At 41.5% G+C, this 72,089-nt stretch overlaps 2 long non-coding RNA genes across 2 annotated transcripts in view; both read right to left on the reverse strand.

Annotated features, from left to right (window-relative positions):
- Positions 1-8,476: 8,476 nt before the first annotated feature.
- On the reverse strand, positions 8,477-39,149 carry LOC117803356. The gene is made up of 4 exons (XR_004627123.1): positions 39,084-39,149; positions 37,444-37,636; positions 21,451-21,535; positions 8,477-8,567 (listed from the first exon to the last, which is right to left on the reverse strand). It is a non-coding gene; the product is annotated as an uncharacterized LOC117803356 (long non-coding RNA).
- Positions 39,150-53,705: 14,556 nt separating this feature from the next.
- Positions 53,706-72,089, reverse strand: part of LOC117803352 — a 78,303-nt gene continuing 59,919 nt past the window's right edge. Inside the window, exon 4 of the long non-coding RNA XR_004627116.1 lies at positions 53,706-53,811. This is a non-coding gene — a long non-coding RNA (uncharacterized LOC117803352). The remainder of the gene's footprint in view (positions 53,812-72,089) is intronic.

The raw sequence follows: 72,089 nt of genomic DNA on the forward strand, positions 1-72,089 counted from the left end.
TAGTAAGTGGTGGAGTTAGGTGTGAACGCACCCAGCCTAGCTGTGTGTACTGAGCTCTTCAGCCCTGTGCCATATGGCTTCCTACTGTGTTGTCAACACGTTTATCCCTGGGAGGAGGGACCTGAGTATATTCTTTAATTTCTTTCTTTCTGCTTCCCTGTACTTTTGGTAGTAAGCATACATTACTTTGAGGTTAATAGAAAAAGGTTATTTTAATTTAAAAAGCAATCAGATAAATGAAATTTATTTTAAATAGCCCAATTCTTATTCATTCCCTAAAAGAACACCTCTCTATCTTTTTGATTGAAGCATTATGTACACTGCTGTTCGAAGACCACGTTTTGTCTGGTGCGTGGTTCATGGTGTGTGCTTAATTCTCTGAAAAATAGACGACAGTTATTGCCGGGTTAATTAACTGTCATTATCTTAGAGTCTGGAATATTACAGATAAATGTGCAATTCTGAAATAAAACTTGAGCTGTCAAAGCCAGAGAAAGGGGAGTGTGGTTTTGTTTTGTTTTGTTTTTAACATTTGTAACCTTTAAATTGTCTGAAAAATTGTTAATCAAGCTTAAAAAATTCACTACTACTTACAAGTTAAAGTCAGCCCTCACAGTCCTGAGATCTGATGTTTAAAAGAAATGTGAGGTTAGCGCTTTGAAGGGCAAAACTGCATTTCAAATTCTCTTTGTGAGTCTTTGGTTTTCCTTTTTCCCATGTTCATATTGGTTTGTTATTGTAGGATGTCTCAGGAGCATTAGTTTGTTGGATCAGATAGTGCTGTTTTTGTTGGAATAAGCCAACATCAGGGATGTTTTTCTGTCGAAAGGATAATTAGATAGATTAAATTACATGGACTTTGCAAAACAACATGAGGCACTTAACGGGAAACAAAAAACAAAACAAAAAAAGCCCTCTAAAACAGGTTACACTTGGATTCCCTGAACTTGACACTAATCCGCCATTGGTACACATAACCTAGGCTTGGAAAGAAATATACTTAATGCAAATATACTTTATACAAAATTACTTGGTGCTTTTGGTTTGAAGATATGTATATATTTAAAAGTGTCTGAGAGAGAATGTTGAATAGGTTGAAGGTACACAGCAGTTTTTTCCAAATGAATAGGAGTAAAAATAAATGCTTTTAAAAAAGGAATAGGAAATAAATTAGAAATTGTACCTTCTGAATTTACTCCAACTTGGGTTCTTATTTTATGTTATTTCTTCAATGGAGCAAAGGTGACTTCTGGTTCTTAGAACAAAGACCTGGTGGACTAAGCTCAAGCATCCAGAAGGCTCAGGGGGGAAGACTGCGAGACGAGATTGTGATGGAATCAGAAACATAGGGCTTATGTGCACATGAGGTTAAAGAGCTCCTCAAAGTGCACCTTAGTTTAAAGGTGCAGAGGAAAGACGCTCAGTAAAAAGCTTAGGGGCATTCTAAAACTCAAATACTTGGAATAGCTGAGATTTAAGATGTGTATTAATGAAACCATGGCTAGCCATCTCCAGGGTAAATGTGATAATATGGCAAATGTGGTGATGTGGATAACTTTGTGTTTCCATTCTACATTTTGTAAATCTTGGGCCCACAAATAAGGATACTGTAGGGGTGCCTGGGTGGCTCAGTCATTAAGCATCTGCCTTAGACTCAGGTTATGGTCCCAGGGTCCAGGGATCTAGTTCTGTGTGGGGCTACCTGCTCTGCAGGGAGTCTTCTTCTCTCTCTGCCCCTCCTCCCACTTGTTCTCTCAATCTCTCTCTCTCTCTCTCAAATAAATAAATAAAAACCTTAAAGAAAAAAAAAAAGAATAAGGATACTGTATTAGTTAAGGTTCTCCAGAGAAACAAAACCAATATAGAGAGAGATAGAAAGGTGGGGGGGGCATTTGAATCAATCATGGAGACTGGAAAATTTAAAGCCTGCAGTTCAAGCTCAAAGGCAAACTGTTGGTAGAATTCCCTGTCACTTTGTGGAGGAAAATCTTTTGTTCTATTCAGGCCTTCAAGTGATTGGTTGAGGCCCACCCACATTGTGGTGGGCAATCTCCTTTATCCAAAGTCCACTTATTTAAATGTTAATGTCATCCAAAACACCCTTACACAAGCATCCAGAATTTTGTTTGACCATATATCTCAGCACTGTAGCCTAGCCAGATTGATACATAAAATTAATCATAACAGATGTCGAGTTGGCTGATTTTGTCTTCTTGTTAAAGCAATGCCATTTCAGATGAATGAATAAAAGCCACCAACAAACTTTCAGAGCTGGAAAGGCCACTGGAGACCTTCTAATGGTACTTCTCAATGGGGATGCTATTAGCATTGGGGGCCAGAGTAATTTTTGTACCTGGGCAGTTGTCCCAACCTTCAAAAAGAATTTAGCACCCCTGACCCTAACCTCTGGTTGCACATAGCTCTCCCAATAAATATGCCAACCGCCAAACTATCCCAAAGGTTTCCAAACACTCTTAAGGTGGGCATAACACTCTTCATTAAGAATTACCTCTACTCTCTTTTAGAGTAGGAAATAGATTTGACAAGGTTACCTTTTACTGTATCTCATATGTAAACTATTCCTCTTTTTTCTGATTTGACAGTATAATTAATTGCATCAGATTATTTTGTATAAATAATGTGTGAGGGGCGCCTGGGTGGCACAGCGGTTAAGCATCTGCCTTCGGCTCAGGGCGTGATCCCGGCGTTATGGGATCGAGCCCCACATCAGGCTCCTCTGCTATGAGCCTGCTTCTTCCTCTCCCACTCCCCCTGCTTGTGTTCCCTCTCTCGCTGGCTGTCTCTATCACTGTTGAATAAATAAATAAAATCTTTAAAAAAAAATAATGTGTGAATCTATAATTACACTACCTAAAATAAGGTTTAAAATGTAAACTCTGATTAGTATAACAAGCTATACTGTAAAAACTTCGTAAGGATTTCACTCATAAAACTACCAGGGTTTGATGAACACCTGTATGTATTTTTGGTATTAAACTAAAAGCATGGATAAATAAAAAAAATAAATATTAAATGAAAAGCATGGATACTTTAATACTAAAAGTATTAAACTGAAAGCATAGATAAATTAAAAAACCCTACTTTGAAAAACTTTTTGAAAAATTGATTAGTTGGGGAAGCATTAATTCCAAGCTTATATACATGAACATATTGAATGTGACTGTCCATTCTGTGTCCCTTCTGAAAAGGAGCATTTCTGGGGTGACAATTAGCTTTATTTTGGTTAAGTAAACCTCACTCTTTAGATATGAACTGAGATGTTACTTGCTGCAGGAAGTGGTCACCAAGCAAATGTAGTTCCCTGACATCTCATATTCTTCTGCTCACAGAAGTCATCCTCATAAACTATAGCTGCCGTACCACCTCCCTCACTGAACTGAAGGCTTTGTGAGGTCAGGAACCGTGTGAAGATTGTTTGCCTGCCTTTGTACTCCCAACATTGAGTCAAATGCCTGGCACATAAAAGCTCAATAAGTATGTGTTGGATGGGTGAATGGGGGGGGGGCAGCATAAAGAAAACAAACTTCTATCTTTATTGAAAATGATGCACATCATTTTCAATTGTGAAACCTAGGGTATAGTAATATTTTATCATCTCCGTGTTCTACTGCACCTTAGCATTGCATTGGCATGCCTAGTGTCTCTCATGCTTTATCGAGGTATAGTTTATATACAATAAACTGCATTCGTTGAAAGTATCCAGCTCAGTGAGTTTCGAACCAGTGTAACTCCTGCCAACAAGACACAGAACACTTCCATCATCCCAAAAGCTCCCTAGTGCCCCTTTGCATGCATTTTCCCCTTTCCACCTCCAACCCAGGTAAAAAGATTTGTTTCCTTTCAGTATAGACTAGTTTGCATTTTCTAAAATTGTATATACATGGAATCACACAGTATGCACTTCTTGGACAAAGATCCTTCTTGAGATTCTTCCATGTTTTTGCATGCATATGTTGTGTGCTCCTTTTTACTGTTGAGTATTTTATTGAATGAATATGTAGTAATTTGTTTACTCACGTTCATGGACAATTGTGTTGTTTATATTTGGGGGCTATTATGAATAAAGCTGCTATGAGCATTCATGGACAAGTCTTTGTATGGACATATTTTTAAATTTCTTATGGGCAAATTGCCTAGGAGTGGAATTCTGGATTATACGGCAAGTATATGTCTAACTTTATAAGAAACTATCAAACCATTTTCAACGTGGCTGGAGCATATTTTTATTACCACCATCCATGTATGACAGTTCTATTTGCTTTATATCCTTTCCAGCACTTGGCATTGTCAGTCTTTAATTTTAGCCATTTTGGTGGATATGTGGTGGCATTTCCCTGAAGACTAATGATGTTGAACACTTATTGCTTATTCATGTATCTTCTTGGGTGAACTGTCTGCCCAATTCTTCAGTCCATTTTTTAAAAACTTGTGTGCCCTTTCTTTTATTGAGTTGTAAGAACTCTTTATATATTCCAGATACAAATCCTTTGGTGATATACATAAAATGTTTTCCCTAGTCTATTACTGTCTTTTCACTTTTTTAATGATGTCTCTTAAGCAGCAAGAGTTTTAAATTTTGATGAAGTTCAAATTGTCAATTTTAGAATGATTTCTTCTTTTGTCGGTTCTGTCTTGGGTCACAAAGATTTTTCTTCTATGTTCCTTCTAAAAGTTTTATTGTTTTAGCTTTTACATTTAGATCTATATGACATTTTGAGTTAATTTTTATATATGATGTGAGATGAAGATTGAGGTTTAATTTTTTTTCCATGTGTATATCTGGTGGTTCTAACACCATTTATTGGAAAGACTTTTCACTTTTCTTTCCCCAATGAATGTCTTGGCACCTTTGTCAAAAATCAACTGATCACCTGAATGTGGTTCTTCTTTTGGACTTTCTATTTTATTTCACTGATCTGTATGTCTATCTGTTCACCAATACAACAATGTCTTCATTCCTGAGGCTTTACAGTAACCTTGAAACCGGGTATTGTTTGTCCTGAACTTTGTTCTTTTCTTCATATGCTTCTTACATCATTTAAATGTTTATCCCAAAGATGATCTTACTTATCAGGACCAAGCATAATCTTTCTTCCTTTCATATCTCCTGATGCCTTAAAATATCTATAGAGCTATAAAAATAAAGGATCATGCTTTCCTTACTCTGTTATTTCTAGTTTCTTCCCTGCCCCAGGAGACCACTCTATGCTTTGACCAGGAGATTCTTTGACTTACCAATAGCTAAAACTTGTGTGTGTGGTTTTTTTTAAAGATTTTATTTATTTGAGAGAGAAAAAAAGTGAGAGAGAGCACAAACAGGGGGTGGGGAGAGGGAGAAGCAGGCTCCCCACTGAGCAGGGAGCCCGACACGGAGCACCATCCCAGGACCCTGGGATCACGACCTAAGCCGAAGGCAGATACGTAGCCAACTGAGACACCTAGGTTGCCCATCTATTATAATTTTCATCCCAAAATAATTTTTGTAACATCACACAGTAATCCCTTTTTTGCAATTTACCTGAGCATGTGTACAAGTACCCCATTTGTCCATCTCATGACCTTCCACATTCTCTGTTAAAACTAAGTTTTAGGGGGGTGCCTAGGTGGCTCAATTGGTTGAGAGTCCAACTGTTGATTTCAGCTCAGGTCATGATCTCAGAGTACTGGGATCAAACCCTGCATCAGACTCCATGCTCAAGATGGAGTGTGCTTGAGATTCTATCTCTCCCTTTGCCCTTCCCTCGACTCGAGTGTGTTGTGTGTGTGCACATGCGCTCTCTCTCTCCCCCAAATGAATAAATGAATAAATGAATGAATAAGTAAATAAATAAATAAAATCTTTTAAAAAAAGAGTTTTACAGGTACCAGGCTGACTCGATTAGTAGATCATGTCACTCTTAATCTCGGGGTTGTGAGTTCAAGCCCCACATTGGGTGTAGAGATTTCTCCCTCTGCCTCAGCTCCCCTTGCTTGTTCTCTCTCTCTCTCTCTCCCTCTCTGACAAATAAGTAAATAAATAATCTTAAAAAAAGGAAAATTATAATAAATGAAACATGTCCTTATTATCCATAAGCTAAATCTAAACTTGTTTACCTGCCATTCTTGTCTCCTAAGGACTTCTTCATATACGTGATGCTCCAGGAACACTGTTCAACACCTGTGTTCTACAGCTTCCTCGCCTGTAAGCTCTGATGCTGCCATCACCTGAATGCCTTTCCCCCTCATCTCAGAGTATCTAAATTTTCTCCTTCTACAAAGCCTTTTGTAATCCTCTCAACCAGAAGTAATTGTGCCTTTTCTAGATCTCTCATAACATTACTTTTTATCTCTATATTGTATTTATCTTAGTAATACAAGAACTTACATTTATTGATTATTACATGCCAGACATTGTGCTTAGTACTTAACATACATTATCATTTTCAATCATCATAGAAACATGATAAGGTAGACATTATTATGATCTAATTGACAGATGAAGAAAATGAGTCACAAAGAGATTAAGTAATGTACTCCAGGCCACGTGATTAGTAAATTTTAGTGTTAAGATTCTAAGTTCTGACTCCAGAGTCCATGTTCCTAATAGGCTGTTCTGTTCCAAATAGTGCCTATGTTGCTGGCCTCTCAGAAACTCTGGGATACTAAAGAAGGCCATCCACAGTCCTATTTGCACATGGCTAACTAGTATACTGGAAGAGATAGCAAAGACTTTAGCATTGCTTGTGAGGCCCCAGGGATAACATAATTAAAAACCCTTGAACATAAAAAGATGTAGGAAGACTCCCTGCAGTTCCTGAGGAGTGTGCCCCAGACGGGATGGGAAGTGACGCTTTTCTTTGCCTCTTGATACAAGTTCTATGAGTAAGGTTTTGAGTTGGCACAGTTGGTGTCACTAAAATAGCCTTCCGTTCCAGTCCTTGGGGGAATTTGGTAAAACTTCTTTGTCAAAAAAAGCTACAAAATAGGAAGAGCTAGACTACTTTTTGGTCTTTCTTTTTAAAAATATAATTTGCTTTGAATAATGAAAGTAACACATGTACATTTTGTATAGTTTGGAAAATACAAGAAAACCACAAAGAAGAAAACTCTTCTATGATCCTACCACCCAGAGGTACCACTATTAATATTTGAGTCTTCTATTCTTCTAGTCCTTTTCTGTGCACTCACAACGTGAATATACACATATTTGGAAAATGTAATGATACCATTTATGGTTTTGTAAGCATTTTTTATAACAGCATATGGTGAATATTTTCCTAAAACATCATTTTAATGGATCCATAGTAATACACCATAGGAATATCCATAATTTAATTAACCACACCTCAATTGTTCAGCATTTAAATTGTTTCTGATCTTTTCATATTTATGCAAATACATGTTTATATCCATCTGTGTTTGTCTCCTGAAGGGGGAGAGAAGCTAAATCATTCATGCAAATTTACATTTCACTCTGGTAAAGTTGTATAAGTTAACACACAGTGGAGTTGGGTTACTATTTGATGACTAAAAGATTTGTAATCTTGAGTTGTGCCAGGATGCCTGGGTGACTCAGTCAGTTAAGCGTCTGCGTATGGCTCAGGTCATGATTCCAGGGTCCTGGGATCAAGCCCCGCATGGGCTTTCTGCTCAGCAGGGAGCCTGCTTCTCCCTCTGCAGATCCCCCTCTTTGTGCTCTCTCTCTCCCTCTCTCTCTGACAAAGACATAAATAAAATCTTTACAGAAAAAAGAAAAAGATCTGTAATCCCTTAGGGGCCAGATCCTGAAAGGGCTGCCAGAATTGTAAGGGAAGACCCCTCCACTGGGAACAAGAAGAGCAGGGGTTCCAAGCAACAATGAAAAATACCAACCGAGCTTTTCAACTTTCATACCAGAATACTAACTTTGGAAAAAAAAAAAAAAAAGAATGCTAACTTTGTCATATGCCACCTGTTTCTTAGTCTATACCTCAAAGTCTACAGATCAACAAGACAAAATACATGTACTTCAAGTTCTCAACAGTGATGTTAGCCCTAACCCAGCTAATTAGCTGTGTCACACCCCCACCCCAGGCTGAATGATTTGTGGGCAGAATCCATTTCTGATTCGTCTTGATATCCCCAGTGCCTTCACACTCAGTAAATACTTTCTGAACGAAATTAATTCTATCTATGTTTACTGCCCTAATTTAATTGCTTTTTTAGAGGCTTTAAAGAAGGTAAGCTCTTGGGGCGACTGGGTGGCTCAGTCGTTAAGCGTCTGCCTTTGGCTCAGGGTGTGATCCCAGAGTCCTGGGATCAAGCCCCGCATCAGGCTCCTCTGCTGGGAGCCTGCTTCTTCCTCTCCCACTCCTCCTGCTTCTGTTCCCTCTCTTGCTGGCTGTCTCTCTCTCTGTCAAATAAATAAATAAAATCTTTAAAAAAAGAAAAAAAAGAAGGTAAGCTCTTGGAGTTATCAGAGGGATTGAGACTTTACCTGTGATGAGAAGAAAATTGGACCAACTGAAACCATTTTGACAGGTAGGAGCTTCTGGGCAGAGATCTCTTGCACAGGCTCAGTAATCCCCCTAAGTAAAGAAATCTGGAAATAATCACGTCCCCTTCAAACCCACATTTGGAACTTTTCAATTGCAACACACTCGTATAACTTGGTTTTATAGTATACGTATCAAAGTTTTTAAAAAATCCCTGTTTATATCAGCAGGAGAAATGTACTCTTTCAACAAGATTGCTGTTGAAACTTGGTGATCAAGTTCTAGTCTTTCAGGTCAAATTCCAGTGAAACAGTTTTCACTATCACAAGATGGATTATAGTGAAAATTTTTCCAAGCTTTTGCAGACCCATAATAATAATCTGCAGACATCCACTATAAGAAATGTTTTGGCAGTATCTACTTATCTCTAACACTCACTCATGTCATGCTCCTGTAAACTGCATGGAATCTCTGGCAGAGTCAGTATATTTGCATAAAATAAAGAACATTATGTGAAGTAGAGCAAGGCTATAAGATGTCCCATAGTTTTCTCTCTAATGATTATAGTACAGAAAAGATACTATTTAGTTTCTGATGCCTTTATTTTTTAAAGGATTTTATTTATTTATTTGAGAGACAGTGTGTGTGTGAGCGAGAGAGCACAAGCAGGGGGAGCAGCAGAGGGAGAGGGAGAAGCAGACTTCTCACTGAGCAGGGAGCCCAATGTGGGGCTGGATCTCGGGACCCTGAGATCATGACCCGAGCCAAAGGCAAATGCTTAACCCACTGAGCCACACAGGAGCCTCGCCGATGCCTTTATTATGAAAGTCCTGAGTGCATGTATCCTTATGCAAGCACAGGGTTAATGTCTCTTTGTCTGTGAATACTAAAGGATGGGGTTGGGTTTTCAGATAAGTTTTAATAAAGACAGGAGTTTAAAGGTAAATTGTTTTTGAAACTTCTCTGCGCCTGAGTTTCCTACTGTGTCAAAAGCACGGGAATAGGAAGAGTTGCAGGAGGTTGATTGTACTAGCATCATTTCCTTCCTACTTCTGCTTTCCTAACTTTGCTAGTGTGTGAATCATAAGAAATTCGGAGCCAGCATGGTGGAATGAAGATCTGTGGAATTTCGGAAAGACTAGCATTAAAGTCCTAGCTCTGCTATTTAAAAACTGAAATCCTGGGTGGGTCATCTGAATGAGCTTAAGTTACCGATAACATCTGCCTTAAATAGCTTGTTTGAGTTTCAAATAAGATGAGATTACTTGAATCCTTGTTGTGCCAGCTTATTTAATTTTCAAATGTTCATGAAAGGCCTTTTCTTCTTTGCTTGGCCCGTTTTCCTCCACCTATTACTTATCTGCCCCCTTTTCTTAGGGTTCTGCCATACCTTTCTTCTGTTGTATCAGTAAACATGTAACCCTCGGGTGACCTATTCTATTCTCATAGCTTCAACTATTAAATATATGTTGATGCCTACTATTGGTGTGTAGCCCTCTTGTTGAGCTTTAGATCTACATATTATAGTGCCTATTCGATATAACCACCTCAGAAGGTCAAGGTCAAATGTTTGGCCTGCATACAATTTTAAAACTTTGAATTAATTCTCAACATTTCAAAATTGAAGGAGGTCTCTGCTTTGCCTTGAGAGAGCAAAGGCACGGCAGCACTGAGACCCCATTCTGGCAAAGTAAAACCAGTGAGTGCCTGGGGCTGCTCAGCCCTCTAGCTGGACACAGTTCACCTCACACCTCACACTCCAGTTCACCTCAGGCCCTACCCAGCCAGCTGTATTCATGGTAGGTATTTGGGGTTGCCACCCTGCAAGTTAAGGAATTAATTAAATGGATTAAGGAATAACCCAATGATCATGTGACCAGGACTGAAATTACCTCACCTGACCATGACCTCCTTCTGACGTGTCTGAAAGAGTTGATGTGCCTTTCCTTGGATGCAGAGCTTTGTACTTATGAGTGTTCATAAGTAGAAAGTATTTGAGTAAAGACCTGCAGTGAATTACTTGTAGTTTACTGATTAGGCTGTGAGCTTTTACATACACATGTTTCCTTTTGCTTAAAATACCCTCTTCTTCCTAATTCATCCTTTTCTCTTAGCTCATCCTTCAAAATTTAGCTTCCCGGGAAACCTTCCCTGATCTCCTAATCTGATTTGGTTGCCCTTTTCCCCAAATTTCTGTAGAATGCTTCTTTTATCTTAGTCCCCAATTATAGATTTTGTTTTAAAATTTGTTCTATGATCTTTTGTTTGAACAAGATTGGGAACTTCTTGAGGGCAGGTTATGTGTTGAGTTTTATTCATATCCTATAGACCTCTTTTCACTTCATCATAGAGGCCTCCTATATACCTAGTGTGAGGCATGCAGAAGACTTCCAACAAATACTTGAGGGAATGCATGATTGAATGTCTCCATCAATAGATTGTATATGATTTGCTTTCTGTTACCTTGTCAGCAACAGTTTTGTCAGCGGCGGTATGTAGATTGACAAGGTCTGATTTATTACCTTAAATGATCAACTTATTTATAGTTTGTGCTGGAAAGTGTTTTTTGATATGTTAAATGTTGGAGAATAGGAGAAACAAAGAAAGTTCAGGTCTAAACTAAGTCTCGTGTGGGGCCCAAGGTTGTTAAAAGGCATCCACTTTTCTCTTCCGGGAAAACAGTGCCAGAATATTTAATTCAGCCACACATTCGCGTGAGTGTCTGTAACATCTGATTATCAAATAAATGACTCAGAGTAAGATGGCATTGGGCTTACATAAAGTGGGGAGGGGAGTGCTATAATTACTGAGTGAAGACATACTGATGTCATTAATTTGCCTATGTAAGAAGTTAGTGGGAAATAAATTGACATGAAATGCAAGGCTAACGTAATGACTTATTATTATCTTTGAAATCTTGGTTAACATCATCATTACAATCTACTTATTAACTGTATATACCCTTACACTGACATCGTTAAACTCATTCCCACCCTGTGGTATCACAGAAGGATCTTTGGTTTTGTTCGAACACTCCCGGCACAAAGCTCCTAAAACCCTTGGAATTTCTTGGGGTAAGGGTGATAGGAGCGTCTTTCAATGAGGCCAGTCATCTAGATAGCTTTAGCAAGGGAAGCCAGAAAGACCAACTAGTTTAGAAGCTTGGGAATTTCAGCTCCACCTCCTGAGGGGGAAAGCGACTGGAGATTAAGTTTAATCACCAACACCCAGTGATTTAGTCAATCGTGCCTATGTAATGAAACCTCCATAAAAACCCATCAACAACGAGGTCCAGAGAGTTTCCAGGCTGGCGAACACTTCTAAGTGCTGGGAGCATGGCGCATCCCAACTGCACAGGGACAGAAGCTCCTGCACTTGGGACCTTTCCAGACCTCATGCTATGTACCTCTTCATCTGGCTGTTCCTTTGTATCCTTTATAATAAACCGGTAAATGTAAGTAATGTGCCTTCCTCAGTCCTGTGAGCCATTTTAGCAAAACGTCCAACCTGAGGAGAGGGTCATGGGATTCCTCAATTTCTATCTGGTGGATCCAAAGCGCAGGTGGCCTGGGACTTGTAACAGGCATCTGGAAGTACAGGCAGTCTATGGGGGCCGAGCCCTTTAACTTAGGAGATTGGATGCTAATTCCAAGGAAATAGAGCCGGAACTGAATTGAAGTGTTGGTCACCCAGCTGGTGTCAGAGAACTAGGGAGGTAGTGTTGGAAAAGACATCAGATATATGATGTCAGGAGGAAAAAACCTCACACGCCCTTGATCGTTATATTGATCATGTCATGCTGATCGTTAGCAGTACTGCTAAGTTACTTTAAATGGTCCTTTTAAATCGGTATGTCAAGTCCCTTTCCCCACTGCCTTTCATGCAACATTATTCATTTGTTCTACACAGACTGAAATCCCATTATGTGCCAGGCCTATGCTAGGATCTAGGGGATACTGGTGCGCAAAACTGATAGGAGTCTCCATTTTCAGGAGCCTAGCGATAAAGACAGACATCCAGCAAAGAATCACACATACATACGGATTTACAACTGTGGTAAATGCTGTAAGTGAGAGGTATAAGATGCTCTGATTGCTCTCATCAAAAAAGCATGACACGCTTTCCTAAGGAAGCTGAAATCTAAGGACCTGTAGGTGGAGAACTAAGTGAAGGTGTAGGAGTGGGCAAACTTAGACCTGGCTTCTTGCAAAGTGTTCTGAGACTGCGGATTCTTTTTCTTCTCCCTGTTCTTTCAGCACCCTCCTCCTCTGGATTTCCCCCCCACAATTTGGCTTCTATTAAGAGCCTCTCAGAATATACCCAGAACAGCATCAGAAGAAAACATTTCATAAGACTTCTTTTTTTAAAAAACAGATAACAGCATTAGACACACAGTAAAGAAAGGCCCCTAACTTCTCATAATTGAGCACAGTACTGCTCTTCTAATCAGTTTCCTCACTTCCCAGGCGGACCCCCAACTGGGCGCACCTGGCATTCACCCAGCTAGGGCCCCAGTGATTGCAAAAATTATTAATAGAACTATAAGCCAAGACTGTTGGATGGCAGTGGGAGCAACTTACTTTGCTGAGTAGAGTCACAGAGATTTAAAATAGGTTTTGAAGGGTGAGGAGGAGAGGGGATGGCAGGAGGAAGGAGCACCCACAAAGGCACAGAGGAGTAAAAGAGCACATATTTGCAGGGATTTAGGGTAGTCTGGAATTCTCTAAAGTCAGTCAGGAAAACATCATAATAAAATAGCAAAATTAATTCAGCTTTCTAAAAATACAAAGAATTAAACTTCAGTGAACCCTTAAAGTCCCATAGGTAGAAGCCCTCATTTCTCTAAAATCCTTGGTAAATGAGTTGTTGCTACACATACTAATCGAACATTTGCAACTGTCTTAGGTTCCAGAATCTTTAGTTCAATTCCTTGGTATTTGTGTATTTTCCTGGCATACCTTATTTAAATTCTTCCCCATTTTTTTATTGTCTTCCAAGTGTTACCCTTCTTCTTTCTTGCTAACCATGTACAACGATCTTTGTCAAATGATTTCCACACCTTCCCAGACCGTGATGTAGTTGACTATGAGTTTCTTTTGGCATGGCTCATAGCTATTTCCTTTTAGTTGCTGGACTGGAAGCTTCTACCTAAAATGGCACATGGCAAGGGCTAGCGGAAAAAATGTCAAGAAAACCTGTTCAGCCTACGGAGAGAACCAGCCGCTGAAAAGTTCTACCTAAGGTACACATCTAGAGGGGAAAACAAATGTTTCTGCAGTATTCTTGATTAAACAAGTTGTAAAGTTCTCTATTGCCGAAACAACCGGCAAATATTCCTGTGTGTGTCCATTTTCCATGGATAAAGAACTTTTACTTTCTTAAAATTGATGCAGAATGTTTCCATTGTGTGTGAGAAAAAGAGGAACTAACATTTATTAGCACACATCTTATGCTAGGCTCTGTGACAGGTATAGTCTGAACACTATCTTGTTCAGTCAGCTATCAGGAGCCTAAGTGGGGAGATGGTCATACAATATCATCATGGTGACAAACCTGATATGCAACCCACTGTCTTGATTCTCTAGAGAGTAGTTTCATGTCATTCAGGTCATTAACAACCACGTGGGGCTTGAGCCCAGTTTCCTGGTCCTTCGCCCAGTGTTCTTTCTACAGCACACTGAGACTCTCATGACCTTTCTCTTCCAGTCATGTTTCTCTTCTTTCTGTCTCCTTTCTTTTTCAACAGTGCGGTTATCTCTGTTCTTTGAAAATGGATTGTTTGAAATCATCCTTCAACAATTTAATTCAACATTTATCTACCGATTATCTACTGCACACTAGACCTTGATGCTATGGTAGGCATTTGGTTGAATAGAGTAAGATAAGCAATGTAGAGACAACTAAAATGCAAAGGAGCATACATTAGGGTTTTGTCAACAAGTTCTACAGGATTTCAGAGGTGGGTGTGGGGAAGCTGGCCTGGGACTTGGGCTTTTAATGAATGGAAAAGATTTTCACAAGGAGACGAGGGCCTAGGGTAGGAAAAGAATTCTAGGTAAGATAGAGAGTAATAAAAAGGATAAAGAGGAAAGGAACATGTTGGCGAGATGTCAAGTAGAATCATATGACTAATAGAGCACTTGTATTAAAAGAGATAATGTGAGACATGATGGAAACAAACTGTGCTGTTTAAGCAGCTAGGCAAGGAGCACCTCCTATCATTAAGATGAGAGTCGCTAAAACACAAGAAGATAGAAGCCCAGTCAGATGTTACCTGATCAGGCTGCAGACAGGTCACCTAGAAGTGGACTGGAAATGGGTAGAAGACGCCAAGCAAGTTAACTAAGGTTGCTGGTTAAGGTGGACTGGGTGGGATGAATCAAGAGCGAGGCGGAGACTCTTACTAGCACACTCCTACCTCCAGGGGGAGCTCAAGATTTCTGTCCTTCATTTCAAAGTAAAACGAACTCTGAAGTGAATCTAGAACAAAATGGAGATTTTATAGAAACAGTGATTCTGTAGGAGATTCTGTTGGAGGAAGAAAGTCATTATAAATGGAAGTGGGCTGAGAAAATATTTTCCGCATCAATCATCTCTGGGGTTCTTAGCTTTGTTTAGATGTTGTACTTATCTTTTCACCTCTTCTCTGCTTTGTGTTTCAGTGTCTGGGACATTCTGAGTCAGAAGGGCAAAAATATCACTGAGGAGTCTATATCGTCCAGTTGATAGGATTTGGAGCCAGTGTGAGCTGGCAATAAGATAAGGGGCAGAATACCCCACTGTCCTTTGTACATGAGTCTGGTGAGAAGCCTGTAATCGCTACATGCGTGATTCAGGATCTGGTCAGATTGTTTCCGGGTAACTGTATAAGATGTGCATCTGGTGTGGTCACATAGGTCCCATAAGTCACTAGGACTTAGAGGAGGCAGGATCTCAATGGGCAGAATTCTTGCTGAGAGAGTTCTTGCTCAATGCTTCGGTTACTGATTACCAACAGGCGAGATAGAGGGCTATTTCTGACACCAGAAAAGGTATCCTTGAAAGGCTGAGATACAAAGGCGCCTAACTGCACAGTGGTACAGCTCCGTCGCTCATGGTGGGGGGAACCTGCTCTTGGCCAGGATTCACTTCTGGGACCAAAATAGTCTCGTCAGCAGAAGCCTGGAATTTGAAGAAATGCAAAGCCAACTGTGAGGCACACACCTTCTCTAAAATGAAGGCTATCTTCTTGGACAGACTTGGCCCTCGCTTAATTTAGGAGTGAGGAGCTGGAAATGCCAAGAGTGACAGCATGAATCTAGGACCCTGGAAAGGTGTTTAATCTACAGGAGCAAAGGAGACCTGTGAATGACTTACAGAAGAGAGATGACAATACTGTAAATTCTTAGTTTCACTGGTTCACAGTGGTGTTTAGGTACAAATCTCTGGGAAAGCAGGCAGCCTACACAGGTGTTGGACTTATCCTAGCTTGTGGGTGTGTCAGAATGGCACCATTTTAACCTTATCTTTTCTTCATACACTCAAAGAGCAATTTTTAAAACTGTCTTCTATGGTCCAGTTATAGGAGCTACATTATTACATTAGCATGCCATCTGATATTTTTTTTTAAAGATTTTATTTATTTATTCGAAAGAGACAGAGACAGCCAGCGAGAGAGAGAGGGAGCACAAGCAGGGGGAGTGGGAGAGGAAGAAGCAGGCTCATAGTCGAGGAGCCTGATGTGGGGCTCGATCCCAATCGCCGGGATCACGCCCTGAGCCGAAGGCAGGCGCTTAACCGCTCTGCCACCCAGGCGCCCCACCATCTGATATTCTTATACGAGGGTCTATGTGTTCTGGCCCAACGAATCTTATACTCTATCATTTATGTACTCCTAACTTTTCCTGTTTAATAATAATTTTATTTCATCATAAAATCCATAAATAATGCAGAATATTTGAAGACACAAAAAAACACAATGTAAAACAAAAATTAGCCATAATTGTATCAAAGATAGTTTTGATGTATGCACTTTTACTGTTTCTGACTATATATGTGCATGTTTTAAAATAAAAATCACCATATTTACACTGTTTTGTAGCTTTTCTCTTTCTACTAACTAATGCATATTTGTAGAACTTTTTCAATGTCAGTAAATGATCTACATCAAGATTTTTTCTTTATAACTTTTTAACTTTTATAACTATTTGCTATACATTGTTGTGAACTTAGAAAATGGAAAAAAAATGTTCAGAAGGAAATTAGTCATTGAGAACCCTATCATCCAGAGATTGCTTTTGATATTTTAGTCTATATCCTGGCAATCTGTTTTTAAAAGTTCTGTAAGTAATAACTAAATGTATTCTCACTATAAAGTTTCAAATAGTACAGAAGTATTTTACTTTTTACTTTGCATGTAATAAAAATCATTTTGTTGTTTCTTTGAGTAAACTTTTAATATGTTTATATGTATCTTTATTTATTTATTTTTAAAGATTTTATTTATTTATTTGACAGAGACAGCCAGTGAGAGAGGGAACACAAGCAGGGGGAGTGGGAGAGGAAGAAGCAGGCTCCCAGCAGAGGAGCCTGATGCGGGGCTCGATCCCAGAACGCTGGGATCACGCCCTGAGCTGAAGGCAGATGCTTAACGACTGCGTCACCCAGGCGCCCCATATGTATCTTTAAATGAAACATAGAAAAGTCTAAAAGAAGGCATAAATCACTGGGCTGAAATGAAGTTGTGAGCAGGGCCACTCTCCTTTTAGGACAGGGCTCTATGGGAGAATCTGTCCCTTGCCTCTTCCAGTTTGTGCATGACTTTCAATGTTCCTGGTTTTATGGCTGTGTCACTCTAATCTTCAAGGCCAACATCTTCAAATCTGTGTTCCAACTCATATCACCTTCTTTGCTCTGTATGTCAAATCTGGCCCTGCCTCTCTCTTAGGAGGACACTTGTGATTGCATTTAGAGCCTGCCCAGACAATCCAGGATAATCTTCTCATCCTTAATGTAATCACATCTACAAAGGCTATTTTTCCAAATAAGGCAACATGTTTAGGTTCCAGTGAATAGGGTGCCACAATTCAGCCTGCTAGAGCTGTCATCATTGGGTAGGGATGGAGTTCTGTGAGTCAATAGGAAGAAGGGATGGGGACAATCTTCTAAGGGCACCAATCCTAAAGTCCGTTCCACTCCTGGGGAAAGAAAAGCACAACAAACCACATGATAGTTGGAGTCATTGGATCAAGAAGAAGAAAAAGACAACTGCACTGAGGGAACTTCAGTACAGGTTTTGGACTTCCTGTCAGTTAAAAGTTTGAGTCTTCTGCATGTAGGCTGTCAAAAATTTTAAGTTGCTCAATGTTCAACTGAGAATATGCCTGAGATGGCAGAACTAGGAGTGGAGCCCAGAGCTGAAGTCCAAGGCCAGAGCCAGAGGCACAAATGGATCAGAGATGGGGGGGGCAAAGCCATAGACAGAAGCCTCTACAGAAAGATTCCCAATCTCATCATTAGCCACCAGAGAGGTGGAGGACATTCAAAAGATGCAACTTTGGTGCCACAGGGAATTTTCAGCTTTCACAATCCATCTGCTGATTTAATACCTGCTATTGATTGTATTCTGCAAATTAAACTTTTTGATAAACCCATTTTAAGTGACCCGGTAAGGGGTTGAGCCCCACCTGCCTGCCTCCTCATGAATACTCAGGGGGTGTGGGAGAGGAAGTAAACTGATGCGAAGATAATCTTTAATAGGTGACTGGTGACTAGCCAGGCCCCTTATGGAAAGACTATGCCAGACATTAAGTGTTCCATGTAAACACCCTTCTGAAGGCTTAGTCTGTCATTCTGACTAATTTGGGGGCTTACAGGGATGGTGTATTTTTCTCTGAGAGGATAGAACATTTTGGAGAGTTTTGAGTAGATGAATGTATGAGTGTTGGATGTGGGTGGGGACCGTTGCTTCAGCCAACTCTCTTCACCAAAAGCAACCATAGCAGAAGATCAAGTTTTAATTCAAGAGTCTTCAGAGATGACTGGGCTGGATTTCCCCAGCCACATGCAGGAGAAGCCTCAAGGAAGAGGAAAGGGAGAAATACTGTGGTGACATAGAGGCTTTCACCCAGTTCTCACCCCTACTCTGGGCATTTCCTCCACTGTGAGCTGTGCTCTTGCTGCCCTCAAAAGGGCCTCAGCTATTTTCTGAGTAAGATGGAGAAAGTGTTTGATGATTAAGTGGAGGGAGGGTTGAGCTGGAACAGTGATAGGCCCCATGTTGGGACATTCCAGCCATGAGAGAGGAGGGGAGCTGAAAATCAGTGGGAGGGAAGAGAAGGAGGGACACAAGACGCAGAGTAAGGGCATTTCTCCCCAGAAATTGATAGTTCATATGCACAGATGCTAGTCATTTAATAAATGAGTCTTCTTTTTTTTTTTTTTAAAGATTTTATTTATTTATTTGATAGAGATAGAGACAGCCAGCGAGAGAGGGAACACAAGCAGGGGGAGTGGGAGAGGAAGAAGCAGGCTCATAGCAGAGGAGCCTGATGTGGGGCTCGATCCCACAACGCCGGGATCACGCCCTGAGCCGAAGGCAGACGCTCAACCGCTGTGCCACCCAGGCGCCCCAATAAATGAGTCTTCTAACCCTCTTCCATGAGGGTATTAGTACAAATGATACTGATGAATTCAAATGCCTTAGGGTCACGCATTATGCTTTTCCTTTTCCTGAAGTTCTCTTCTCCCCCTAGAAAACTACTCATCCTTCAGCATTTAAACCTCCAATATGAAGTCCACCCGACACTTCCAGATTCCTGTCACCTTCCCATTCTTAACACATCCTGCAGTTGTTCTTTCCTCTGGCTATTCAGTAAAATCCTTGAGGAAGATTCACAAATTTTATCTATCTGAGTCCCAACCAGATTTACTAAAGTAGGTGGGACATAAGCATCTGTAGTTTTTAGAACTTCAAAAGGTTCTAGTTCTGAGGCTGAGAACCAGTGAACTATCACATTATAAGCACAATACGAAGTACTGGTGTATAAAGACTGCTGCTTCTATTTTGTTTCCCCAGCTCATAGCATCTTGTAAGCACTCAGTAAAAGTTTGTTGAATTTATTGAAAGAATTAGGAAGACAGAGCTGGAAAGTATATGATGTGGCAGAGTAAGTTTAATGAAGGACGTGTAGGGCAGGGCAGGGCAGGGCAGCAGTGGTGTGGGTCCGTGGCATTGAATGAGGTGTGAGCCCTGAAGGGGAAGCCTAGAGTGGGTATCAAAGACAAACTTGGCCTAGTCTACATTCCTTTGACATAAGATTGCCACACAGTTGGAATGGGATCACATTTGAATAACCTTCAAGGGCTGGAGGGCAGATATTGTATCAGGTACCCTTAATGGGAAATAAGAGAGATACTGAGAAGAAAGAGTTTAAAAATCTAGCTAAGACCCAACTGAAAAACATTCACATAACAACACAGCAATTAAACGTAATGGTTGCCATTTGTGAGCGCTTACTACGTGCCAGTCTTTACATTAAGCACTTTATAAACATGGCTTAATTGAAAACCATTATTATAGCCCTCCATGAAGAAATGCAGGTTTGGAGAGCATAAGTAAGTTGTTTAAGGTTATAGAGCCAGTAAGTGTTAGAAACTGGATTTGGACTCAGGTCTAGCTGAGTCCAGAACCTGGGCTTTCATGCATGATACCTCTAGCCTCCTTCCTCCAATCTACCTCCTGCATAGCCTCTGGTCTAAGTGATTACCTAAAATCACATGGTAAATCCTACCCTGTCTTTGAGGCTTGAAACAATTCCTGACTCTTTACTGCCTTACAGAATGTGTTAGAAAATGGAGTATCTGCAGAACCAAGTAGAGAGGTAACCAAATAGGGCAGTGTTGATATCGGCTTCCAAAAGTGATGAATTAACTTGAAGTTTATTTGAAGGAAGTAAGGAATATGGAGGAGAAAGAACAGAACAACATTAAATACAGACCTGAAATGTTTGAGGGGAAAAAACCCAGATTCACCTCTATACCAAAGTCATTATTCCAAAACTCACCTGATAGCACATTTGTGTGCGTGCACGCATGCGCGCACACACACACACACACACACACACACACAGAGCCTATGCGATTTTGCTAAATAATAATTTTTCAACGAATAGATAAAATAGTAAGATTAAAAAGATATATTTAGTCAGGGGTGAGCTGTTTTGACTCACAACACTTATAACACCAACTGTTTGGTTTTTTTTTCCTCACACCAATTCTCTGATTCTTTGGATACCAACTGGTGTCGCACAATTCAGTTCTAACACTAACTACCTGAAGTTAGTTGGGCTTCACAGATTTAAGGTCTCAATCCTACAAGACTGCTTATTTTAAAATGCCAATTGCAAGTCCCAAGCCACCTGTTTGTGCTTCTGAACAACCAGGTATAAATTGGGGATTCCCACTACGCTCTTCTTAGGTTCAATAATTTGCTAGAATGGCTCACAGGACTCTGGAAGTCACTTCATTTGTGTTTCCTAGTTTATCATAAAGGGTACGAATGAACAGCCAGCTGCACAGGTACATAGAGCAAAGTCTGAAGCGTCCTGAGTGTAGGAGTTTCTGTCCTCGTGGAGTTGGGGTGTACCACCCTCCCAGCACCTCTATGTGTTCACCAACTAGAAAGCTATCCAAACCTCATCTTTTATGGGTTTTTATGGAGGTTTCATTACATAGGCATGGTTGATTAAATCATTGGCCATTAGCAATTGAACTCAATCTTTAGCTCCTCTCCCTGGCCTGGAGGTTGGGGGTTGGGGCTCAAAGTTCCAAGATTCTAATCAAGGCTTGGTCTTTCTAGCCACCCCACCCCCACCACCATCCTGAAGCTACAACGCCCCAGCCAGCAGTCATTTCATTAGCATATAAAAGACACGCCTATCACTCCATGGGCTTAGGAGCTGTGCCTAGGAACAAGGAACAAAGATCAAATACTTACTTTTTATTGTACCCCAAGGGGTATCTTTGCAGATAAAGAATGCTGCTTTCTGTTCTCTGGTGATGTTAAGTATGAAGGAATCATCCTGAAATTTGAGACAGAAAGTTCACATAAATAATTGAAATCATAACACAGGTTTAAATGCCTGTTGACTTAACTTAACGATACACATCCATTCAGATGTTACATATGCACATTTGCAAGGGATACTGATGCCTGTGCTGCCGGAAGAGGGTAATCCTCTGCAGCTCCACCAGTTTTATTTTCACTTGGAGTATTTCCTCCCTTGATTTTTATGTTACATGGACTTGTCTCATGATGGCACCATTGTGACATGTGTACAGGCTGGTCATACCTTGTTCAACCGTTACTTACAGCCCTCTCTGCAGATGACCTAGGCCCAAACTTACCTGTTTCCCCCCAACTTTAGAATGGCAGGCAAATAGTGAGGCTTCTGCCCCAGGAGATTCTAGCTTTTGCCTTTGCCACCATTACTTCTAGCCCCCAACCTGAGATGACTGGCAACATACACGTACATACATACAAGATTTATGAGCAGCATTGTTCTGTTTAAACTTACGTTTTACAAGCATCTCAGCCACTGTTCCTGGATGACGATTTTTATGGAGACTTATACCACATTACTGCTAGACTACTCGTGTTATATTGTTCTTATATTTCATTTGGTTTTCCCTTTGGGGGGAGTTTCTTTTCTATTGTTTTATTTCTTAATGCAGAGGATTTACATTTGCATACCTGAGACACTGTTGAAGAAAAGGTTAGTTCTACAATTGAATGACTGGTAAGTAATATGATTTTAGTTGGCATTTATTAAAGCAAATAAAAGAATTCTTGCGGGTTTGTGTGAAATCAGTTTCCTTGTGGCATTATACTCACACAACATAAGGGCAGACTAAACAAAAGCGTTCCCATGCTTAACAATTAGCACCAAGTCCATATTACTCACTAAATGTTTACTGAGGACTTACTCTGGGCCACATACATATAGGGGAGGGCTCATAGGCCACGACAAGATGCTGTGTGCTTGAGTAAAGAAGACGGCGGCAATCCCCATCATTCTTTTGCTTAAATTCCTTGGAGGCCTTGGGTCCAAATTGGTTTAGAATATTCCTCTGCTGCCCAGAGATAGGCTGAAAGAGCCCAGAAACCGGAGAGAAAGCTTTAAGAATCCACACTAGGTTGTGCCTCTGGCCCTCTGCCTTGATCTCTTTGCTCTGTCCTACTCCCTTCAGTTCATGTTTCACATTAATTATTGTTGGTTTTTCTTCTCAACTTTGAGTAAATCCTGGATTTGTCTCTGGGTCTCTACTTGAGATCCTCTCAGTTCCATTCTCTGCATCTTAAGGAGAAATCTCACCCTACCCATAACCAGACCTAGTTGCTGGAACTACAATCCCAGAATGGCATCCTAGATCCCACTTGCCTCGGTGAGGACTTCAGATGTGATCCATAGCTTTGGAGTTAAAATTCCTTAACCACAAACCCCCCTTAGATCTGACACCTGCTTGTCTTTCTAGCATTGTCCCCTGCCGTCCTTCAACTTGTGTGTTATTATGTTTCAGTTGTTTAGAACTTCTCGAGCAGTTTCTGGAACAAGTAATTTTACTTCCCATCTCAGTGTTTTGGGTTTTTTTCCCCTAGATATGAGCATGACCCTAATAAGTACCAATAGCTGAATCAAGATATATCCAAATGTTACTAAAACCAATTTGGTCAAATATAGGATTCATCAGTGAGTCAACAATTATGGAGTATCTATTACATGCAAATTACAGCTTAATCTATAAGGATGTCATGATTTAGGGAGGAAGCGTATACAACCCTGAGGCAGGGCAGACTGTGGTAATCATATTAGAGGTTCAAACAACAGTCTATGGGATTCTGATGGGAAAAATATAAATTCGGATTAGAATAATCAAGTCTACAATTTATGGGAGGAACACAGGCTGTGCAAATCAGGGCAACCAGCTAATTACTGTCGGACTGAATAGAGAGTGGATTGAGTAATAACATTACTTGTCAGCTGGTTATTTTGCCCTGCAATGGCCTAAGCTCTGAGTGATAAGGAAGTGAGAAAATAGAAGAAGGAAGTGTGGCAGGACCCAGAGGGAAGGAATTTATTCTTGTAAAACAAGGAGGAGAAGTGGAACCAAAGGCAGGAGAAAGAGGAGTAAAGATCATGGGTGTAGCATCTTCCTGAGTCTCTTTAGTTCCAAAATTGGGGAAGGAAAGAAGAGAGCCAACCATGGAACCGAAGGAAGGCTCAGCATCAAAACAAGGAGAAAACAAAAGAAACAGAATGTTTCACATAGGAATTTTGCTATGGCACCCCTGCTTATAAAGTGTTGATACCAGGAACATTTGACCGATGATACAGATAAAAGGGTGGCAAAGACATAGTTCTAGAAAGATGTCTAAGGGAAAATGTTATTATGGTTATTGTTAGAACTATTCACAACAATTCCCACTCTCCATTAATGCACAAGAGAGTGTTGAATTTCCCACCTCTTTCAAAGATTGATGTGGCTACGTGGCTTTCTTGGGCTAATAAAATGCGAGTGGGAGTGACAAACATGTAGAATTAGCGAGAATTACTTTTTACCCACTGAGATTTGGGATTTAAGTATGAGCTAAGCTATCTTTCCTAATGCAATTATCTATAAATGAAAAGATGACTAATATTTATGTGAAGAAAGAGATTTGTGGGACAGGTTGAATGGGTACTATAAGAGATGGAAAAAATATAATGCAAGACTTATGATTCCTTTTTTTCCCTTCCAGTAATTTACCTATACATTTTTCTCTTTGTAATATTCTCCTTCTTAAATAAGCATCCATTTTTATGGTTTCAACTACTGCCTTGGTATGAATCATTAAGAACTCTATGTAGCTAACCCTGAGAATCACATTCTTATTTCTAACTGCCTACAGAGACATGCTCATCTTAGAGGACAACCACTTAAACTATTCAGACATGTTCATGTCTAAAAATGAAACCATGAAACTCCCCAACAAACCAACTGTCCTCCAGAGAAAAACCCATCCACCCTTGGTGGTGAACTTAGCTTGCTTCTCCATCTTTTTCTGCTTTATTTAATCTCTTCTTTAAAATGCCCCTCACATTTACCACTTCCTCTTCACTCCCACCTTAGCTACCTTGCTCCAAATGTACTTAACTCAAACCTGAACCATGGTCACAACTTCACTTCCCCTCTAGCATATCCACCCACCAATCCATCCTAGATATTCTTCAAGAATCCTCTTCAACCTTTCAGTCGTGTCCACCATTCTCTGCAGTATACTCATCCAGTCCTCTCCCATTGCTTCCCAGCTTACGTGCTCAGGCCCCTTCTTTGCTGTGCTCTGTAAATCATTCTGCTCAGTCTTACCTCATTATTTGACTAATGATTTTACTTCCAGCTGGGCAAGTATTCTAACTTGCATCTTCCTGGTCAAAAACCCCATCCATCCTGGGGTGCCTAGGTGGCTCAGTTGGGTAAGTGTCTGACTCTTGGTTTCAGCTCAAGTCATAATTTCAGGGTGGGATTAAGCTCCTCATCAAGCCTGCATCCAGCCCCGTATCAGGCTCCAGACTTCAGCGGAGTCTGCTTGTCCCTCTCCCTCTGTTCCTCTCCCTACCTCCTGCTCATGCTCTCTCTCTCATTCTCTCTCTAAAACAGATAAATAAAATCTTTAAAAAAAAATCTCACCCATCCTTAAAGCTCATATTAAATCCCCCCCCCTTTTTTTTTCTGGAAGACTTACCCAACAAATATCATCCAAACATCTCTCCGTTTCTCCACCCACACAGCACTCAGTCACAAAGTTCTAAGTTCTCTTAGAAATCATACAGAACAATCCCCTAATTTTATGGTTGAGGTTCAAAGAGTTGGCCAGTCCTGCAACCAGTTAATGGCTGCTAAAATTAGAAGCCAGGTGTTCTGACTTTAGTTTCCTTCCTGCTATACTTTTCTGCCTTTTCTTTACCAACTAATGTATTTTAGAGCTTAATTCTATCCAATCTTGTATTTTTCTTAATGTTTATTAATCATGCATCCCTGATTAGATTATAAGCAGTTCAGGAACGATGAGCTCAGTCCATATTAGGTACAAGCCCTTATTTTTGGCTTCTGAGGCTGAGGTTCAGAGTAAGGTTGAAATGCAGAGCCAAGCCATTAAACCATAAGTTTTAGAACAACTGGAAATCAGCCAGGAATGTGAATAGAACTTTAGAGGAAAAAGGAAGGTAGTAATTCAAGGTCAGGACTTCAGATGACCAGAGTCAGGAAAATTTAAGATTCCAAAGTACAAACTCCTTGATTGAATTATAGATGATCAGAAAGAGTTAGATCAAGCAACAGGTCCCTTACTCAACACCTAGAATAGGGGAATAAGGAAAAGGAAAGGAAAGAGACTCACCAGAGAGGCCCAGAAATTTCCCCTGTCTGGCTAGAGAAGGTAACCCTAAAGGAGGACACAAAGCATGAGAAAGCCTGATTTTTAAAAAGATTTTATTTACTTATTTTAGAAAGAGAGACAGCGCAGGGGGAGGATCAGGGGGAGAGGGACAAGCAGACTCTGTGCTGAGCATGGAGCCTGACTTGGAGGACATGGGGGCTTGATCCCACGACCCTGAGATCATGACCTTAGTCGAAATCAACAGTTGGATGCCCAACCGACTGAGCCACCCAGGTGCCCTGAGAAAGCCTGATTTTTATTTTATTAAGGTATAATTGACATATAATATATATTAGTTTCAGGTATATGACATAATAATTTGATATTTGTATATATGGTGAAATGATCACTATAATAAGTCTAGCTAACATCGGTCACCACATGTAATTACAGAATTTTTTTTCTCATTCTCTTAGCAACTTTCAAATATGTAATACAAAGATAACTATAGATGCCATGCTATACATTACATCCCCATGACTTACTTATTTTATAACTGGAGGTTTGTAGCTTTTGAGCCTCTTCACCCATTTCACCTGGTCCCCATCCCCAAGCCTGATTTTTAATTACGGATGGTCTGGCCAGCCAGAGATGGGCTGAGCAGGAAGGACAGAGCTGCTCTGAGCCAAAAGGCAGTAGATGTTTTTAGCTGGCTGTTGGCACAACCCCAGCCATGCTTCTCTCTTGGGAAGCCTCGCCAGATCCCATCCCTCCTGAATACTGGCCCAGACCCTTGGACTGAGGCCTGTGCCTCTTTATTTCTGTCCTGGCTACAGGACAATGGATCCAATCTACCAGTGATTGAGTTTGCCGACGTGCAGACTCCCTCTGTATCTTATTAACATAAACCACTTAGCATGGAGTATGCAAGATACTGTATGCTTTTATCTCACCTTTCCTTCCCAATTTTATTTCCCACTGTATCCCTTTACATAATCTTACATTCCAGCCACACTGGCAGCCACCATTCCTCACAAACAATGTATATTGTTTCATGCCTCTGTGGCTTTGCTTGTGTTGTTACCTCTGCTTAGAGTGCTTTACCTATTGCCTTTCCAGTACTGTATCTGACTGACAAATTCTTATTTGTATTTTCAAGACCCAACTCATATGCTTTCACCTTAGTCGAGCATTCTAAGATTCTTCTAATTGGAACAGAGCAAGTCATTCCTTTCCTTGGACACTCTTCATACATTGTTTGTGTCTTTATTATAGAACTTAAAAATTCTGCTTTATAGTTGGCATAGTTCTACAGTCTATTCTTCACCCTATTGTATTGAGGCTCCTTGAGAATAGGAACTATACATTAATTATTGTCTTCCCTCATGATACCTGGACCATTGTGTCGTGCATAATAAACACTGAATAAATATGTTGGGCTAAGTCTTGAATTGTTGTCCTTTTATCCTGTATATTTTCAGACAGAATTTGTTCTTTCAGGGCAATATTAGGTTCATAGCAAAATTGAGGGGAAAGTACAGAGAATTCCCAAATCACCCCACCCCAACACAAGCACAGCCTCCCTCACTATCAACATCCCCTACCATGATGTTACACTTGCTACAACTAATGAACCTACATTGACACATCATTATCACCCAAATTCTATAGTTTATTTTATTTTTAAATTTATTTATTTAAGAGAGAGCATATGCGAGCAGGGAGAGGGGCAGAGAGAGAGGAAGAAGGAGAGAAGCAGACCTTCCCACTGAGCGAGGAGCCCAGTGTGGGGCTCAGTCCCACGACCCTGAGATCATGACCTGAGCTGAAATCAAGAGTCAGACGCTTAACCGACTGAGCCACTCAGGCACTCCCCAAAGTCCATAGTTTACATTAGAGTTCATTCTTGGTGTTATACATCCTGAGAGTTTTGACAAATGTGTAAAGACCTGTATCCAGCATCACAGTTTCACTGTCCTAAAAATCCTCTATGCTCCAACTATTCATCCCTCCCTTCCTGCTAACCCCTGGCAACCACTGATCTTTTTACTGTCTTCGTAGTTTTGTCTTTTCCAGAATATTATGTAGTTAAAATCATACAGTATGTAGCCTTTTCAAATTGGCTTCTTTCATTTAGCAATATGCATTCAAGTTTCTTTTCACAGTTTGATAGCTTATTTCATTTTAGTGCTGAATAATGTTCCATTGTTTGGATGTACCACAGTTTATTCATCTGATCATCTACTGAAGGATATCTTGCCAAGTTTGGGCAATTATGAATAAAGTTGCTATAAACATCTGTGTGCAGGTTTTTGTGCTGCCACAAGTTTTCAACTCACTTGGGTAAATACCAAGGAGCACTATTGTTGGATTATATGTTGGTTTATTTTTTTTTAAGATTTTATTATTTATTTATTAGAGAGAGAGAGCACAAGTAGGCAGAGTGGCAGGCAGAAGGAGAAGCAGGCTCTCTGCTGAGCAGAGAGCCCGATGCAGGGCTTGATCCCAGGATCTGGGATCGTGACCTGAGCCAAAAGCAGCCACTTAATTGACTGAGCCACCAGGTGCCCTGCTGGATTATATGTTAAGAGTATGTTTAGTTTTGTAAGAAAGTGCCGAACAACCTTCCAAAGTGGCTGAACCACTTTGCATTCCACCAACAATGAGTTCATTCTCCACATCCTTGCCAGCATTTGGTGGTGTTAGTGTTTTGGTTTTTTGCATTCTAATGTGTAGTGGTATCTTGTTGTTTTAATTCACAATTCCCTAATGACATAATATGTTGAGCATCTTTTCATAAGCTTACTTGCCATCTGTATATCTTCTTTGGACAGATGTTATTCTCTATTTTTAACATAATAAAAATAAATACTTGCCAATTATTCAAACAATATACAAGTTTACAAAGTAAAAAGTCAAGCTTCTCTTTCCCTCAATCTCATTACCCAAAAGTAATCACTGTTAACATTTTCTTGGTCTTCCTTCAAGGCATTTTTGTATGCATTTACGTACCTACATATGTATATTTTTACACAACTATACGGTTTATCTTTCAATAGTATTTTGCGAGTTACTTTTTAAATGGATGTTAAAAATATATTACTTTAATATATCTGGAAAATCTTTCAATATCAGTAATGGCTGCAGGATATACCAGAGGATGAGCATGCTATAAAGTAATTAATCAATCCCTTAATGGACATTTAAGTTGTTTCTTTTTTTTTTTTTTTACCTTCAAGTAATTCTATAACAACCACCCTACATGTATATATGTCTTTGTACAAACATGCCTGTATTTCTGTAGGATAGATTCTTAGAAATGGAGTTGTGAGTCAAAAATCACATAATTTAAAAATGTGATAGAAATTGCCCTCAGCATGCCTGGGTGGCTCAGTCAGTTAAGCATCTGCCTTTGGCTCGGGTCATGATCTCAGGGTCCTGAAATCGAGCCCCGCATCGGGCTCCCTGCTCAGCAGGGAGCCTGCTTCTCCCTCTAACTCTCCCTCTGTCTCTCTCTCTCAAATAAATAAATAAAATCTTAAAAAAAAAAAAAAAGAAATTGCCCTTGAACTGCCAAATCGTGACCAAAATGGCTGTTTCGACTTGCACTACTATCGACAGTGTTAGAGAATGTATCAAGTATCCAGAAAAGACTTCAGGACTCCAAATGGTGTCTTAGGGGTCATCAGGGGACCAGAACAAGCAGGAAAAGGGTCCATGCAGCAGCCTCCTACCCCCTTCAATCAGACTATATCTGCTTTGATCAATATCGACTGGAGTTAGTATAGAAGTCCTCTTGAGGAGAGGCCTCTGGTACTGAACCAAGCACATTAAAAATCATTGAAATAAGAAATGACTTCTTTTGGTTAACAAACAATTCATTAGTTACTTCGGAATGTTTTCAGTTGCAAGTAACAGATAATCTAACAACAGAGATGGAATTAGTAGGGCTTTATTTTTCTCACATAATAAAAATCTGGTGAGACTCACAGATCCTTTGGGGCTTTCCCTTAAGGTTGCCAGATGGTGTCACCCCGCGTCAGCATTATCTTTGTATTCAAGGTGGGATGCAGGGGAGATAGCTTGCACCAGGTATTCTGGCCCTTTTATAAGAAATGCAAAAGTTCTTCCAGAAGCTCTTTACTCCGTCCTGAGACCTTTGCTTGTATCTCATTGGGCCAGAACTGTTTTTCCACACAGACCCTAATCGCTGTAAGGGAGGCTGGAAAACGAGAATTTAGATTTCCCCAGCCTTTATAGAGGAGCCAGGCAAAGATAAGCAGGTTAGGAGTCACTGTTGGGCCATCTACAGAGTACATCAGGGACTGCCCCAGGTGCTCACCATACTAAATACTAAAGACTCATAAATGAGATAGTCCTTATGCTTAATGTGTTAACGGTTGAAGACAGGCATGTAAATAAACAGCTTGATTGCATACATTGGAGCAATACAAATATTATATGTCCCAATGCAAAAATATGTAGAGGAGATATTAGATGGTTTGATATCTAAAGTGGGGAAGGATGGGGAAGGCCAGGTAAGACTTCGTTCAGGTAGTGACATTTAAGCAGTCTTCGAAAATGAGTCGTTGCCCATGGGATGCTCAGAAGGTGAAGTAGTGCATTCCAGGCAAAGGGAATGGGGGAACAGAGACATAAACCCATTGGGTGCATTTCAGGAACTGCAAGTAGTTATTATGACTGAAGAGAAGGTTTGGGGTAGGTGGTGGCAGGGGAGTCCTGATAGGAGATGACCCTGGAGATTTCTGCCAAGGCCAAGTCACAGAGGGCCTCCCGTGGTCCACAGTACGGAATCTGGACACTCCTCTGACCTGATAGTGTCACGGAGACTGTGTCCTATAAGCTGTCAAGTGCAACCACAAAGTGGAAAACGTGTGAAAATAGTCCTAAATACTTACTATCGTTAGTGGATTTCCCTCTTTTACCTGGATGGAACCACTTCTTCATTCCTGAGTGATCTGCACACCTACTTGCCCCAGCGAGTACTTGCTGGATAAGAACTTGCCGCAAAGTCCTAAGGGAAGTTGCTGTCCTTCTCTGGGCCTCAGTTCTTCATCTATAAAATTATAATTATCCTCTGTGGTGTAGGACTTTAATTTTTCCCCCCAAAACATTTTCAGATTGCATCAGTCATGAGTGTCAGTCTGGTATAATTAAAGGGAAAACAACAAGAACAACATAGCCGGAAAGACCTAGGTTTGAATCCTAGCTGTCTGTGTTTTAGCAGAGTGACTATGTGACACGGCCTTGAACCTTGTATAAGACACGTGTAAAATAGGGAAAATGCACCTACCTGTGCTTGGTGCATAGTTAATGCCCAATAAGTAGCACTATTTTTATACTTCACAAAAAGTTTACATCTACCCTATAAGGTAAGTGGAATAGGTCTAATGTTATCTTAATACAAGTGAAGATCCAGAGGCTTACAGATATTGGTGTTTTGCCAAAAGAGCAGCCAGCCAGGTAGTTGGGCTCAAAGCCAAGTTCCAACTCTAAAGTTAGCACTGTTTCCACTAAGCTGTGCAGCTTCTCCCCTCTAAGTGAAAGGATGGATTTGGATCTCTGTGATGCCTGTCAAGTAAATGATTTCATGAATATATTAGAAAGCCCGCACCTTCCTCAAGTCTGAGCTCAAGGAGCACACAGGCCCAAGTGACTTCATATTCCACTATAATTCCTGAGTGTATAACTGGGACACTCTAGCCTCGTGTCTAGCTTCAGCAGGACTGTGACCTGCAAAACTGCAGGGACATTGCACATTGATGCTGAGGTACCAGATATCCTGGTAACTTAAAGTGCTGCAGTACAAGGGGTTAAAGGAAGGGTGGGACTTCCCTTCTTACGGGTAATAGTACACAGCTTTCTGGGAAGCTTGCAAAAATGCAAGTTTTAGGAAAAAGACTGTCATTATTTTTAAAAAATTAAAAGATCGGATCATGACACAGGAGATGACTTTTATGAGGAGGAAGTATAAAGAAAAAAGAGGCAGTGGCTAAAACAAAGGAAGACAAAAGGATATTTGGCACAGGAATAGTTTTGTTAGTGGTTCAATGTCTACTGGAGTGTTTGATGCACGGGGGAGTAGAAAGAGTTGAAACTAAAAAGATCACAATGGGCTGTTCGGACTTTATCCTGAAATTGCTGAAGGATTAAAGAAGGATATTAACATCACAACAAAAACAACAAAATAATAATAACAACAACAACAACAATAATATTGCTATTGCAGTAGGTTGAATAATGGTCCCCCAAAGATGTTCACATTCTAATTCCTGGAACCTGCAAATATGCTACCTTACGTGGTAAAAGGGACTTTGCAGGTGTGACTAAGTAAGGATCTTGAGATGGAGAGATTGCCAGGAATATCTGGGTGGGCCCAATGTAATCACAAGGTCCTTCTAAGGAGAAGGCAGGTGGATTAGAGGAGAGAAGGAAGTGTGCCAATGAAAGCAGAGGCCAGAAAAAGAGAAAGAGTTTGGAACATACTATCCTGCTGACTTTGAAAATGGAGGAAGGGACCATGAGCCAAATGCAGACAGCCTCTAGAAGGTGGAAAAGTCAAGGAAATTGATCATCCTTTAGAGTCTCCAAAAGGAATGTGGCCCTGCTGACATTTTGATTTTAGCCCCATAAGACTCCTTTTGGACTTCTGACCTCTAAAACTGTGAGATAATAAATTTGTGTTGTTTTAAATCACTAAGTCTATAATAATTTGTTACAGCAACCAGAGAAGGCTAATACAATCACTACAGCTACAATTTAATGTGTATCTATTCCATACAAAGTATCTCATATACATTAACACTAACCCCAGGGCCAATTCATAGGCATTCAGCCTATGCTGTCGCACAAGCCTCCGTGCTTACAAGGGTCATGAACTTGGTTTAATGACTTGCTGCTGCTGACTTGAAGCCCTTAATCATTTAACAAGGAGCTGTCCTGCATTTTCCTTTTGCACTGGGCTCCACAAATTACATGGGCATTCCTGCCTATTCCTAACATCAATCCTGAAAAATGTGAAATGAAACTGGAGATCTCAGAGAGAGAGAGAGAGAGGGAAAGGGTATAGCCCAGTAATAAATGCCTTGAGTCAGATGGTAGATTCTGCAACTTACCAGTCATGGGCCCTAGGACAAGTTTATTAATTTTTTCTGAGACTCAGTTTCCTCCCTTGCACTGTAATTATAATATGCACCTTACAGAGCTGTCACAAGGAGTAGAGATGATACACATGAAGTGCCTACACCTGACTGGCAAAGAATAGGGACTCAAATAGATAGATGAAAGTTATAATTGCTCAAAGTCCCAGATTTAGCAAGAGCCAAATGTGGATTTCATGCCCATATTTCCCCCATTACCTCTCCTTTCTCTTGGACTTGTATTTTGGAAGATTACTTTGGCAGAAGGGGATTGGTCTAGGGTAAGACTAGAGGCAGAGTGACCAGTTCAGAAACTGTGGCAATGTAGAGACAACTTTGGAAAGACTGCCCATCTCATGCCCTCTCTTTGTCTCTGATAATTGCCTCCCACATGTGAGGGTCATCCTCTAGCAGCTGTGTTTCCATCATGTGACTCAGCCTCTCCACTGTTCTGATTTTTGTTGGTCCCCCGACTCTTCCAGAAATGCACGAGTTTGAGCTGAGAGATACAGACGCTGAGGATTGTAGGAACCAAGTCACATCCATAGCAGACCCTCTAGACAAGGTCCATGGGCTACCTGCTTGCTGCCTGGGTTCCTGGAAATGCCCTAGAGCCTGCCTTTCTACAGTGACCCTCTCAGTCCCTCCTTTCATTCCGTGTATGTATCCATTCAGTAAATCTTTTCATTTTCCTTCCTAAAGTGACAAAATTACAACCAATAGAACCCTAACTCATACATGTAAAAATGCCACAATCATTTGGAGAAATAATGAAAACATGAAACAAATTAGTGTCATAGGTTTGGAGAGAAGAAGTACTTGAGAGACATTTAGGAATATGTAGGGTAGGGAAGGAGTTTGGAGTGACTTCCAGATTTCTGACTTGGGCAATTGGGTTGCTGGCATCATAAAGATAGGGAAATGGGAAAAGGAGTGGCTGGAGGTAGAAATACTGGATTTGAGATGCCCAGGAGCCATTCAAATAGAGACATACAGTTGGAAGTTAGAGAAGGACATTGGGAATTCAATTTGAATCAGGAGATAAATATTTGGGAGTTTTCAGCATTTACATAGTCATTACTGCCATGGGAGTGGATGAGATTGCCCAGAGTGTTAAATGAAAAAAATAAGAATCCTGAGAACGAAATCCTGGGGAATACCAATCTCTAAGAGGCAGATAAAGGAAAAGAAACTCTCAAAGGAGATAGAGAAGGAATGCTCAGAGAGGGGGAGAAGAACCAGGAGAGGGGCTAAATGAGGGGGAAGTTTGAAAATGCAGGTGTCTAAGTCAGCTGACCATTTAAGGAGCATTCTCTTCATCTATGGCTGAGGCTACAACCATCCTATGAAACATAAGTGAACCCATGTTCCCAAACCCAGAGAATTCCTTTAATCTCACCTGCTACGCTTTGCTTCAACCCCTAGATTTTCCTGCACTAATGGCCTCTTTGGATCATTGACTCAGTTACAGTGACTAAGTGACTAAGTGATTAAGTGTGGGCCCTTAAAACATTGTAAGTTTCTTAACAGTAAAAGAAATGCCAATCAAAACAACCTATTATATACCTACAGTATTAATGCACAGGAATGAAGCAATAAAACCCTGTTTTGGCAGAGGCTGTGGGGTAATAGGTAGGCATGAGCTTGGCAAGTGGCATTTTATACACAGTCAACCTTTGCAGAGTAACCTGCGAAGCAGCAATAGAGCTGTGTGTGCCTTTTGTTCCACTCTGGAATGCACCTCAAGGAAATAAACCGGGGGGGGGGGGGGGGGAAAGTGGCACAGATCCTAGTTCTACTACTTGTAACAGCATAAAACGGAAGACAGTATAAATTCTCAACTTCAAAGTAACGCTTTAACAATATTAAAGTAACTGCTTTGGAACACTGTGTATAACCATTAAAAATTACAACTCTGTGGATATGGAAATGTAACTAAGGAATAATGTTAAATGAAAAAAGCAAAGCATACCAACTTGGGTGAGGATGTGGAGAAACTAGAACCTCATACAGTGTTGGTCGGAATGTAAAGTTATTCTAGATGGACAGGAGTGAAATTTGACCCAACAATTTCACTCCTAGAGAAATGAAAACATGTGCCCACACAAAAACTTGTACATGGATATTCATAGCAGCATTATTCATAATAGCTCAAAGGTGGAAACAACCCAAAAGTCTATTGACTGACGAATGGATAAACAAAAGGTGGTGTATCTAATGGAATATTATTTGGTCACAAAAAGGAATGAATTATTATTACATGCTTCAGCATGGATGAACCTTGAAAACATCAAGCTAAATGAAAGAAGCTAGTCACAGAAGACCACATATTTTTTATACTATTTATATGAAATGTCCAGAATAGGCAAATCTATAGAGACAGGAAGTAGATAAGAGCTGGGGTAGTGGGGAGAATGAGAGGATTGGTGGGTTGTTGCTAAAGGGTTCAGGGTTTCTTTTTGAGATAAAAATGTCCTAAAATTGACTGTGGTGATGGTTGTACAACTCTATGAATATACTAAAAACCATTGACTTGTACACTGTATATGGGTAGAATATGTGATATGTGAATTATAACAACAAAACTGTTGCAACTCTTATTTTTTTAAAAGCTTTTATGTATTTCTTTGAGAGAGAGAGAGAGCATGAGCATGGGTAGGGTCAGAAGGAGAGGGAGAAGCAGACTCCCTGTTGAATAGAGAGCCCAACGTGGGACTCAATCCCAGGACCCTGGGATCATGACCTGAGCCGAAAGCAGACACTTAGACTGAGCCACCCAGGAGCCCGCAAAAATTCTTTAAAAGAATCATTGAACTTTATGTTCGCAGTGAGTGAATGTTATGAAATATATAAAATACTTCAATAAAGCTGTTTTTTTTTAAAGCAAAGCACAAATCGGTTGCTATTTTATATGCATCTGTATTTTTCTAAAATAACAAAGGCAGAAAGAGACTGGGAGTTAGTAGAGGTTTAAGAGCAAGAATTTGATCTGGGATCTAAAGGCCTGATTCCATTCCTCATCCTGCCATTTCTAACAATGTGACCTTGGGCACATTATGGCAATTCTGAGTTTTAGTTCTTCCGTTTGTACAATGGGGATATTAGTCCCTACCTCACATGGTTATTTTGAGGCATAAATGTTTAGTGGGTTCGTTTTCTTGCCCTTTTGGATTGCTTAAACATGAGGTTAAAAAATGTGGCAATAAAAAGTGAGATAACATATGTGAAAAGCATTTGAAAGTGAAATCTTCCATAAAAAAGTAAGATAGTCTGGATCCTGATTCTATACTGTGGCTTAGGAAACAGCATGAGCAGAGCCTCAGCCTTAAAAAGAAAGGACCCTCCCTTTGCCTGGTGCCTTGGAAAACGCCTTCATCACTGGCTGTGCGGAAATTAAGAAAAGCTTCCCATGCTCTGAAACACTAGTTATAAAGGTAACTTGGGGGCGACACAAAGGAGCTAAAGGTGTGTTAATGCCAAGTTACCATAGCAACATGCTCTGCTGCTCTATCCCTCCCATTCCTGAGCCTACCCCCAGATGAGAAGAACACGGGAACAGAGCCATTCTACATGAAATTATTTTCTTCATATGCAGATAGGGGAGACATTTACACTTCCCCACAAATAATGTTTGAAGGGAGAAGTCTTCTGAATTTTTACAAAACAATCCCCTCTTCTTTCTTCAGAATCAAATTCAAGATCCTATCCACCCTTCAAAATGCCTGGCATGTGGCGAGTACTCAATATATAGCTGTGCAGTGAATGGATGAACAGAATTTACCCAGAAGTCCAAGGCTGGAATAGAACACCATTGTTTATTAGGAAGAAGAGACTAATGAAATGTACACCAGGAATTTCAGAAAGGACATCTAAATTCATACTCCACATAATTTGGTGTCTGTTCCAAGCCACACGGCATTTCCACATCTGGATCTGCCCCATTTACAAAACTGCTTCAGCCCGTAGCAAATTCCCCTCAAGTATCATGCTTATCATTCTGAAAGGACACAGTGTTACCCCACCAGGGTTACTCAACCTGTTATATTGCACACATTTTCAAATGCGATGCAGGAACAATATGTGAAAATGACCAGTTAATGGCTGTGCTATTCTTCACTCTTCTGACTTCTGTGGCCTGATCTTGACAGAGGAGGGAGCCTGATGGGGCCCACATCTGGGTAAATCATTTCCTCCTCATAATGGGCAGAGGCAAATATCCCAGTGCCAGAAGGGCTGTTTTCAAAATCATTCTTCAGGGGTTGGAAAACCTTCCTCAACTCCAGGAACCAGGCTCTCAGTCCCACCACAGAGTCAGGCTTTGGAAAGGGCTCAAAGTTCAAGAGAAGCTTCATATCTGTTCCTTCCCCACAGGAATATTCTCACATTTTTGACAACTCATGGGTCACCTCCTTACCAGAAGACATTTCGTTCTTGTGATCTCCTTGGCCACATTGTGAAACTCCTCAGGTCAAAGCGGAAGGACAGAGAGGAATCTTCATCATCACCAGACTTGCAGTGAACTTCCTTGAACCAGCAATCACAGCATCTACAAACTGCTGAGTGATGGCACTTTGCAAACATTATCTCAGTTAATCCCCAAAACAGTCCTGGAAGGCAAGTAGTTTTCATTCATTTTCTCCTTGAGGAAATTGAGGCTCAGAGAGGTCTTATAACTTAGTCAATGGTTGCACCATAATTTCAACCAGGTCTGACTGAGTATATGGTTGGTTGGCTCTAAAAGAGCTAAAAACAGCAGCAGCAGCAGTAAGCTGGTGCCAATACTACTATGCACCAGAGATTTGGGGGAGAGCAAAGGGAAAAAAACCTGGCTCTGACAATACCCTGATAACACTTAGACCTTATTAATTTTAGACCTTAATTGGAGTAGCATACGTGTTGTGGTTGATGGCAGTAGGAAAGGAGTAAGCAGGAAATACCAGACCCAGATTCTGGCTAATCAGAAGATTAACCTATACCAAAGGTGGCTCTGCCTCTGATGCTCTTTCTTCCTCTCCCCTTCCACCCTTGCAGACCCATCTTTTCTGTAAACGCTCTCCTGACCACCATGTGATCCTCAGCCTTTATCCTTTGCTCTATGTTCTCTTTCTACTTTGTGGTATCTCAGTTATAGCCTTCCCTTATCACATTTTATTTTAGTATTTTATTTCTCTTTCCTCCCTACCTGGCCAGAGCATCTTGAAGCCGGCACCTGTGTCTTAGTCTTTTTTTTTTTTTTAAGTAAGCTCACGACCCTGAGATCAAGAGTTGTATGCTCTACCAACTGAGCCAGGCAGGTGCTCCTTTGTCATCTTTGTACCAGTAGCTTGAACAGTTCCTGGTAAATAAAAAGTCTCATGACCTTCTAATCTTTGTTTTCCACTTGTAAACCAGTATCCTCACTTTCCCAGCATCCTGACTTCAATGGGACTTTAGATAGGATATTTATGTATTTTTATTGGCTGCCCAGCATCGGACCCCCTTCCTACATCTGGGGAAATGGCCATCACATGAAACATAGGTCTCACGGAAGGCAGAATATGTCTTCCCTTTATGGAATTCAGGAAAGAGGCCAGACAGTTGCCCTCCTGGATCCCTGGCAGCTGGAATGCAGGCCTACGACCCAAGCTCGGCCCAGCTGATGCTTCTGCCCAAACCTTGAATTTGAATCGAATGACCCAAGAAATAGGGACAGTTTAGAATTTGGGCTGGTGGCAGCACTGGTGTCTACTCTTCAGTGGGGGTGGCAGCAGCATCTTAATTGAGATATTTCTGTGACACAGTCTTTCTGTCTTCTGAGATGGTCTCCTTTGCTTCATGTCCATTTTCTACGCTTGATTTTCTAGCCTTCCAGACACTTGTGTGATTTGCCCGATAGCTCTCAAATAAACTCCTGTTCTGATTAAAATAGCCAAAGTTGGTTTCTGTTCTTTGCATCCGAGAACCCTGACTGATACAGATGATGGACTCATAGTAGGTGGTCCTGGATCCTGGGAAGCCAAAGGCCAACAAGTAACTTCTCCCTGATCCAATCCCAAAACCGAGATACAGGATTACCTTTCAGTCCACTGTACTCGTAGTTTCCCATAGCCATGATCGGACTTTGTCCTCACAAGAGCTCTACCTATAGGTAGGTGGGTAAGTAGTAAAACAAGATTTTTTTTTAATGGTTTTATTTAATTACTTGAGAGAGAGAGAGTGCACGAGCAGGACAGACAGGACAGACGGAGAGGGAGAAGCAGACGCCCCCTGAGCAGGAGTGTCAATCCCCTTGGGACTCAATCCCAGGACCCCAGGAGCATGACCTGAGCTAAAGGCAGATGCTTAACTGACTGAGCCATCCAGGCGCCCCCCCAAAAAACAAGATTTTAAAATGAGAAAAGTAAAGCTCAATGAGACTAAATGGCTTCCCTGAGGTTCCCAAATTAGTGACAAAACCCAGAGTATAATCCACACTTCTTGATTTCTAGCCAGAGGCTTTCACCTGAGTAACACTGAATGCCTAACCTCCATTGAATTTTAAAGAATTCATTCACAAATATTCATTGAGGATCTGTTATGTGCCAGTCACTGACTAAGACAATGGGCTCCCTCTATTCTACCCTCAATATTCTGTTTTCTGAAAAGCACTGTATTAGTAGAAATATGTGTATATATAAATAAATATATAATACATAATAATATAATAAAATAAGTATAGTATTTAATATAATAATAAATAAATACACAAATAAATGAAACTTACATTTGGACAGCAATATAATATTGTTGCTAAAACCTACCCAGACTGCATGGGGAAAAACCCCGGCTCCCCCACTTAGAATTTGCGTATAGCACACCCTCAGTGTCCTACTCATAGGCTCTCAGCCCTCACCTCTACCCACCCCACCAAAATCTGCTTGCAGAGAGTACCTAGAACTCACTGCATGAAGAGCACACTTGGCCCTTGTGCAGGGGAAGCTAGGAAAGCCAGAGTTAACATCCTGACCAACAGTCCTCAAACAATGATAGAGATTCGTGAGAAATACTCCAGCCTCCTTGCCTCTTGGTGAGAATGAACTCTTAAGAGTATTCCACACTGTCTTCCAAAATTCCCCAGAGGGACTGAGCTCCAGTTGTCCTTAGTGGCAACCTGCATGATAGCACACAGCTTTCTGGCTCCTTGCCACTTATTTCCCTATTCCCCAGCTGGCATCTCGTGGGGTCAGTCCCAACCTGCCAAAGGCTGCTTGTACTTGAATCCTTTTCTCGAGGTCTGCTTCTGGGAGAACCTAAACTAAGACACCATGTGACCTTGGGAAAATTACTCAAGTAATAACCTGCAAAACGAAGATAATATTACTTGCCTCATCGGGGTAAATTCATGAAGGAGGTTAGCCCAATTCCTGGCACATAATCAGCTCTCACTCAATTAGCGTTAGCTATTGTTACTGCGTGCAGCACTTCGGGCTATCAGAGAACTTACACACACATTCTTTCACTTTTTCATGCACAATCAGGGAGCCTAGCTTTCCCCTCCAGCTTCGCCTCTAGCCACCCCACCAGAATGCCTGCCTCGCTTGATGACAGATTTTGTTTTTGACTTCAGCCCTGCTCTCCCGTGAGCACCTCTCCAAAATGACCACTCTCTTTCACATATTTGTAACTCAACACGTGCTGCCCTCCTTGCCTGGACACACTCCCCGCTTCCCCACATTTATCTCCCAGTAACACCCACCTGTCTATCAAGCTTCCACCCAGCTTTCCCTCCTCTAGGAAGTGTTCCCAACTATCCTTCCTTCCTCTTCTGTTTGGTCCATACCACACATACCACACATACCACATGCAGCACACACCCCCCCACACACACAAGTACATATATACCTCCCACAATGGGGCCCTGCAAAGAGAGCACCTAACCCAGGAGCGCTGCTCTCCCTCATGCAGAGCACCTAGAACTGTAATTATTTGCTTTCTTACCTGCTTCCTTCACTAGCTGGTGAGCATCTCTGCCGCAGGGACCGTGTCTTTTATTTGGTATCTCTGGTGCTGAGGCTATCGCCCGTCTTAAAAAATACATGATTATTTCTTTTAAATAAGTGAATGTAAACGAACCTTTGAAGTAGGGGTGTCATCTGCATTTTTCAGTCGAGGACACAACTTAAAACTTGAGCGGACTCCCTTCAAGATCATTCAGTTAGTAGACGGCAGAAGAGGATCTCAAAGCCAATCATTTGCTTCTAAGCTGAAAATACAGCTGAGGGGTTTTGTGCTAGAGATGCCCTTCATATCCCTCCCACTTTCACATCCTCTGCTTGGAGAATAAACTCCATCCACAGCCTTGGAACGAGAACAGTTTTCCATTCAAAATGACCTAGTCCTCCATGTGCTTGATGGGCTCTCTGACCCAGGAGGAAGCCTGGGCAGAACTTCTATCTTGGGAATCCAGAGAGACTGTATCAGTTGATTGCATGCACTGGAACAACAAAGTGGCAGAGAATAAGGGCAACTGAGGCTGATATTTGAAGACTCTTGTTTTGAGTCATGTGATTATGGTCTAAAGCCAGTTGGCCACTAGTGTGGTCATGAGGTCATAGGAGAGAATTCACACTTTGCTACCTAATGACCTGATTTTAAAATAAAAATTTCATCCTTTTTTTAAAGATTTATTTTTTATTTTATTTTTTTAAGAATAATTTTTTATTATGTTATGTTAGTCACCACAGTACATCCTTAGTTTTTGATGTAGTGTAAGATTTATTTATTATTTTAGAGAGAGAGAGAGAGTGTGTGTGTGTGTGTGAGCAGGGGGAGGGGCAAAGGGAGAGAGAGAATCTTAAGCAGACTCCTTGCCCAGTGCAGAGCCTGACACAGGGCTCGATCCCACGACCCCAAAATCATGACCTGAGCCGAAATCAAGAGTTGGACGTCCAACTGACTGAGCCACCCAGGTGCCCCTGAATTTCATCCTTTTAAAATGAGCTATGCATCAACACTATAGATTAAAATAGACCTAAAGAGCAAATGAAAAATGTAATTGTAAGTATTAGTATTTGCACAATTGGGTACATTTCTCACTAGTTCTTATGATTACTTCATCAACTTAATATCATCTGGGTTCTTCTATACATTTCCATTCAGCCATAAATAAATACAGCACACAATTATAACTATACATAAACCTGTTAAAGGGTAAGTCAGATTATGTCACTTCTCCGACCTATAAGGCACTACCTGACCCACCATCTGTTATGTAACCTCTCTGACCTCCTATTATTCCATCTTTGTTACATTGGCCTCCAAATTCCTTCAATGTGCCAGGCACATTCCTGTTCTGTGGCTGTAAAGGTTTCCTACGGGTGCCATAATAAAGTACCACAAACTGGGTGGCTGAAAACAACAGAAGTTTATTGTCTCACAGTTTTGTGGCTAGAAGTTAAAAAATCAAGGTGTTATCACGGCCATGTTCCCCCTGAAGCCTGTAGCAGAGACTATTCCTTCCTTACCTCTTCCTTGTTTTTAATGGTGGTCGTCGATCCTTGGCAGTCCTTGACTTGCAGCCACATCACTACGATCTCTGACTCTGTTATCACGTAGCACTCTTCCTAAATATCTGTGTCTCTGTGTCCTCCTATAAGGACACCAGTCCTTCATATTGATTCGGGCCAACTCTGAGGACCCTTCACTTGAGTGCATCTGCAAAGTCCCTATTTCCAAGTAAGGTCAAATTTCACAGGTAGCAAGGATTTAGGATTTCAATACATCATTTGTATTGAATTCAACCCGCAACAATGGCCTTTGTGTTGTTTCTTCTGCCTGAAATGCTCTTTCCCCAGATGTCTGCATTACCACCTTCTCACTTCCTTCTGGTCTCTAATGTCACTTTCCTTGTGAGGTCTTCCTTAGCCCCTTATTTGAAATGGCAACATCCTTTCCCCAGCATTTCCTAGTTCCTGCCACTGCTTTATTTTTCTCTTTAGCGTTCGTCATTAGCATAGTATCTGTTGTATTTCACTTATTTATGTTGTTCATTTTCTGTCTCCCCAGGTACAATGTAAACATCCACTTACGGAAGGCAATCCGTGAAACAGAAATTCATGGTGTTTTTGAGAGACAGCATGTTCTACTTCTGTGAAAAAGTAAAACTCTGGCAGCATGTTTTTTCTGGTCCTGGGGCTCCAGTTCTAAGACTAAGAGCCTCTGTGGAGAAGGGGGTTCACAAAGGACAGAGAAGACAGAGTTCCAGAGAATGAGGAAACTCTGGTTTATTACTAACAGACCATGCTTAGTTCCAGAATTGACAGGGCAGGAAAATACTCACTTTCTCCAACAATCAAGAAGCCAAGAAAGAGATTTACTGAGTTGGGACAGAAGGGAAGAAAGATAATGCTTTTTTTGGCCTCCTGGATAATTTCAGATCAGGATCTTAATTGAAAAGTTGAACATTTTCTTTATCTGGCTTTGCCATGGACTAGCCGTGTGACCTTTGGCAACATTTTACCCTTCTCTGAGCCTTCATTTTCTCACTGTTAAATGAGGTGGTTGAATGAGACAGTCTCTTCAGTCTCTTTCAACCACGCCAGTCTGTGTCACCTTAAACTCTAACCTCCATGAAGATGGGTCACCTCCTGTTTTCTTCCAGGTACCTTGCACTTAGCATAGGGCCTAACATGTAGTAGCATCCAGCACGACATACTAGCATCAAATGAATAGATGAGTATAAAACAAACTACCTAGGTAACTTTTGAAGGCGAGGAAAGAGAAATCAATGAATATCATTCCATGGGGTCATATAGAAGATGTATTTAATAAACTTGAAATATTTATTGTAACCAAAAAGCCATTTCCTGAGTTTTGTTTTAAATATTCAGAACACCAGACAGTGGACTATAAAGTTATTTAAACCAACTCTGTGCCCCCAGGGCCTTACCGTTTTGTTGGGGAGACAGGAAATGCATACCATAGACGCTACACTACAGAAGGAAACTTCCGCAGAGCCTGGGTAGTGGTACTTAGGCTCTAAGAGCTCACAGTCTGCAAGGTTCCTGGAAAAGTCTGAGAGGGACAGACAAGCTGAGTGACCTCTTGTGGTCCCAACTCTCCTACTCCAGCTCCCAGAAACTTTGTCCCTCCCAAGCTGGGACCAAAAAGTGCAGCACAGGGGTCCTCATGCGCTGTCCTCTATACCCCTGTGGACCCAAAGGCAGGTAAAAAACAAACCACCCTCTGCTCTTCTGTCCTGTCCCAGATTCTTGAGTCAAGTCCGATTTTTGCCCAGTTGAAGCCAAGAATTGCTCTGTATCAGCCAACTCCCTGCGAGTCAGCTGACTAACGGTTTTCTATCTTCATTTGAAAACAGCCTAGAAAAGCCTTGAGTTTACGGAGAGTCCCTCTGAGTCATGGCTCAGAAAAACCTCTATATGTCATCCTATTTGGTTTTATAAAAGCATTCAGCTTTTAGACCAGAGGAGCTGCCTCCCTGTTCTTAAATAAAGTGAATGTGGCTCTGGACCTGGGACAGGCAGGCTTGTCATCTAGTTCAAGCTGCTTCACTTAGGGATAGCTGGTGTTTGACATGTCACTTCTCTCTGAGCCTGAATTGTCTCCTCTGTAAAGGAAGGACTGTAACAACACGACACACACACTCACTCCACCACCACCCTCGCCTGCCTCAGCGTTATTCTGAGAGTTAAATGAGATCACTTCTGTGACGGTATTCTACACCATACAAGTGTAAGTTCTCTTTAGTATCAGATTTTGGCTTTTGTGAGTCATTTCGGACATCAGTTCTTGACGTACATGTCCTTCACTTAATCCCACCACAAACTATTTCTCCTTCGTTTCTTTTTCCTGTTTCCTAGAGAAATTATAAAGTTGGTGCTATGCATACTCCTGATGGAGTCTACTCCTCTACTTTACCTACCATCATTTGGGCTCCACTCTCCCTTCCTGGTGGGACCTGCCAGCTGTTACTCCTTCACTCTGTCAGTAGTTATTCAGGAAGTTTTCTCCCAGCCCACACTGTCACCATGCACACCCACATATCTGAAACTGACATATTTGACATTTGATCTAGTTGTTGTTCTGTATAGAAACCCAAATAACGATGGGCTATAAGAGTCAAGAGTCCTGTGTTCCAGAATTAGCATTGTTTTTGATTACCCAGGGAGCTCTGGGCCATTCAGTTTGATAAACATCTATTCAGGTCAAGGGAGTGGGGGGGGGGTTGTTGCCTGCTGTGCAAAAACTCAAAAGTTTTGTAGGTCACACAAAAAAGTAAGCCTCCACTATGAACAGTGTGCTACATAGTGGCACACATATACACATAATAAGGGCACATAGAGGAAGGGACAATTTAATCAATCTTCAAGTGTTATAGAGGCACCACTTCAGAGAGGAGGTGACGTCTAAGCGAGGCCTTCAAGGAAGACAAAGATTTTGCAAGGCCAAGAAAGAGACATGGAGGAGCGCCTGGGTGGCACAGCGGTTAAGCGTCTGCCTTCGGCTCAGGGCGTGATCCTGGCGTTATGGGATCGAGCCCCACATCAGGCTCCTCCGCTATGAGCCTGCTTCTTCCTCTCCCACTCCCCCTGCTTGTGTTCCCTCTCTTGCTGGCTGTCTCTATCTCTGTCAAAATAAATAAATAAAATCTTTAAAAAAAAGAAGAAGAAAGAGACATGGAAGGAAGAACATTAAGATGCGAACAAAAGCGCGCTGAAGAAATGAGAAGAGTTTGGTATGGTCAGAGCATAGGATGTATAGTAGGGAGGGCAAGGAATGAGGCTAAAGGAAAGTTGGGCTGGGGCTGTGTGGGACCTAGAGTGCCAGGTTCGGCCATTTGGACTTTATTCTCTCCAGCCCTTCTTGACCAGGGTTCCACAAGAAAACTAAGCCCGGTTGACCAAAGTCATCCATCGTACAAATGAATTTCTCCCCTCTGTACCTAGAATGACACAGGTTATGTACCATCCTGGAGAGAACTGAGAAAAGAGTTACTCAAATCATTTTCTGTAAGGCTCAGTGGTCACATGGAAGCCCAGTTGAGAAAGGCTGCTAGGCAATGGCAAGTCATCCAACATTTATAGAAAGCAAGTGAAAACCTCACGTGTCATGGAAACATTACTCCAGTGACAGTGAGGAGAATGATTTAGAAGGAGTACAGGTAAAATAAAATTCTATTGCAATAATTCAGGGGGTGATGGCCAGAGCACAGGATGATGACAGTAGGTACGGAGAAAAGGGACATCTAGAGACATTGGGGAGGCAGAATGGATGGAGTAATTCACTGCTGTCTTCCTTGGATTCCCAACTACGGCACAAAGTCACTTGTTCCCTCCAGATACAGGCTGGAGCCATCCTGAAGAGTGGGAAGTCCATCAGCCACAAACCACCACGGGGATGGTGCATGCTGCCACTAATCTGGACTTTATTGTGCTCTGGTGAACTCTGCACACCCTGATAGGTTCCAAGTTATGACTTTTCTCTTTATACCCCTCACCCTCCTTACCAGGTCAGTCCAGTTCTCATAACTGACCTGCAGCCTAATTCCTCTACCCAGCCCCACAATTCCCTGCTGGAACAGAAGCCTTGCCCTGAACTCCAGACTGCTTGGCTGCTCTCCTGACACTCTGCTTTCCTATTCCAGTCTGTTCTTCCAGGGGGTCTGTTCCCTGTGCTCTACCCTGGCCCCCCAAATCCTGCAGCAGCGTTAGTACTGCCAGCTCTAGTGCTGCTTGATCCCAGCTTCCTCCTCCTGCCAGACAGGCCCATGTCACTGAGGTCCCTTCATATCTCACACTTAAACCCACCCAAGTTCAGATATCACCAAACCTTGTCTGGGGCCCATGTGCTCATTTGTAACATAGGGGGTTATGATAGGTGACTTCTAAGGTAGCTCCCTTCCAACACTAACATCCTGTGTTTCTAAGTAGGCCAATTGTAAAAGTAGTCTGGACTGGCACAGAACAACTGAGGATGGGAGCGAGTGAGTCAGACTCAGCAAAACTGTCAAGCTAACCATGAAGCCAGGAGATTAGAGTGCAGCACGCCACTGGGCAGACAGCAGCTGAGACTCAAACCACAGATTAGCCGACCCAGACAGCTGTGTGGACAAGATGACTGATGCCACACCTAGTTTATTAGTCACATTCATGTTCAAGGAATTAACGACATCATTTTATATCCCCCCAAAAGGACAACATTCACTTATGACCTAAAGCTATTTCATATAATGATTATAACCCTACCTTTTCTCATGGTTAGTGCTGGTGATTTGGGATTAAATATTATCCCATTAGTATTTTTCCCCCTTTGCTAGAAATAATCATCAGTAAATACTCCCCGAGGGTCAGGCTTTACTCTCAAGGCTTCCCAAGTTCCTCCCAGATGCTTCTCAGGGTGTGTGCAAGAAAGAACACAGATCTTTGAAGACTTAAGTTTGAATCCCACAGCTACTTACTAGTCATGTGGTTCTGGATAAATTAGTTAATCTCTTTGAGCTTTGGAAATAGGATAATAATACCTGCCTTGCATAGTGGCCGCCCAGATGAAAAGTGCCTGGCCTGCAGAAGGTTCTCGATAAAGGGAATTCTCCCTCACACCAACCCTGCTGTCTTCCACCTCTTAAGTCTCACGGCTCTCAGGATTGTTTCACCTGGGCTTGCCTAGATTCTTACTCTCTTTCCTACTGGAGCCTACAAGGTTCCTGCCGGTCCACACAAGTTTCTGCTCCAAATTTCAGACATATGGCATGCTAAGTCAGCACTAGCACTCCCTGAAATAAGGGCTCCCCCTGCCCCCACTGGTTACGGCTGAGCAATCACAAGCCAGGAAAAGTCTTGGTCAGAAAATGAGATCATGGCTTAAGTCTCTAAGAGCTCCGTTGTCTCAGATCCAGGGTCTGATACATTGAAGATGTGAATGTTGGTGCTATAATTCAGCGTAGGACCAGTTAGGAGATTCCAAGAGATGGTGCTGAAGTGGAAAGGAGGGTAAAGTAGGATGCCTCAAAGTTGCTGAGCACAGGATTTAGCTGTGGGACACATATCTTTGGCTGGCTAAGGGGCTAACACTCTTGGTTCTTCCTTCAAGGGGATTCTAGTATCAGGGACCAGTATACACCTGGGCTTTAAGGGCCTTTGAGATATTTAGATCTACTTTCCTTTACACAAATGGAGAAACTGAGGCTTAGAGGAGGGAAATTACTTCCCCAACCCACATATAAAGGGCCAGAGTGGCACCTGAACCCAGATCTCCAGATTCTGTGTCCATACCTGTGTCTGTTATCCTATGAAAAAAACAGTAAATTCTTAAAATTCAACACATTGTGGATGCTCAGTAAAGTGGATTGTTGAATAACATGTGGAGGGAATGTTTGTCAACAGGATTTCTAAAGAAGAGAGCATTCACTGATTGTCCAAATATTTGTTGAGTCCCAGAAAGATAAGGAAGGGCAAAATCGAGAAGGATATTGAATGCCACGCTTAGGAGTGTGAATTCTACTTTAAAGGCAACGTGAAGCCCATCAAAGAGTTCAGAACAGAGGAGTGACATGATTGGTTTGGGAAGATTATTCTGGTAACAGAGGGAAGGATGGATTAGAAGGCATCAGGAAGGTGCATGAGGACATAGGAGGTTTTAGAGTAGTCCTGGCAAGAGGTGATTGATGGGTCTAAAGAAGGGTAGCGGCAATAGAACAGAGAGGAAGCAGGAGAGCCAAAGGCCATTTCCTAAATGCAGTGAATGGGGCCTGTGGTCAGTGGAATGACAGGTAAGGCCAGGTGGGGCAGAAGGCTGGGCCAAAGTACCACTTCTCAAGACCCTAGAGCCTTGCCCAGGATCCCAGGCTAATCAAGCAGGCTCCACTCACAGCAGGGCAATGTTTGACGCTCACAGCACCGGGCAGGCCAGAGGCTGCTAACAGTCATTCACGGTCACTGACTTTCTGACTGTGATAAAACACGGGCATCTCTTTCCCCAGCAAAGTGCAGCTGAAGTGGTTGGTTGGGACACGCAGATAAGAAGTCCTGTTAGAAGTGTTAGCTACGTCCAGTTAAGGGTAAAATTTCTTAAAGATGAAAGCTTAGTGTTTCTAAACCTTGGCTGGATAATTTCGATCTACTGGTGCAAGGTAGGTATCACCCACTCCTAGCTACGGAGGTTATGTCTTGTAACAGTTAATAACAGTGTCATCCAGACTGGTCCTCACTGGCTGTGTAAGCTTGAGCAAGTTACTAAATCTCTTTAAGTTTCCTCAACCATAAATCGAAGATAACAGTAGTACCTTTGTGAGGCTTGTTGTCCTAATGATATGAGATAATGCATTGTAAGAGCTCAGTACAATGCTTGCCACAGAGCAAGTAGCTGAAAGTCAGCTAGAGTTAACTTTAACAGCTCTTCTGAACTTGTTTGTAGCGTGGTAGATATGTTTACAAAGATCACTTTTGTAAATGAAAAAATCTTGTGTTCTAATTTTTAAAAGCCTCCTGTTGGGGTGTTGTGTTTTAACTACATTTCAAAGATTCATAGGTGAGGGGTAGAACAGAACACGGGATACATTGTATATGCAGATTTTACAAGGGTGTCATAAAAGTTGTTTGTTTGTTTGTTTTGTTTCCCCCAAATTTTGTGTTCAAAAAATGATTTTGCTATCGCTTTGCTGGGTGACTTTGAGTAAGTCCCTTTAACTGTCAGGCTTCTTTTGCTTCTTCTTTTTTTTTTTTAAGATTTTATTTATTTATTCGACAGAGATAGAGACAGCCAGCGAGAGAGGGAACACAAGCAGGGGGAGTGGGAGAGGAAGAAGCAGGCTCATAGCAGAAGAGCCTGATGTGGGGCTCGATCCCATAACGCCAGGATCACGCCCTGAGCCAAAGGCAGACGCTTAACCGCTGTGCCACCCAGGCGCCCCAGGCTTCTTTTGCTTCTTATGCCAAGTAAGTGGGCATGGTCTACAGGGTTTCAAATGGCCCTACCAATTCTAACATAAGTATATGGACTTATTTTTTTCTTTTGCATAGCTATAAGAGCAAGTCAAACCCCAATTATTTCTGATGAAGCCCAAGAATTATCTTCTCAATTATCAGGAATTATTGCCAAGGATCTAACTACCGTCTTTATTATGATGTGTACACTTATTTATCTGGTGGTTTGACAGAGTATAGCTGACCTGGAACATTGGGAAGGATATTCACAGCTGACAAGCAGAAAACTGGAACCAGGGGTTTCTGGTGGCTCAGTCGGTTAAGTGTCTGACTCAATCTCACCTCAGCATCATGAGTTCAAGCCCTGTGTCAGGCTCCATGCTCAGCAAGGAGCCTGCCTAAGATTCTCTCTCTCCTTCTCCTGTCCCTCCCCATCGAAAGGAAGGAAGGAAGGAAGGAAGGAAGGAAGGAAGGAAGGAAGGAAGGAAGAAAAGTAAGAAGGAAGGAAGAAAATGAACTGGAACTTGAGTTTCCTTGTGCTTACTGGTCTTTGGGGGAAAGTGATTTTTTTTTTTTAAAGATTTTATTTATTCATTTGACAGAGAGAGAGAGAGAGCACAAGCAGGGGGAGCTGCAGAGGGAGAGGGAGAAGCAGGCTCCTCGCTGAGTGGGGAGCCTGATGCGGGGCTTGATCTCAGGACCCTGGGATCATGACCTGAGCTGAAGGCAGACACTTCACTGACTGAGTCACCCAGGAACCCCTGACTTTTTTTTTTTTTTTAAACTCTCTCATCTGTTCATTTTTATTGTCAAAGTTTCTCTGAGAGTGGTTTTGGTGGTAAGTTCATCAGTTTGGCAAGTGCAGGGAACGGGTGAGTAAAGATCATCTTTGTGAGCAAACCTTTCAGGTCTAGCCCCAGTTGTCCCTGCAGCCCTTTCCCGCTCCTTTGTTTTCACACATTCTGATATATCAGACTGACCTCGGCTGTTTCCTCAGATCCTGTGTGTTTACTGCTTCACGTTTTACTAATGATGCTCTCAACCTAGAAACCCTCCTCTCTGAATTCTTCCTCCAAGCTCACTGCCAACATTGGTGTGTCCAAATCCTCCGCAACCTTAATGGCTTAGTAATGTTACGTCTCTACAAAACATGGGTAATCTTTCTCCAAGGATGCAGTGAATATCTCCATCAGCTGAGCCCCCAGAACTCAGGTATGTGCTTTTGACATGCACCTCTTGGATGGTCCCGGTGTGCACAATAGCATAGTGGTCAGACACACCTGAGTTCAAATCCCTACTGGAGCCTTAGCTGTGATCTTGGGCAAGTAATAAGCCTCTCTGTGCTTCCGTTTCTTCATCTGTAAATTGGAGATAATAGCACCTACTTCATGAAGTTTTTGCTAGGTTTAAATGAGCCAGTACATGCAAAGCATTTAGAATAGTACCTTACCTATAGTGAGTGATTAATAAACGCTAGCTATCATTACTACTTTCTCCTTCTACCTTATTTTATAGATACTACATCACTGTCTTACGTTTCCTCCTAGACTCTACACTCTGTGAGAGCAGGAGGATTTGTGCCTGTTCATTTTTTGTAGCTCTTTTTTGTGCCTAGAACTTAGCACACAAAACTAGTTACCTAACAGATTTTGGAAAACTTCAGTCCAAGTCATTTCTAGCTTTTCATCCCTAATATTCACAAGGTGCCTTTAACCATAGAATAAGCCATTCCATGAATTAAAGAAGTCTATTGCAATTAAATGTCACATTGTCACTGGGGCATTTGGGTGGCTCAGTTGGTTAAGTGACCAACTCTTGGTTTTGGCTCAGGTCATGATCTCAGGGTTATGAGTTTGAGCCCGGTGTCCAGCTCTGCACTCAGCGTGGGGTCTGCTTGAGATTCTTTCCCTCTCCCTCTCCCTCTGCCCCTCCCCCTACTCGCATGCATGCACACGTGCGTGCTCTCTCTAAATAAATAAATAAACAAACAAACAAATAAATAAATAAAATTTAAAAAAACCCCAAATGTCATATTGGAAATTAGACTAAACAGTCTGTAGTCAGTTGCATGCGAATGCATGTGGCAGGTCAGGGCTTTTAAAGAATGTTACATGTGGTGCACAGTTATGTGACTCCGGGCCCCCAGCTCCTGCTCCTGGTCCCATTCCACTTCTTGAAGCAGCCAGATTCAATTGCCTTTACTTCCTATGACTGTGGGTCAGCCTGGTTCCAGCTGGCCACGTACAGTGATGACCAAGTCTACCACAGAGAGCAGTTCACTTTCAGGAAGCAGCCTCACCCACGACCCATAGACAAATTGGTGAACAAACGTATACTAAAGGAAAACATCATGTATTACTCCTGTGGGACAAAGTTTAGTTGCAGTCAAGATTACAGGACAAAGTCAGATCTGTGTCTGAGATATTTTCCACATCTTTTCCTGATATTTCTCACATTTTTACAGAGACACTTCTTGGTCTGTGTTCGTGGATTTGTGCCAAACAGCAGTTTACCCAACACTGTGATTCATTTATTTGTTTTCTATACACTGTTTGACTTTTCTCGAATTTGGCTTTGGCTGAGACACTCAGCATATGCTTTATATGGCTAACTAGTCAGATTTTTTAGTATTTTTGGATCTTAATACAAAAAAGAAATTAATCTGGGAATATATCCAAAGGTAACAAAAACACTAACACGAAAAGATATCTATACCCCCATGTTCATAGCAGCATTATTTACATTAGCCAAAACGTTGAAATAACCTAAGTATCCATCAATGGATGAATGGATAAAGTTGTGGTATCTATATACAACGCGATATTATTCAGCCACAAAAAATGAGGAAAATTTACCATTTGCGACAACATGGATGGACCTTGAAGGGATCATGCTAAGTGAAATATCAGACAGAGAAAGACAACTTTATACCATCTCACTTATATGTGGAATCTAAAAAAAAAAAAAAAAAACCTGTAAAAAAGAAAAGATCAGACTTATTACTGTGGTAGTGGGTTGGTAAGGAGAATTAGAGGAAGGGGGTCAAAGGGTACAGACTTCCAGTTGTAAGATAAAGAAGTATTAGGGATGAAATGCACAACACGCCGCCTCTAGCTAACACTGTTGTATCATATATAGGAAAGCAGCTAAGAGTATAAATCCTAAGAGTTCTCATCACAAGGAGAGAAAACTTCCCCCTTTATTCTTTTCTTCTTACTGTAACTATATTAGCCGACAGATGTTGGCTGAACTTACTGTGGTCAGCATGTCACAATATATGTAAATCAAACCATCACGCTGTATACCTGAAACCATACAGTGATGTATGGCGATTATTTCCCAGTAAAACTGGAAAACAATTCAGAACAAAGTCTGGGATTTTTCTAATAATAAACCAGGGACTAGTCATTTTCTTTTTAGTGAGTATTAACTTCAGTTTAGTTCTCCTCTATGAAATTTCACAGGATTAATGTTAAAATATAATTCAGGTCAAGTAGAGTATCAGCTCCTGGTGTGTCATTAATAGTTCCAAGTTCATGAGTAAGAGCCATACAAAGCAGCATGGGCCCAAAGAAATAGGCCTGCGGAAATTAGGCCAGACAGGGCTCAAAGAAATTAAGGGAGACGATGCTGCCTTCTCTCTGCTCTCGGGGGCATCATTTCTTTTCTCACAATCTCAGACCCAAGCAAAGTTAGGCAGTGGCCTGTAGCACAGAGGGGTACTGAAAGTCTCCAAAGTTGGTTCTCCAACCTGCCTCTTACGTTTGCATTCTTTTGTCTAGAGTGGCATTCCACTGGCAGAAGTTTGTTCCAGAGACTGCAATCCATTCCCGTACTATTTCATTCGTTCATCCGGTGCTTATTCGTGCCACTAAGTGCAGGAACTGGGGAAAGAAAAGCGAGGAAGACCAGAGCTTTTTGTCTAATATGAAGACAAAAATAGGGAGATGGTTAAAACTCTGTATATTTGAGAAGTGTGATGATAGCAGCTTTACATACGGGGCTGCCGGAGAAGTAGGAGGTGATCCCAGAGAAAGGGATTTCATAGAAAAGCACGAGTGGAGGAATGATGAAGTCGTGTCCCTCACAGAGGACAAGGAAAATGAGAAAAGACGATGTTGAGTACAGATATCTCTGACGGGGGAATGCTTTAAGCTGGCTAGTGGTTATGAACAAGTAAAACAGGGTAGCCTTTCAGGTTCACAAGGTAACACCATCCAAACGCTGGACAGAATCTGTCCCACAAGCTAAGACTTGATAGAGAAGTGAGTGAGAATAGATAGACTGGGAGCCTGGATCCCTGGGGGTAGTGGTGAGAGGGGAGGTGGCTAAAGAGAGCTCTTGGCTCTTGGAGGAAAAACTTAGCGCACTAGGGCCAGAGCTTGAGGTGTCCTGAGACAGGCACTGAAAGAGGACGTCAGAAACCACCAGGCAAGCTATTTGGTAATTTGGGGTAAAGTGGTCTTGTGCAGTGAGGTACCAGAAAGAAAATATCTCTTAAATCTGGATTAATGTGGTTTATTTGATTTAAATGGGCAAAGCATGTGTTTGGCTTCGGGGCTAGAAGACTGTTGAATTCTTGAATTCTAACCATTCTTGCCACTGCACTGTAACCCCAAGCAGCATACGCTCTTTGTTCTACTCAGAGTATCTCTGCACCATTTTCTTTGTCCTTTAAGGCTTCAACAAGTGTCCCCTATTAACCCGATGGCTCAGACTGTCGAGTCTGCTCCAAGTTCCCATAGCAATTAGTACCTCTCTCTCGTTAGATGAGCACCCACCACCCCGGATTGGCCCTATTTACTTTTTGCTCTCCGTCTTCAGTAGGCTGAGCTTTCTGAGGGCAGAGATTGCCTTCCATCTCTATATCCACAGGACTTACCCAGACTAGAACACAGTAGATGCTTATATATTTCTGTGGTTCTGTGGATGGATAAATGGATGGATGAATTGAGCAAATGGATAAATGGCCCAAATCAGTAAGAATTTGCATTCTCCTTAGGAGTACAGACCTCAGGGAGTAAATGCTCAAAAAATGTTGAACATATTTTAATGCTGTGACGAGCCATGGATAAAAAGCAGGTGCCTTGGGCCAAATCAAACTTAGTTGCAATTTGGTATGCTTTATTTTCCTGTTCAGATGAGCACTGTAATTTTAGGTCAAGGTTTGCTTAGTAGGCAGGTTTCAAAGATGTGGCAGGAGGAGCAATCTAATCGAAAAAGCTCAAACCAGGAGCCAAGAGGTCTAGCCTTTCTTCCTGAGACCCCACCAACTTCCTGATTATGTAACCCAGATGAGCTTCTTATCTTCATATGCTTCCAGTCTCCCAGCCTCTAGTCTTTCCTCTTTGCACCCCACCCACCACTCAGTTATCTTTCCTGAAAACAAATTAATCATCTTGTTTTTTAGTTTAAAACCCCCTTCGCCTCCAGAGCAAAGTCCTAGCCCGTCAGCAGGCAAGCAAGGTCTTCTTAGTATCTGTCAAGGTTGATGGTCCTTTATCATGTCTCTTCTATCCAGTGACTCCATGGATCCCATTCCTCTAACCAAACTCTTCCGTGCCTCTGTGTTTTTGCCACACACTGTTCCCGATGTCAGCAATGACCTTCTATACTCATTTCACCTGGTGCACACCTGCTTGTTCATCTTTCAAGACTCAGCCAACAGAGCCCAACGGTTGCTTCCTCAGCAAGGCTTCTTCTGACTCCTTCAGACAATGTGAGCACCTCCTCCACTCTGCTCCAACAGCATTTTCTATCCTTTATCTTAGACCACTTGTAAGTCTGATAGAAACTGTTTGCTTACTTATCCATCTCAGATGCAAAATTCTGAGTTCTTATAGGTCGGGGCCATCTTTCCTATATCCTTAGTCACTAGCACTTAAGAGGTTCCCCAGTATATGCTGGTTGAAAAAAAATCAGGGGCGCCTGGGTGACACAGCGGTTAAGCGTCTGCCTTCGGCTCAGGGCGTGATCCCAGCGTTGTGGGATTGAGCCCCACATCAGGCTCCTCTGCTAGGAGCCTGCTTCTTCCTCTCCCACTCCCCCTGCTTGTGTTCCCTCTCTCGCTGGCTGTCTCTATCTCTGTTGAATAAATAAAATCTTTAAAAAAAAAAAAAGAAAAGAAAAAAAATCAAAGGAGCTATATCGAATATTACATGTACTGTCTTCCTTACTGTGGCTGTTTTCACTTCTCGTCCATCTCTGCATGAAACATAATAATAAAGGTTGGTTTATTGAGCATGGATCAGGCAGCAGGCACTTTTCTATACCTTTTACATATGGCAACTTCATTTCACCCTTACCTCAGCCCTGCAGAGCAGGCATTATTCTTACTTTATTACTCTTACTTTACAGATAAAGAAATTGAGGCCCAAAGAAGTTAAATATATTTCCCAAGTCATAGTTATTAGATGGTAGAGCTAGGATTCAAATGAAGACTCCAACTTCTAAGCCCATGGCCTTTCCACAACATCGCCTACTTCCTCAAAGGCCTGCACCTTGTAGGTTCTCACTTGGTTGTTTAATTGCTCTGAATTGCATTGAACAGGACTGCAAGAGTCAGGCTCACTTGGATTTCCAGCTGGGGACTGGCTATCTCCACAGCCCATCCATGAAACCCTAGACAGCCACATCTAAATGCTGGCGCGGATGAAGACAAAGCCCAGATCCTTTTCCTGGCAGGAAGCTGTGTCTTCTAGCACATGGAACCAGTGCTGCATTTCCTGGGATCAGATGGAGCCCTCAGCACAGAGGTCCTCCCATGGGTTTGTCCCCAGTGTCCAGCCCAGAAACTGTCTGCTCCCTGGCTCCCTGGAGAATGAGAATTGGCTTCTGGAATGTTTTTCTGGTCACTGAGCCCTCAAGGTGAAAGGTCCCTTGGATGGAAACCAACAGGCCAAGTTTACCCAACCCAGCAAGGCGTCAGGCAGCCCGAGGCACATTCCACTAGATCCCACAGGACAGCTGGGGCTTCTTCTCCTCAGCATGATACCTGCCCTGGAAGAATGGAGGTCTTCCTGCCCCACTGCACAGCTGACATAAAGCAGAAATCCCACTGCAGAGCACCCTTCAGGCTAGAGACTGCACAGAGCCCTCAGAAATATTCTCTTCTCCCTCTGCTTTCCACTGTTGCTGCTAAGACTTCAGTTTATGGGAAGAAGAGAGGCTCACAAAACACTATCAGCTCCTGTCCTAAAAATGTCCCATAGGAAGAGCCAGAAGGGAGAAGAATATTTACATGCTTGCAAATACCTATTACATGCCAGCCATTTTACATACATCATCTCATTTAACCATTACTACAATTATTTTTCCCACTTTAAAGATGTGCAAACTGAAAATGATCTAACCACAACAGCAGCATATCTCCTTTCTTTGATAAAAGGGGTCTCGTGAAACCTTGGACCTTGGGCCTGAGAATCAGCGACCGGAGCTCAGCATGAGGGTGAGGTGTAAGGTAGCCACACAGGTAATGTCCTTGCATTAGTCACGTCTGTTCATTGTCTGAGACTCTGTAATATCTTGCCCTGTTTATCCCTGCTGGAATCAAGATTTCTATCTGGGTCCCAAACCCAGCTGTCCAGTACTAGAAAAAGGAAGCAGTTTGAGTTTTACAAGAAGAGCCTTGAACTAGGAGTTTGAATACATTTGCTTGAGTCCCAGCTCTACTATTTAACATACATGAGATCTTGCCTTGGTTTTCTCATCTGCGAAGCGGGGATAATAACAATTGATTTCCTATTTTGGGCTTGTGATGATTAAGTGAAATATTGCATGTAGGGTGTGGGGAAGGCCCATAAAGAACTGGCCTATTCAAAAATGAGCCATGTTCTTGTACATTGCCCCTTCTATGGAGTTCCGTCATGACTGGGCAGCACCCCATTCTTTAGAATAATTTTCTACGACCCTCTTCTTCCACAAGCTAAATGAAGAGCAGTTTCGTTTGAAGGAAGGAACATAGACTAGGAATTAGATTACTTGGGTTTGAGTCCTGATTTTATAAACTATTGGCTGTGAGACAATTAAGTCACTGACCCTCAATTTCCTCATCTGTTGAGTGGGGATAATATTAGTAATCTTCTAGGGGTCCATAAAGTCTATATGAGTGCATCAATGCTTTAAAAATTCAAACATGCTATACAAAGGCAAGTTATTCACCCAACAAAGTTTTTTGACCATCTGCTATGGACAAGGCATGTTCCAAGTGATGACAATCCAAAGACAATAAGACACGATATCCTTTAAGTTCACAGTCTGAGGAGGAGATGGAAGTATACACAGGTAATTACAACACAGTGTGGTAAGTGCCATGACAGGGAGGCATAGAAGAGGGGCACGTATTAGTTACCTATTGTTGCAAAACAAATTACCCCAACACTAAGTAGCTTAAAACAGCAAGCATTTATTATCTCACATATATTCTAGGAGTCAGGAATCTGGGAATGACTTAGCTGGGCAGTTCATGGCGTCAAGTTGTTGGCCAAGGCCGTAGTCTCTAAAGACTTGACTAGGGCTGGAGAATCCACTTCCAAGCTCACTCATGTGGCTCTTAGCAGGAGGCTTCAGTTCCTTGCCATGTGAACCTCTCCATAGGTCTGCTCAAGATATGACTTTCTCCAAGGGAAGTCATCCAAGAGAAAGAACATGTGTGAGAAAGCACCCAAGAGTATAACCTAATCTTAGACGTGCCATGCTATCAGTTCTGACATTTTCTGTTGGTCACAAAGACCACCATGGTACAATGCAGAAGGGAAACACACCAGGGTGTAACTTGCAGGAGGTGGGGACCATTGGGAGCCATTTTGGATGCTTGCTGACACAGGTACTAAACACATTAGGCGAGAGGAGCCAGGAAAATTGTCTAGAGCTTCAGCTCAGGCGTATTTTTACTGCTTCTTGTAGTTTCTGCTGAATGTTGGACTAGCAAGAGAAAACTTCCTTTTGTATCCAGATTATTCTGCTTTTAGGTGGAAATGACATTGTACAAAATATAGAGCAAACATAGAACTATCAAGAAGTGGTACTGACTCACCAAAATAAAAAGCTTCTGAACAGCGAAGGAAACAATAAACAAAATTAAAAGGCAACCTACTGAATGGAAGAAGATATTTGCAAATGTTGTATCCAATCAAGGGTTAGTATCCAAAATATATAAAGAACTGATACACCTCAACACCTCAAAAAACAAATAACCCAACTAAAAAAATGTGCAGAAGACATGAATAGACATTTTTTCCAAAGAAGATATCCAGATGGTCAATAGAATCATGAAAAGATGCCCAACATCACTCATCATCAGGGAGATGCAAATCAAAACTACAACAAGATATCACATCACACCTGTCAAAATGACTAAAGCATACAACACAAGAAAACAACAGGTGTTGGTGAGGATATGGAGAAAAAGAAACCCTTGTGCACTGTAGCTGGGAATGCAAACTGGTATAGCCACTGTGGAAGACAGTATGGAGTTTCTTCAAGAAGTTGAAAATAGAACAACCCTATGATTCAGTAATTGTGCTACTGGGTATTTACCCCCAAAATATAAAAACACTAATTCAAAGGGATACATGCACCCCTATGTTTATTGCAGCATTATTTGCCCAATCATGAAAGCAGCTTAACTGTCCAATGATAAATGAATGGATAAAGAAGTAGTATATACATATTTATATTTAAATATATATATTTATATATGTAGATATAAAACAGAATATTATTCAATCATAAAAAAGATGGAAATCCTGCCATTTGCAACAACATGGATGGAGCTAGAGAGTATAATGCTAAGCAAAATAAGTCAGTCAGAGAAAGACAAACACCATATCTCACTCATATATGGAATTTAGGAAACAAAACAAACAAGCAAAGGATAAAAAAATAGAGAGAGACACAAACCAAGAAACACTCTTAACTATAGAGAACAAACTGATGGTTACGAAAAGGGAGGTGGGTGGGGGGATGGGTGAAATAGGTGATGGGGATTAAAGAGTACAATTATTATGATGTGCACTGGGTAATATATAGAACTGTCGAATCACTATATCATATACTTGAAACTAATATAACATTACATGTTAACTATACCGGAATTAAAACAAAAACTTAATAATAATAAAAAAGAAGTGGTAATGACTTTGCTGGTGGGAGTATCTTCCAGCTCCGACTCCAGGGCAACTTCACCCTGGTGAAGTCAGTTCCCCAAAGGCCCTAGTATGGCCCTTAAGTTCATAGTCTTCCCAGAGCTGACCCATAATAACTAGTACCCATTCCTATTACAGTGCAACTCACATTGTACCACAATTCTGTGTTTACGTGTCTCACATCCCTTTAAACTGCCCTAAGCAGGTAGCTCAATTTTTAACTTCTTAAGGGACCTCCGCACTGTTTTCCAAAGTGGCTGTGCCAACTTGCATTATCACCAACAGTGTAAGAGGGGTCCCCTTTCTTCGCATCCTCTCCAATATTTGTTGTTTCCTGCCTTGTCAATTTTTGCTATTCTAACTGGCATAAGGTGGTATCTCAATGTGGTTTTGATTTGAATTTCCCTGATGGCTCATGATTTTGAACATTTTTTCATGTGTCTGTTAGCCATTTGTATGTCTTCATTGGAAAAGTGTCTGTTCATATCTTCTGCCCATTTTTTGATTTGATTATTTGTTTCTTGTGTATTGAGTTTGAGAAGTTCTTTGTAGATTTTGGATACTAATCTTTTATCTGTAGTGTCATTTGCAAATACAATCACCTCTTTGCAGGGAGGAGAGTGTGGTTGCATACGGCAGGCCCTCACCAATAGCAGAGCTTTTACCTGATTGTGTTGGAAGAGCCTGCTTTCTACCATCTCCTGACTTCCCTGTAAGCTCCTGAGAACTCTATAATGTCCCAGCACCTAGCACAGGGCCTGGAACACAGTAGGCTATCTATAAATATTTTCTGGATAAATGCATGAGTGGGTGAATAAATGAAGTGGTGGTGATGACTGCTACATTAATGAAACCCTCTAATGTCATTGGCATTATTAAATTAACTAGTAATTTCTTTTGCTTGTTGGGTGAATTGGCCTTCCCCAGGTAGCATCTCCTTCAGACCCTTCTCATCCCAGGGCTTTCTGCCCACTGAACCAGTATGGAGCATTTAAAATCAGAGTGGACAGAGCTGTAGACACATGGGCAAACCTTAACTTGGCTTATTCCAGACTGCCTGCCAAGTTATCACCCTTCTGTTCAGACTCAGTTACCACACTCTTTATTGCAAGATATTTTCATAACACGAGGCAGTGCCTTTGCCTCCAGCTTTATTTACTCTGGTTACATATATGATCTGCTTGCTTTCAGACACCATCACCCATCTCTGGCAGTTGGGGAGGGGTTTATGATTTCATTTCAGCAGTAGAGTCTCTCCTGGATCCCATGCTTAAATGGGAACTCTCTGGGAAGCTTCCTACAGCAGCTGCTTCCACACAGGGAAACAGGGTAACAGGAACCCTCTTACTGATCTTCATCAATGCTTGGATAGGACCTTTACTTGTTTAACTTTTCTCTATTTTCTGCCTTACTAGTTGGAAGGAATATAATGGCAGTGGTAAAGAGAATGGGTTTTGCAATTAGAGTTGGATTTTCATCCTAGTTCTGCCTCTATTAGCTATACATCTTGGGCGAATTACTTCTTTGAGCCTTGACTTTCTCACTTGTAAACTAGAACTACTAATATGCTCTCCCTCGTAGGGTTGTGAGGATTGAGGTAATGCTGTGAAGAGTTTAGAATAAACCTTGCAAATAATATATGCCCTCAACCAATGTTAGCTATCATAATTCACTATTATTTAGTGTATCCACTGCTCACACTGAGGATGGAGTGGGTAGTGAGAGGCTGTAGGTAAGTTTTGGTCATTGTCATTGACATTTTGATGTAAGGAGAAAGAAATTCAGCTTTACTGAATGCTGACCTGAAAGCTTTACTTACCTGAATCCATTCAATGTTTAGAAGGACAACAACCTAACAGATAAAGCTCAGGGGATTAAGGAATTTGCTTGACATCAAACAGCCAGGGTGGGGAGCATGTCTTCCTGACACACGTTCTTTCCCTGTTCCCCACAGAATGCTCTGGGGCCCATGGGGCACACGGCCCCCTTTTGTTTGGTCCTTCTCATTGATGAATATCCATGCATTTACCTTGACATCCTTCTTCATGCTTAGAACTAGAATTGCTGTGTATATTTAGTTCTTACTTCTCTCCCACTTCCTTAACTGGCCCCAAGATGTTCTGTGAGTCCTGCTCCAACTTCTCTTTTCCACTCAGCTCACGTCAGTCTGGTTTCCTGGCAAACTCTTTTCTGTTTCTCTGGGTCTATAACCCTCATCTGTTCTGTACCCAACCATTTCATTTTCACAGCCTCAGCTTACCCTGTGCCTGGGATTGTCTGTGCTAGTATCAGCAGGATTGGTATCAGTAGCCCAGACCAGGCTGGCTCAGTGACACACAAGGGGTGAGGTGGGAAGGGTGGGAGGGATAGTGGGAGGTGTGGGGGTGCAGAAGGTGACTGGGCTAGGGGTGGGGAGGCCAGGAGGGGATCAGGGGGCTGATAGTCAGGAAAATGGCTGCCCTCTCAGCTGAGGACAGACAGTGTGCCTGGGGATGCTGCTGTGGCAACTGAGAAGTTAGGAGTACTCTGCCAGCTCTCCTGGCAGATCTCAGGGGAACCAAAGATTTCAAGGTCTTGAACTTGGAGGAGTCAGGGTAAGGCAGTCTGAATGCTACGTTTTAAGCTGATACCCTATCAGGAGGAGTTCAGTTCCAAAAGGATCCAAAAATGGAGTGGGATTAGGGATTTATGGACAGGCCTGGTTTCAGACAGTCTATTTGTAATAATAAACCATCAGATGGTCCCAGAAATTCCATTATATTGGCACCCAGATTGGACGTCCCAGGCTGCCTCTCCTACTCAGAAGTTGTACCAAAAATTCTTTGGCAGACACTGGCTTCTAACTTTTAGTTCTGAAAATGCAGCCACCATACCTAACCCATATTCCATAATCTAAAATATTTGGAGGAATGGTTGTAGGCTATCGTTGGCTTCCATTTTTTTCTGACTTCCTATAATAAATCTTTTTGCCTAGCATGTTTTTTTTCAAATTAAAAAAGTGTTAACTATACAAGTGCAAACTATAAGTAAATAAATATATTCTTTGCAAAAAAATTTAAATGAGTAGCAAGTGAAAAGTAAAAATCTTGCTCACAGCCCCTACTTAACCCCACTTCCTTCTGTAAATTATCCTATTTAGTCAGTGCCGTCAGTTTCTGCTCTAAGTTGTTCTATGCACTTGGGAAGATGCAGTAGCATCCCGAATTAGGGGCTGGTGGACAGGAAGAGCTGACTGCCCTGGCTGGAGTAGCATTTTATCACTGATGTTCTTCGTTTCCATTGTTCATGGTGATAATAAGAAGCAGATTAAGTAGATTTTATTGTCATTTATTATTGCTTTCAAGTTATTCCTTAAAATTATTGTTTTAAATTATCCTCAGTTGCTATATCCTCTTACTGCCTGCACTCAGGACAGACAGCTCCCCCTGCTTTGCCCTATGGTGCTATGCCTCTGTGTACATGTGCAATATGTACACTCATGTATTTTTTTAATGGGATAATCTATATACATTGTTCAGCAATTTGCTTTTTCTCCCTCACCTTCCTTTAGCAATATGTCCCTGGGATCTTTCCTTGATAGCACATAGAGTTAGTATAATTCTACCACCTTTTTATTAATGGCTACGTAATATTCCATAGTATGGCTGTACCATTCTCCCATTTATAGATATTAGGTCCTCCAATATTGTGCCACATCAAACACCACAGCATCATTTATTTCCAGTGGCATGAAATTGGAAGTAATCTACTGTCTAATGTTCTTAGATAACATCTTACATCTCTATATATGATACATGACAGTAATACTCATTTATCAAATGTTTAGTCTGTACAAAGATCTGTCCTAAGCACTTTGCATGTAGTAACTCACTCAATTCTCAGAACGACCCTATGAAATAGGGAGTACATATTATCATCCCCATTTCACTGGAGAGGCACTAAGGTAATTTTACCCAAAACCCACTCTCATAACTAATAAATGGCCAAGCTGGGATTTGAAAATAGCACTCTGACTCCAGGATCTGCACTACTGTCCCCATGGTGCTGGACAAGCCTCCCGTGCATTTGTATAAGCTCTTCTCCAGGTTAGATATCTGGAAAAGAAAAATTTTGATACATACTTCCAAGTTGCCCTGTTAAAATGGCAGTACGAAATGATACTCCCATGGAGTCTGAGAGGGACATTTTCCCTAAAACCTTGCTAGTGCTGGATTTCATCGAGTTTACTCACTTTTGACAACCTGGAGGGTAAAAAGAAAATGTCTTGAATTTGCTTCCTCATTGGAAAACTAGTTTGGCTAGCATGGTACATAATTCTAGGTCAAAATTATTTTCTTTCAAAGTTTGAAGTGATTGCTTCATTGCTGTCCAGCATTCAGAGTGACCTTTCAGAAGTCTGACAGCCAATTCATTTTCGTTCCTTGTAGGTAACCTGTTTTTCTTCTCTGAATACTTTTAGAGTTTTTTCTTTGTCCTTTTGGCTCTGAAACATCCCAATATTTGTCTAACTATGCATCTTTGAAAATGTTCCTTGCCTGCCGCTTAGGAGGCCCTATAAAGTTTTGAAGCTTCCTTTGGGTTGGGGAAGTTTCCTTTTATTATTTCTCTGTGGATCTCTTCCCCACCAATTCTCAGTTCTTTTCTGGCATTTCTTTTGAATGAAACGAGGCACTTCTGAATTGATCCTTTGTGTCTCTATTATTCTGCTCAGGTTGTCATAACCAAATACCATATACTAGGTGGCTTACACAACAGAAATTTATTTTCTCACAGTTTTGGAGGCTAAGATCAAGGTGCTAGCCAATTCAGGTTCCAGTAAGGGCTCTCTTCCTGGCTTGCAGGCAACTGCCTTCTAGCCATGTCCTTGTTGTGTCCTCCACATGGCACAGAGACACCTGTGGTGTCTCTTTCTCTTTGTATAAGGGCACCAGCCCTATTGAATTATTGAATTGACCTCATTTAGCCTTTATCACTTCCTCACAGGGCCTACCTCCAGATACACTCCGATCGAGTTTAGGGCTTCAATATATGAATTTGAGGGGAACACAATTCAGTCCCTAGGAGTCTCTCAATTTTTCTCTCAAATTTTCCATTCCTGATCATTTCTGTATGTTCAGGGACATCTCCTCACACTTAGCTACTGGATAACATCTCCAGTTTTTGCCATATCCATTTTATCATTCATGCCATCTACTGTTTTTTTAATTTTACTATCATAATTTTTAATTCTCTGTTTGTTTGTTCCTTTTTCATAGCAGCCTGCTACAACATCCTCACGGATCTTTTAAAGGATGATGCTATTTAGAATTTTTTAAATGTTCTTCTCTGGGATCAGTTTTCAATTTGTTTATATAAATACTTTTTAAAGATTTTATTTATTTATTTGACAGATTTTATTTATTTATTTGACAGATTTTATTTATTTATTTGACAGAGAGAGAGACAGCCAGCGAGAGAGGGAGCACAAGCAGGGGGAGTGGGAGAGGAAGAAGCAGGCTTCCAGCAGAGGAGCCTGATGTGGGGCTCGATCCCATAACGCCAGGATCACGCCCTGAGCCGAAGGCAGACGCTTAACAACTGAGCCACCCAGGCACCCCGTTTATATATTTTTTAAAAATCTTATTTATTTATCTGAGAGAGAGAGATAGCACGAGAGAGAATGAAAGAGAGAGAGCACAAGCAGAGTAGAGGGGCAGAGGGAGTGGGAGAAACAGACTCTTGGCTCAGTAGGGAAGCCTGATATGGGACTTGATCCCAGGACCCTGAGATCATGACCTGAGAGGAAGGCAGACGCTTAACTGACTGAGCCACCCAGGCGCCCCTCAGTTTATCTTAATCCTTTTCTTTAGAGCTGTTTGAATTTCTTCAACTATCAGGTGATCCTTGGTTTTTCATCATATGTATGTTTGAAGAATGGATTAATTAGCAGGTATTTTGTTTAAGTTTTCACTTCAGTTTTGAGCTGTCCGTTTCCCCTCTAGTCTCCTTTGGTGAATGGAGGGTTACTAGGGACTCTGTGGGTAGGTCATTTTGACTGCAGACTTCCCAGTAAGGTGCTTGGAGCAGACAGAGAGGCAGGCTTGGGGACCACCCTCCTCCCCTCTTGGTCCTTTGCTCATCCCCAGATAAGCTCATCCTCCCAAAATAAGGAGGCCTTTACTTCAATGAAGCCACAGTTGACAGGCTGGACAGAAACGGCTTTGCCATTTTCCTCTGCGTCTGTGGAAGCTGGATAGGGTTACTTCCAGCCCTGCTTTTCTCACAGACCCTTACACACCAGCAGGCACCCTCCCCAGATAGGGGACTTCCCTTCTTAGAGTGAAGCTTTGTGTTTTATCCCACCCTCCTGACCCCTACCCCCTACCTATAGCTCCCTGAAGTGGAGGGAAGAGGAGAGAGGTCTGCTGTTCACAGGGCAGATGGCAGTTTAAAGATGAATAACCCTGATGAGTGCTTCCCAACCCCTCTTTCTATTTGCTTCCTCTGAGCTAGGAAATTCTCTGCCCCTAACTTCAAAGAAATTGACCTTAAGAGTGTTTTGGAGTATGTTAATACTCATCCTGAGTTGTTTATCAGTGTGATCCTAACTGCTTTCTATCCACATTTTTATCATAATTTCTGCCTCCTCTCTTGTTTGCTGGTGCTGGTAGAGACTTAATGATTTTAGAAGCTATCTTCTCTGTCCTTTAAGGGATTTATGGTGGTAGGGCTGGTCTATGTTCATGCTTAGTTCTCCATTTTGATTTGAGTCCTCCCGTTCCATGTGATCTCTCCTCTTGATAATGAAATTGCTGCCAACAAATTGTGCTGTTGGAATACAGCTGTTTGTTCATTAAAATAATTTCATTTAATAAAAAGCGCCAGACACTTATGTGTAGTATTGCTTTGAAGCCTCACAACAATCCTGTGACATAGGCATCAGAATCCACATTTGGTTGACGAGGGAGCTGAAATTCAGGAAGGTTAACTGAATTAATTGAGGGGAGGCAGCTAATAAGAAATAGACCTAAATCTGACTCCAAGCTCACTTTATCCTGCTACATACTATTTAAATGTCTCTGCTATATTCGTTTTCTCTAGTTGTCAGTATGTTTTTCTTTACTTCCCCCATTAATCTATACATGCCTTGAGAGTGAGGGTCCTGGCTATAGTTCATTATTTCTATTGAGAGACGCCTGACTTCCTGTTTTACAAGCAGCAGTTTAAATTTTGTAAACCAACTCAATAAACAGCATACTGCACCTGTACATTATAGGGGCAGAAATGCTTTATTTGAGGTCTTTAAATGTTTTCTTATGTCCACAGAATTAAAGACTTGGTGGCAAGTTGAAATTAAAACTAGAGGAAAGGTCAAAGTTCAGCTCTCGTTGGAGGTGTTATGGCAACTCTCTGAGTAATAAGTCTGCATAAACAGAAGAGAGCACAATGGGAAATACCCATTGATCTCTAGTACTAGCTTTAGCTAATCGTTTTTCTATTTCTTCAATAGAGCAGTATGTTGAGATGATGAGAATTATATTCTTTCATGTATTACATTACAGTCACTGTCATATCATTCTCTGGAAGTCTGCCTCAGGAGTAACAAACTTTCTGAAGGGGACAGAATCATGCTTTGATATTCCTAAGGATGGTGTCACTTGGGTTGATTCCTTCTGATCCCATTTGGTTCATCTATTCATCTATTCATTGAGTACCTATGACTTTGGATGCATAATAAAACTACCTGGGAACTTTTTCCAAATACCACAATCAGTTTTCACTTCTAGACCATTGGAGCCCAGAGTCATATATTTTTAAAGCTCCTCAAGCAATGATGATGCATACAAGTGCTGAAAAACCACTGCCCCATGATATATTACAAACTGTGTTAACTACTGGGGATAAAAATAATAAGTGTTAATATTTATTGAGTGCATATCATATGTCAGGCACTGTTCTATGTGCCTTATATGTATTAACACATTTAATCCTCATAACAATCCTGGAAGGTAGGTATTACTCCCATTTATAGATGACAAAACTGAGACACAGAGAGATTAAGTAATTTGGCCAGAGTTGTTCATTTAGGAAGTGGTGGAATCTGGTCCTGGGGTCCATGCACACTGCACTACAAACTATTAGAAGTATCATGGTCTAGTAAATAATGATAAGACAGTAGTTACCTATCAAGAACACCTTAAGTGGGAGATGAGAGAAGAAGGTAGGGGCAGGAAGGCTTCCTGTAGGAGGTGGTACCTTAATTAAGTAGCAGAAGAATGGGAACCAGCAAGAAAAGTGGAGGAAGTTTTTTAGGTTCCTGTCTCCCCTGCCTTGCTAGACATCCTGCCTCCTCACCTCCGAGGAGTTCCTTCCTCCCTCTTCCCCATGCTGAAAACACTGGAATGTCCACAATCATCCTTAACACGCCTAACATTTCAACTGGGAAGACTGAAGTCATGCATAATTACTCATGCAATTTTTCCTCCTGACAATAGGTCCTTCTGTGAGCTTCTCATTCACATATATAAAGCTCCACTCTGTTGGTTTTCTTTTTTTTAAAGTCTTTGTTATAGGAACAATTCACAAATGTGTCAAACACACATTGGATCCCCACCCCCTTCTCCTATCCCCTCACCTGATTAGGAGACTAGAAAACAAACCCGTGGCTTGCCAGGGACCTGTGCCCACTTGCCGACTCTGCCCCAATGGAAGCTAACCCTGCATTTCATTTTGCTTCTCACCATGTGTGGCTCTAAGCTGAAGTTTGAGGTTAACCTCAGGGAGGGCTTAGCCACACCTGCCACCCTTCTGCCTGGCCCCAGGGGCAGGAACAGACTTTCTGTAGAGGAAAGGGAAATGCTCCTATGCTGCTAATTAACTGTGGGAGGAAAGGAAGCTCTCTCCAGACACCAAAAATACCAAGGACCAACATTATAAAAAGCAGTCTTTGTACTAGCCAGCCCCATCATTCAGCACAGCCTAGGCTGGGGCCGGAGGGAAAAATAACTCCTCTTGCAGCCCACAGGTCCCTGCATCCCAAATGGAGGCCTCAGGAGGCCACACACACTGAGTGGATGTCCGCTGGGGGACGGGGTCTCAGGAACATGGATGGAGGCCAACTGCCCTTAAGCCACAGGAAGCAGCCTGAAGCCAGCATGCTTACGGATGACTTGGGAGTCTTTGCTAGAATAGCCACAGACCTGCTGAGTAAGTGAAGAGATGAAGAGTGCAGGTCTATTGAGGTGTGAGGCGGAACTGTAGGAGATTGCCCCAGAGGTTGGGTAATCTCACCACAGCAGGTCCCTTTCCCACCCTGTGCTTATCAAACTAGGGGCCAAGCCTCACTTTGGGTGTAGGACTATCTTAAATGTAGAGAAAGAAGCGTCACTATCCGGCCTTCCCAATTCCCTTAGGCTTGGCTGCTACAGGCCTGAACAGAGTCCACAGGATCTGGGATACTCGAGACCAGAGGGGGATCTTGGGGGAAGGGTTGAGTTGGATTTGGCCACAGGTTGGGAATTGGAGGCTTTCACAAACAGAAAGGCAGTAGGGCCATTTGGCTGGGGCTTTAAGCTCAAGTGGCTTCAGAATTTGGCTGCTGATCAGTGTAGGGGAATGAGGTGAAACCTGAGGGTGGCCCCAAGGATTGAGGACCTTAGAATCTGAAGGCTGCCAGAGCCACATTGAAGTTCTTAGAGGGCCTGTTTTCATGGTCTGTCTTACTTTACAGAGCCTGGGACAGATTCCCAAGACTCTACATTGCCAAAACCAGGAAGTCAGGGTACTGGGATTTCATACTAGGCATGTTTCCCAGTCTCTCACTCCAACATTTCTGCATCTGGGCAGACAAGGGGAAAATTCTTCCATTATAATGCCACATGTACAGGATCCTTGGCAGTGATGTGTGTGGTGGCACATCTTTCTTTTCTTCCCTCCTGTTGATACAGGCTCTCTTTATAGACTCCCCAAGTGTCAGAGCCGAAAAGATTTTAGAGACCTGTAGACCAATTCTTTTGACAGGAAAGGAGACAGAAAACTGGAGAGAAATGACGGGCACAAACGCACACGGCTGGTTAATGAAGCCAGGTCTTCTGACAACCGGTCCAGGACTTTTTCCATAGTACCACACCCTTTCTAACAAATAACATTTGTGTCTCAGGGGCTCCTGCCCATTCTATTCTGTTTCCCATTTTCCTCACTTTCATGCATAGGGCCTTAAACTGTACCTTGTATATGGTAAAATGACTTTCTGAGAAGTTTCTGCTGGTATCCTGACAAAAAAAAATGTTAGGTTAGAAAGAAAGAAGTCATGGTCAGTGAAACGCAGATGGACTAGGATGGAAGAGCAAATTCCCTGACTCCAAGGCCTTGCTGCTCCAAGTTGTCCAGGGACCAGCAGCCCAGGCATCACCTGGGAGTCCCATTCTACACTTGCATTTTCACCAGATCCCTAGATGATCCAAATACACATTAAAGTCTAGGCGGTACTACTTTTAGGTAAGGCTCTCCAAAAAGTCCTCCCCCTCCCCTTCCTGCTCAAATGCTTAACCCCCCACCCTCCCTCCTGCTCCCCTACCCCTCTGTCCTCAGTCCTAAATGCCGCTATCTTATTCTGCCTTTTCTTGAAATTTAAAGCCATGGAGGGGTGGAAGTGGTATTATATTTTAAATGGGGACCCAAAAGGGGACTTATTTTTTTAGAAAAATAAAATATAGCCAATTCGAAAGAACTTTTGCAGCTCCAATGTCATGTTGTTAATGTAGAAATATAAACATGTACTATGTTTATATTGGCTTGCTTGTAAAATCATCATCTTTGGTTATATTTAGGAACTTGATGGCTTGGAAAGTATACTGAAAAACTCTGAGAACAAAAATATTTTTCCCCTTAACTCTGGAAAAAAAAATCTCTTTAAAAAAATCCTCAAACATCTTTTCCCTACTTTCTTATTCCCATCCACCATTACGCATTTTTTCCTCTTACCTTTCTCCCAGTTCAATTCCCTCATTTCATTTACATTTTTTAAAATAGAATTTTTCTTATTACATACTTATTCCTTAGGGAAAAATTAGGGTATACAGAAGCAAAATACAACCAGAATCCCGTTGATACAGAAACAACTATAAACCTTTTATAAAAAATGATCTCAAACTTTTTTGTGTATGTATTTAACAAAAATGGGATAATTCAGAACATCATAAGTAGCATGTAGTTCCTTGCAAATGGAACTATAAATTACTAACTTCTTTACATCTGCAAACATAAAAACAAACATTTTTATTAAATTCTGCCATGTGGATTATACCATGATTGATTTAATAATATTTCTATTGCAATTAGGTAGTACAAACTTTTCACTACTAAAAATAGCACTGCACATCCTTAATGATTTTCTTACCTTAAAAATTTTTTTTCATTAAATCATTAATGTACTACTACACTTGTGAAAAACATTTAAATACAGAAAACACTAAATTTCTTTGACCATCATTCCCAGTACTGGTTCCCATCCCACCTTCCTAGAGGTAACCACTGTTACCAGATTTGTATGTATTTTTGTATATATTCTCCCAGACCATTTTTTATGCATTTAGTGCATATGTATATAGCTATAAGAAATAAATTTCTGTTTCAGGTTGTTTGTTCATTGGTGGTTATTCTTCACACCAATGGTATAAGACCTATCATTCTTCAAATTGCCTTTCTCAATCAATTTTGGAGTGCTTTCCGCATTAATACTTAAAGATCTACTTCATTTATTTTAGCTGTTGTCTAATATTTTGTGTCATGAATAGAACATGGTTTATTAGCATGTGTTGGATGAATTGACTTTTAGGCTATCTCCACTTTTTCTCTCTTACATAAAACATGCTCATACATGCTTCTTTGTGTACCCTTGGGAGTGTGTCTTTAGGGTAGATTCAGAGAGGTGGCATTGTTGAACTTAGGATCACTGACTTCCTTCTATGTATGAAGGAGAGGAAAAACTCTTTTGAAGATTCTGGAGGAAAAAATATAGTTCTTAAAAGCCTAAAAAT

The sequence above is a fragment of the Ailuropoda melanoleuca genome, chromosome 8 (assembly GCF_002007445.2).
Source record: "Ailuropoda melanoleuca isolate Jingjing chromosome 8, ASM200744v2, whole genome shotgun sequence".
NCBI classification, from domain to species: domain Eukaryota; kingdom Metazoa; phylum Chordata; class Mammalia; order Carnivora; family Ursidae; genus Ailuropoda; species Ailuropoda melanoleuca.